Source organism: Myotis myotis, unplaced genomic scaffold, assembly GCF_014108235.1.
Source record: "Myotis myotis isolate mMyoMyo1 unplaced genomic scaffold, mMyoMyo1.p scaffold_m19_p_3, whole genome shotgun sequence".
NCBI lineage: Eukaryota > Metazoa > Chordata > Mammalia > Chiroptera > Vespertilionidae > Myotis > Myotis myotis.
Genome location: NW_023416335.1, coordinates 190,922,051 through 190,988,760, shown reverse-complemented (window position 1 = coordinate 190,988,760; position 66,710 = coordinate 190,922,051). Strand labels below are relative to the sequence as shown.

Here is a 66,710-nt window from a genome sequence, read left to right as displayed (position 1 = left end):
TCATTCCTTCCCCTCAGTTGAGGTTTTCTTATAAGCCTATTTTATTTCTGCCTTTTTCTGCTGCCAGACAATCTAGGTTATGATTCCAGCTTTGGAAACACCTCCTAATTGTTATGTATCTTAAGAGGATAAATGAGAAATTAAATTGGAAAGCACTAGCTCTACAGCAAAAATATTATGAATGAAGAGTATCACAATGACTTAGTCTGATTCTGCCAAATCTGATGGCAGTATATAATGTGCCATGGTCTGAATGTTTGTGCCCCCCAAAGTATTTATATGTTGAAATCCTAACCCACAAAGAGGATAGTATTAGGGTATAAGGACTTTGGGAGGTGCTTAAATGAGGAGGTTGGAGTCTTTGTGAATGAGATTATTGCTTTTATAAAAGAAGCTCCAGAGAGATCCCTTCCACCAGGTGAGAACATGGCCACAAGGCACCAGCTATGAACCAAAAAGAGGACCTTCAGTAGACTATGCTGTCACTTTGATCCTGGATTTCCCAGTCTCTAGAACTGTGAGCAGTAAAGTTCTGTTGTTTATAAGCTACCCAACCTATAGTATTTTGGTATGGCAGCCTGAATGGGCTAAGACATGATGTGAAGTCAAACTTAGTTTATTGTTTCTCAAAGTATGCTTTATGGACCAACTACATTGAAGCTACCTGAGATATATATTGAGATTCAAAGTCTTGAATGTCTCCTCAGATTTATGTTTAGAATCTCTAGAGGTGAGGCCAAGAAATCTACATTTTAACTAAGCACCTCCATAGATTCTGATACACACAAGTTTGGAATCTATTGCATTAGTCCAAACTGTGAGGAAGGGGAGATTTGGCCTCAATGTCCCCAAACTTCTCTTTTTAAAAATAATTTTTCTCTCTCTGATTTTCACAAGTGCTAATCCTATCTAATAAAAGAGAAACATGGTAATTAGCGTACAACCGCTACCCTTCCCATTGGCTAATCAGGGTGATATGCAAATTAACTGCCAGCCAAGATGGCGGCCAGGAGCCCGGCAGCTTGAAACTAACAAGAGGCTTGCTTGCTTCAGTGACGGAGGACTGCAACGTTCCCCGCCTGCCTTGCCGGCCTCTGAGCTTGCAGTTTAAGAAACATTGTAACAAATATAGAAGCTAAACAAAACCCCAGAAACCTGCTTCCAGCGAGCCGGGATCTCAGAGCTGGAGTTATACATTGTTTCGATTATAGAACCGAAACAAACCAGACCTGCTTTCAGGAGTGGAGGCCTAACAGCTGGAGCCTCAGAGCTAAAACTGGCCCAGAATAAAAAAGAAAAAAAGAAAAAAAGGAGCAGTTGGGAGCTTCCGTCACCCGCCAGCCTGAAAACAGCCCTCAGCCCCTCACCCAGACTGGCCAGGCATCCCAGTGAGGACCCCCACCCTGAAGGGTGTGTGACCAGCTGCAAACAGCCATCATCCCCTCATCCAGGCTGGCCAGGCAACCCAGTGGGGACCCCCACCCTGAACCAGGACACCCTTCAGGGCAAACCAGCTGGCCCCCACATGTGCACCAGGCCTCTATCCTATATAGTAAAAGGGTAATATGCCTCCCAGCACCGGGATCAGCGGAGCCGCGAGGCCTCCCGGCACCGGGATCAGAGTGACAGGGGGCAGTGCCCAAACCCCCTGATCGCCCTGCGGCTCTGTGTGTGACAGGGGGTGGGGCCACAACCTCCCTATCAGCCCTGCTCTGTTCAGGACAGGGGAAGGCGCCCCAACCCCCTGATCAGCCTTGCTTTGTGCCTGATAGGGCACAAAGCTCCCCAACCCTCTGATCGCCCTGCAGCTCTCTGTGTGACAGGGTGCAGCGCCCCAACCCTCCTCCCCCCCCCCCCCCACACACGGGCCCTGCTCTGTGTGTGACGGGGTAGAGCCATAACCTCCCCATCAGCCCTGCCCTGAGTGTGACAGTGGCGGAGCCCCAACCCCCTGATCCGCCCTGCTCTGTGTGTGACAGGGGGCGGTGCCCCAACTCCCCTATCGGCCCTACTCTGTGAGTGACAGGGGGGAGCTCCCCAACCCCCTGATGGGCCCTGCTCTGTGCGTGATGGGGGGGGGGAGCTCCCCAACCCCCTGATCAACCCTGCTCCATGCGTGACAGGGTACGGAGCCCCAACCCCCCGATGGGCCCTGCTCTGTGAGTGACAGGGGGCAGCGCCCCAACCTCCTGATTGGCCCTGCTCTGTGCTTGACAGGGGGTGGCACCCCAACCTCCCCATCGACCCTGCCTTGAGTGTGACAGGGGGCAGTGCCCCAACCCCCCAATCAGCCCTACCTTGAGCGTGACTGAGGGTGGCATCGCAACCTCCCGATCCGCCCTGCTCTGTGCATGACAGGGGGCGGCACCCCAACTCCCCAATCGGCCCTGCTCTGAGCCCGACCAGGGGTTGCACCTAGGGATTGGGCCTGCCCTCTGCCACCCAGGAGCTGGCCTAAGCCAGCAGGTCGTTATCTCCCGAGGGGTCCCAGACTGTGAGAGGGTAGAGGCCGGGCTGAGGGACCCCCCTCTCCCCCCCCCCGAGTGCACAAATTTTTGTGTACCCGGCCTCTAGTAAAGTAATAAGTTATTTACTAAATTTCAATCACTTTGTTGAATCTTTAAGTCTGAATAAAAAGGTGTTCCTTCTGATGGAAAAATTTAAGGCATTGAAGGTGGTAAGAAGATTGAAAACATGTTCCTCATTCTGTTTTCAAAAACAAGAGTATCATGTTTCCTTGGCACATGTGGAGGATGCTCTACTCACTGAAAGGCAATCAGAAAAGTAATAACTATAACATGTATTTTGATTTCTACATTATATATCCAGCATTTAAGACAATGGGTCAGCTTACCTTCTAACTTATTTTTAAAAATATGGAATGCTTCACAAATTTGCGTGTCATCCTTACACAGGGGCCACGCTAATCTTCCCTGTATCGTTCCAATTTTAGTATACGTGCTGCCGAAGCACATATACTAACTTTTTATAGTATAAGAAATTTGGAGCAATAAAAAAAATGGAGATAATAGGACACAGAATAATACAGAAGTTATGAGCATGAGCTCCAGAGTTAAATAGCTTGGGGTCAATTTAGCATAGTGTCTGGGATCTATAAACGCTTCATGAAGCTAGATTTTTTTTTAATTGTAGGGATAATAGAGGACATTGGTGATGAGTTCAGAGTGTGCGGCCGGACTGTCGGATTTAAATTCCAGTCTGCCATTTACTACTCGTGGAAGCTTGAGCAAGTTTTTTTTTATATATACTTTATGTGTTATGGTTTTCTTATTTGTAAATTGAGGATAAGTATCCCCATCTCATAGGGTTCATATAAGACTACAAATGCTAATAAGTGCAAGAGATTTAAATCATTGTCTGGCACATTCTAAGTGTTCAGAAAAAGATTCTATTAGTAGTAAAAGTGTCATATGCTACCTCTCCTGCTCCCTAATCAGGGCTTAGGCAAGTTGGAGAGAGAGTCATTCCTTCTCTAGTTAAAATTCTTCAAAGTCCAGTAATAGTTATTTGGAATACCAATCGTGCAAGAAAATAGAAATGAGTTGAAAAGGAAACTCACAGGCCACATGCAGATACCACAAATGTTTCATCTAGAAAACCAATAGTCTTGGGCATTTTCACTTGGACTTCAAATTTGGGCAACACTGTTGTCAATAGAAGAACAAAAGAGATGAGAGTGGGCAGGAGATCTTGCAAGTGTAGTAATAATTCTATTACAGAATCTTACAGCAAGATCACATGAAATGATTTCAATTTGCAGCAACAGGGACACTGCTGAGAAAGGAGATGTCTTTCATAATCATGGGCAGTTTGTACCATGTTAACTTGGTTAAGCCAGTACTACATTTTCTAGAATCTCCTTGTCTGAATCTAGAACGATCAAGATTGAAAAGAAAAAAAAAAAATGCCTGAAGACCATCATGGTTAGATGTGGTAACAGGTAGAGTAAGGCCAGTAGGTTCCAATTTGTTCTTATTCTTTTCCTCTGTGTCCAGCTTTTCTTTCCAACTGCTAGCCTTGCTGACTAACACAGGCCTCAGACCTACTACCAGACACTTGGTTACAGAAACACTGAAGTGATAGATATTATTCTTCTATAAGTAAACAATAAATATAATAAGCAAACACATTATACAATATGTCAGTGGGGGACATGCAGGAGGCATCCAATCAACAATTCTCTGTCATCATTGATGTTTCTATCTCTCTGTCTCCTTTTCCTTTCCTCTCTGAAATCAATAAAAACATACTTTTAAAAAAGAAAAACAAACAATTTAAAATCAAAATAGATTAAGCCTCGCTCAAAATAGAATTACTGACCTAGATGATACGTATGAACTGAGAGCAAAAAAATTATGAGTTGAAAGGGATTTGAAAAGGAAATAATTTTGATGTTCAGAGAAAAATGATCCAAAATAAACATCACATGTGTCTCCCAAAGCATACTAACACATAGAAAAGATATTTTTAAGAATAAAGACACCACACTTTTAAATTGAAATTTAAATTGCTTTTATTTTTTATTTATTTATTTTTTAAATATATTTTATTGATTTTTTACAGAGAGGAAGGGAGAGAGATAGTCAGAAACATCGATGAGAGAGAAACATCGACCAGCCGCCTCCTGCACATCCCCCACCGGGGATGTGCCCACAACCCAGGTACATGCCCTTGACCGGAATCGAACCTGGGACCTTTCAGTCCGCAGGCTGACGCTCTATCCACTGAGCCAAACCGGTTTCGGCAAAATTTAAATTGCTTTTAAATCGAAAGATCATCTTTGAGTATAAAATAGTCAAAGGAATCCACAAATCCTTATTTTGCCTTCTATACAAAACGCCAAATCAAATGTGATATTATGGGAATTGGAATTCATTTCAGCTCTGCCTAAGGATGGAAACCTTTGTGTGCAAACAACCTTCAGGCACAAAGTAGTGCACTGCTCTCTCATGTCAGGATTTCCAAGAAATCCTGGGTGGTAGACACAACCTTTAGTTGATTTCCCTGTAAGACCTTTGGCTGAATTATTCAAAACAAACAAAAAATGATGAGCTGAGAAAGAAAAACTGTCACTCTGTCACTTGACTGAGTAAAAAAAAATCTTTAGGAATTTATCAAACATTTTTATAGTCACCATCACAATGCCAAGTTTATATTCTATTTTTCTAATCCAAATTCAGAAAGTGAAAAACAGAGTTTGAATGGAAGCCCTCTTTTTTTGGAGGGGGGGGTGCGGCGGTTTGTCTCTCAATATAGTTATAGTCAAGTCTTCTTTGGCACCACTACTAATCTTCCCAAATTTTTGGTGCAGGATAAATATGACTGTGTTTAGACACTAGACTCTCCAGGGAAAATTCAATTATCCAGGGATTTTAAACATTACTATTCCATAAGTGAGCTTCAGGGAACTTACGAGCCCCTAGAAAATGTATGCACTCTCGTGGAAGTGAGAATATAAATCTTTATGTTTAAAGAGTCTGAAACTTTGATTAGATTATCGGGGCCCTTGCAGGCTGATCTAATTACTTGACGGCATCCCTCCATTTGCACTGATTCAGCTTTCATTGATTTAACTTGCTGCTCTTAAAAAGTGAATCATTCTGGTTGAAGTCTCTCTTCTTCGATTTCAGAAATGGAGTGCTTGCCATCCAAGGTAAATTATCCTTTATTCCCAAAGTAAGGTGAATTGGATTAGCAGAAAACTATTATCAAGGTTTTATAATTCTTTTAGGACAAACAAACATCCACAAGATGCCAAGAGAAAAGTGCTAGTAACTCTGTGTTCAGCTCTTTAGATGGAAGAAATGTTGCAGGAAGAGAGTATTAGTCGCTTGAATTACTTCCTTCCCTAATATCTATGTTAGTTCTACAAAATCACACATAACTGTAAATGAACTTGTGAGGATTATGGTAGTATAGGGATGAAGCATGAGTTCATTGCACCAGTATTGGTTTTGCCATGAGCCCAATATTGGGCACAGCATCCCAGGAGCATTGAGGGAAAACCATAGACTATAGAACTTTCTCCAACTGAACTGCGGTGACCTAATTGCCCGTGAATATTCCAAATAAAATCTATTGGATAAAATTTAAATCTGTAGGGATAACCACAACCTTGGTTTCACTTTATATTCTGAGCACCAATATTTAGTAGAAAAAGAGTCTCACATAAATGCCAGAGTTAGTCATCTACCAATGTCAGTAAACTGAATGGCAACCTTCTGCTCAAACATCTTACCAAAGTGAAAATCTCCTGAATGTTATTTTCCAGAATCATTAATTGGGCATTCTTTTGAACCTACTCAAAGGGGAGGTTATCTCCCATAAAGGTTTGCTTTTCACAACATTGTGTCTGTCTTCAGAATTTGTTGTTACTATTATTTTATCTGTTGCCTTTAGGATTCTTAATATTCGCCTGTTTACTTTCTTTTCTTTCTTTTTTTCAAATATTGTTTTCAGAGAAGAAGGGAGAGGGAGAGAGAAACATCAATGATGAGAGAGAATCACTGATCGGCTGCAACCCTCCTCCCCCTCCCCCACACTAGGGACTGAGTCTACAACCCAGGCACTTGCCTTTGACCAGAGAGAGAGAAATCCTATTGGTTTTTCCTTCAAACTACACCTAGAATCTGATTGCTTCTTACCATCTCCTCTCCTACAATCCTGGTCCAAGCCACCTTTATTTTTTACCCAAATTATTGCAATGGCCTCTGTCAGGTCTTTTTGCTGCTACTTTGCATTCCTACAGCCTGTTCTCTGCACAGAAGGTAGGTGATCATTTTTAAACATAACCAGATCAGGTCACTCCTCCATGCAAAACCCGGCATTGGTTCCCAGTTTCACTCTGCGTGAAAGCTTAGGTCCTAATAGTGACCCTCCGTGGCCTACGTACTCTATCTCCCCATTCTGATTTTCATCTTCTTATCTTGTTCTATATGCTCCTCTTGCGTTCTCTTTTCTGGCCATAACGACTTAGCTGCTGCTCCCCAAACACAGAGGGCACACTTCTACCTAATGCCCTCGCATTTTACTTTTTCTGTCTACGCCCACTGCCTGGAATAATCTTCCCTCAGACATCTATTTAGCTAACTCCTTCACCTCCCTTAAGCTTTTGCTCATGTCTGACTGCCTCAATAAAGTTGACCCTAAATTTCCTACTTGATATTTTAGTCTTTTTTCTTTTCTGATGAATTATCAATAGTAACTAATAAGTGTGAGAGATGAGAGAGGGAAGGAGTTAGGTTGATACTCATATGATTGTTTGGTGATGATATTATCACACACTGGATAGGAATCTCAGTAGAATATTCTTTGGGTGTAGATGATGGATCCCATTGAGGTGCCTATTGGACATTTGGTTAAAGAATATAGTAGGTAATGGCATACATGGGGCTACATAGAGATATAGAGGCATTTATGTTGAAATCATAAAAATACAGATGATAATTTAAATCACAAAATTTTTAGTATGTATAGTAACAACAGAAGAGGGCTTGCTACAATCATTAAGAAATATTATTTAATATTTGGGAAAAGAAATTAGAACCAAAAAAAAGATTAACAAGTTTCCAGAAAGTGAGAAGAAAAATGTGTATATTATGGGAAAGAAACAAACATCTTTAAGTGATGATAGAAAAAAAAATAAAGGGAAAGAATCTGAAACTAAAGAAAAAAGAAAGAAGACAAAATTGATGAAATGAGGAGGGGGCCAAAGAGGAGGGGGTTTCTAGAAGATGGTAAAAGGGATTTAAGTATTTCAGGTATTAAATGTATGTACAATTTATTTCAAGATGCAGAATAATGTGTGATTACTATGGAAGAACATGACAGATGGAATGGATTCCCATGGTCTAAAGTATATGTGTGTGGAGGGAAAAGAGGAGCAAGTACCAGGTGATGCTTTGAAAACACAAACCTTATTCAAACCAGATTTATACAGCCCCCGCTAACTATTTCGTGGTGGTCTAATTTACTTCTTAAACACACACACACACACACACACACACACACACACACACACACACATCAAAGTTTGGAGTTTCCTATTCAAACTCTTAAACTGGAATGCCCCTTATGCCCAAGTTTCTGTTAAAATTGGAACTAGGGAAATGACTGATTTTCTGTGAAAAATAAACTAAAGAGAGGGTTCAGGGAAAGGGTAAGTAACAGAGCTATATTGTTCATCTATAGTTTTCAGTTTTTTCAAAGATATTTTGGCCTTGGTTCCTTATTACCTTCCGTTCTCATTGTAACACCAAGAAATTTTGCAAATGTAAATAGTAAACTGAAGACTTTCTCTGTGCTTCGAGGTACAGCAAGTAGTTGACTCTGCATACCTTCCTTGCTTGCTTATCATTTGAGGAACAATATTACTATGTGAGCGGACTAATACTCACTACATGTCAAATAAAATGCAGACTAAGAATTGATCACTTACTTTGGAAAAAAATAATTTCCCACCAAGAGAAATGATTTCCCTTAAAGCAAATTCCTTTCATTTTTTCTTGAACCTTTAGCACAGAATATACTAGAAGAGTCACATTTTTTCCTTGAGTGGAATCTTTGAATAGCTATAGAGCCTGGGGTGTTTTTATTTTATTTTTAAAATTTTAGCTTTATTATTGAAAGTATTGCAGATGTCTCCTTTGTTTCCTCCCATTGACCCACTCCACCCTGCTCATTTACCCCCTAGGGCCTTCACCACACTATTGTATGTGTCCATGTGTTATGTATATAAATCCTATGGTTAATCCCCGCCCCCCCCCCCCCCCCCCCCCCCCCCCGCGAGATTTGTTAGTCTGTTCCATGCTCCCATGTCTATGGATCTATTTTGTTTGTCAGTTTATTTTGTTCAAGCCTGGGGTGTTTTAAAAAAATAAGAATGATGATGTCTTTTTTTTTTTTTTTTTTAATCCTCACTTGAGGATATTTTTCCATTGAGTTTTAGAGAGAGTAGAAAAGAGAGGGAAAGATAGAGAGAAATATAGATCTGAGAGAAACACATCAATTGGCTGCCTCCTGTTCACACCCAGACCTGGACCAGGCCCGCAACCGAGGTATGCACCCTTGACTGGAATCAAACCCGTGACCCTTTGGTCTGCAGGCCGATGCTCTATCTACTGAGCCAAACCCACCAGGGCAAGAATAATATGATGTCTTATCTACTTGTCTGATGCAGCTTGTTTTGGTAAAACAAGAGAACTGAGATGGTGTGAAGAAATGATTAACACAGTAAAATAAACTTCTGTAGCATCAGACATGGATGGACCTTAACAATTCATCTGTGATAAACCATTAAGAGCCAGCTGTAATTTAGCTATTAGAAGGGAGGCTACAAAAATAAACAAGTCTAACTGTCTTCTATTAAAAAACTGTATTTTAAATTTGTGGAATATTGATGGAACACTCTGTTTTCCAATTTCTTCACTCCAAAACTGGAACATTTACTTATGGATTTTTCTTGTCTGCAGCAGTAGCTTAGCAGTCAGAAGCCTGTGTTAAAGTTAGTAGTGAAATTGTTTTCATTTCCATTCCCATTTTCTCCAGTTTCTTCCTGTTCACTTTTCTCAATCTGAATTCATTACATGGATAGTAGTGTTAAGTTAAGCAAAGGACAGACTTGGAGTATACTCCAAGTGATACTCAGAAAAAAGAAAAATAATTTATTATGATAAAATAAAGTGGATTACCTTCTCAATCATGAACATAAATTCACTAAGTCCATCCATCAGTCAATTTGTGACTCTCTAAGCAATGCCCCCTCATTTTTTGATAATCTTTTACTGAAATGTTTCTGTGTGTTTTTGTTGTGTTTTGGTTTTTATTTTCATTTTCTTGAACTCACATGAAATTCTCTTAAATTTAGTCTCTTTCTCTACTCCTCATCAACTCTGAATTTCTCTGGATGTTGGGAATTCCATATTTTCTGTATGTCATAATGTTTAAAAACTTGAATTTAGTGTTGACAATAATATATAGTTTGCTACCAAATGAAGTCCTGTGTTTTCTAGGATGAAAATTATGAATGAAGTACTGAAAGAAAAGAAAGTCATAGACTCAAATGTGAAATCACAGCATTTAATAGGTAATAAGGAAATAAAATCTGAGAAGTCATAACAGGTTACAGACTATGAGTGGTTTTCTTTCAGGTTGATTCAGAAGGTTACAGATTATGAGTGGTTTTCTTTCAGGTTGATTCAGAAGGATAAGTTTGTTCAAAGCAAATAGCTTTCCACCTGGGATTTAAAAACATAATAAAATATAAATAAATATATAAGTATACAAACATACCTATATACACACACAAATACACCCACATACACATTTAATATATACATGACTATGTATAAATATATGTGCATGCATATATAAATACCTACCAACTTATAAAACAAAAATGAGAGATTTTTTTAAATGAGAAATTTGTAAAAGGCATATACATAGCTACACATTCTTTCAAGCTATTTTGAAGAAATTAATAACATTTTAATGACTATGAGAATACTCATCCAATAGCCAAACCTCGATAAATACCAGAGACCTCCTTTTGTGTCATTCATCGTTCTATCTTTAGGTTTTCATTTGCTTACCAGATGCGTTTTCAGAGTTTTATGATATACAATTTCCTTACCTTTTCCTGTGCTTTGTTTTCTCATTGGGAAACTGAAACACTGTTGACATTGTAAAAAACAATGGCATACTCTTCTGGAAAATAAAGGAAAATTTCATCCTTATTAAATCTCCAACTTTCTATAATCAGTTAAGTCAGACAATTGTAGATACATTAGGCCTAATCTTTTCATTAATTTTGCAAGAGAGCCAATCACTTCTGTTTTTGAAATCCAACAACATCTTATTAAAATTTAAGGCACTTGCCCTCGCCAGGTGGCTCAGTTGGTTGGAGCATTGTCCCTTATAACAAAAGGTTGCAGGTTCCAATCCTGCTCAGGGCAAATACCTAGGTTGTGTGTTTGATCCCCAGGTTGGAGGCAACTGATCAATGTTTTTCTCTCACATCATTGTTTCTCTCAGTCTCTCTCTTTCTCTTCCCTCTCCCTTCCTCTCTCTCTAAAAATTAATAAAAATATATCTTCCAGTGAAGACTAAAAAAAAGTTTAAGGCACTTGATGAAATATATTCTATTAGTAAAGAACAGAGCCAGAATTCAATTACTTCCTGACAAACTTTGTATGACATTCAACAAAGAAATGATATCACTAACAATCCAGGGAAATTTTGTGTGGTCTCTGTGACATTTTATAATTGGTTTGGAACCTAATCTAGCAACATTTTCCTATAACATTTCAGAATATTTCCCATTCCCTTTCTCAAATTAAAATTCATAGGGAGCATAAAATGGTTAAGTCTTGCCAGTAACAACAACAAAAAGGCGTTGACACTTAACATAGTTGATGTTTCAAGTGACAGGGATGCCCCTGCACATTGTGTCTAGAGGATTCTAGGTTTGAAAAATTCTGTAGTTGGAAACTGGCCCACTCAGTAGATATATCATGAAGTAAAAAAAAAAAAAAAATCAGTACAAAATCATTTATTGTATAGTCTTTGTAGACTGAAGGTGATTTTGGAAAATTTGGCAGCTCAGGCACTGTTAGATTTAGATATTATGTTCTGTAGCATTAGAGCATGGTTGTTGCTTGCCTACCTTTTTCATAATAATCGTAGACCATAACTGGGGCTGGCTGAATGTTGGACACAAGGTTGCTTTGCTCAACAGAGAAAGTTAAACTCTTTGCTGTACTAGAAACCTATAAAGACACAAATTACAAATATATCAGAGTAGATTTGGAAACAAAATCACTGAGAAAATATCTCCAAGAGTTCATGATCTACCCAATTAAATAGATCCAGAGTATTAATATCTTATATAATTTTATGTAATAACTTAATCTTAAATAATTAGGTAACATTAAATTGTATATAAATTTAAGTTCCACTGCTTATATTGAGGTGCGAGAAATTTAGTTGAAAGCAATAATGTAGGCATTCATGTGAATGGTAATGGTATACACATAGAAAGAATGATTCTAGAACTCATGCCACCTTCACTGGAGTTCAAGTCAAAACTATAAGAGAATTATACATCTACTCTGTGACCAGACTATGTTAGATGCCATGAGGAGTGAAAAACAGGGAAATGATGTTTCTAAACTTGAGAATTACCTGGTCAGGCAGCCAAGACACATGAAATAACATTAGAGTTAACAGGGTTAAGATGAGCACTGGGATAGAAGACCACTGATAATCTTTAATGTCCCATATTTTTTGAGAAACCCTGTCATGTATATCTACAAGAAATAGACTCATCCAATTACACTCCAAAGAAAAAAAAGAACAAACCATGGAAAAAATTATTGCTCAACTTACATTTTCCAAGTAGAAAAGAAGATGGTTATTCTTGACTTCAGTCTTCATCACTTGGCCATTTTTTTCAAGCTTTGAAGAAATTGTCAGGGAAGGATGGGGAATAAATATTAAAGAGTATTATTTTGGTATTGAATACTTTATAATTCTTATTTAACCAATTGTCAGGAACCTATATTATGGAATGTTCCCTTGTGCCATTATGTTTGCATAAGCATAGCAGAATTAAAGTAAGAAATAGATTATAAGCTATGAAAAATAATGTCTGCTAATTGCTATAAGTTAATAACACCACCCCTCCACTGTTACAGCAAAAATGAAAATGTGAACTATGAATAAATTTGTTTAAATGAAGAATTCCACAGCTTGGTTTCGCTAACCAGTTATTTATCCTATACACTATTGCTTTTCCTGTGCTGAAAGATTGGACTTCTGTTATTTACCTCCTCAGTGCATGACATGGCTGGAGTAAATCCCGAGAGCATTTTTACATCAACAAGGGCCACTTTGGAGATATTGCGCATCCCAATGTATCTGAAATTTAAAACAAAGCACATTGTAGACATCAGTTTAGAAAAGTGTTGTGGGTACAAACATACTAATTAGCCATAGGTCTGGAGGAAAGGCACAGCTGAAGAAAAAAACACCTGATAAAAGTCATTCTTTTTATTTACTTATTTAATTTTTAAAAATATGTCTTTACTGATTTTAGAGAAAGAGAGGAGGGGAGAGGGATAGAGAGATAGAAACATCAACGAGAGAAACATCAATCGGCTGCCTCCTGCATGCCCCTACTGGGGATCTAGTTCGCAACCCAGGAATGTGCCCCAAGTGGGAATCGAACTGGTGACCTATTGGTTCATGGGTCAATGCTCAACCACTGAGCCACATCAGCTGGGCAAGAAAGTCACTCCCAAACACCTTAGAATAGGCATAACTAGAATGATAATGGATGAGACGAGACAAAGCAACATAAGTTGGAGTAAATAATGAATTATTTGAAACTGTAATCTAACCAAACCCTGTTTTTAAGATTACCTGAAGTCTCAAAGACAGAACTTATAAACAAAGCTTGTAAATTGATATTATATATACTGATAGTAGCCTTAGATTTGGACAAAACTTAAAGAAAATCTTTGTTTAGAAAGTGAGATACTGGTAGAATCATAGACATGTCCCTAAGAGATCTAGGCTGTGTTCTTAACACTGTAGAGGATTGTTGGGACATGAAGTTAAGAGTCTTACAATGTATTTTGTTCTTATTTTAGCTCTGGTGTTCATGACATTATCATTTGGAAATCCTAAGAAAATCCTCCAAACTAATTTTTCGCAGTGTTTCTTCATATATTAACTAAGGTTAAAACTCTTTGGTGTCTACATTTTATATTTTAAAATACTTATTTTTGCTTTCCTACTCTGAAAAATCTGAAATTTTACTCTGTAAGTTATAAAATAGCATTTGTAGGTTTTATCCTCTAGGCCTCCCTGTGCTTGTTTTTAGGTGAAAAAATAGTATCTCTATTCTCCAAAACAGACAGCTTTTCCATACCAAAAAAAAAAAAAAAAGAAGAAGAAGAAGGAAGCATTGTTGCAGTATTAGTGTGTCAGAAGCTTGCAAATTTTACTTGCACACAATATAAATTATATATGCATAATGCTAGCTCTGATTTAGTTTAAGATGTACTAAATTGTGGTGTCTAGACAGAAAGCTATAAAGTGACTATGCTATAGAAATTATGCACCAACAAGTAAAATCATCATTGGTTACTATCGTTCATATTTTGTTATTTTGCTACTTTCTAATGTGTATATATATATATATATATATATATATATATATATATATATATATATCCCTCTCTCTAACCTGGGAGTTGATATTAAAATGGACACTTACTTGACGGTTACTGTCAGCTCAAAATTACTCTGGAATCTATCTGAACAGTTTTTCTTTAGCATTTCCAAGGAAAGGAAAAATCCAGATTCCTTCTCAGATGGTAGCACATTATACCTAAGGGTAGCCTAGGAAAGATAACAAATCATTAAAAAAATCCACCCACTTTTTCTGTAGTAAAAACTGAAGGACTTATTGTTTCTCTTATTTACATGAGAAATGTACTTTATTTTATATCTCTACTTAGGAAATAAGGCTAAATGTAATTGTTTAGTTTTCAGAATACACACGAATCTTTAACAACATAATTTAATAAAAATATCAGAATAATTTTTAACGGTGACATTCCTCAAAAAACTTCCCAGTTACCCAGTTATCTTTAAGATTAAATACCTCTTCATAAAATAACTTGCATTTTCAGCTATTGAGTAGAGCATATCAATGAGAGAATGAGTAGAAATAATGGTGGAATTATGTAAAATGGTAAAATAGCACTTCATATATAACTGAACTGATAGCCTGACCTTTTTACTGGCAACATTCATCTCCCTCTCAGGTAGACTTCCATTACCTGAATAAATACAAAACCTTGTCCTTCTACATCTACTGTGTATTTTCCATATGCTTTTGTTAGTTCTGAACGTTGGACTAGTAAGCGGTTGTCATTGTCAACCTGGAAAGTCTCACTGGATTCTTCGTTGCTAACGGTGACATTGTTTTGACCATTAGAGAATGTTAGCTTCATGTAACGGGTTACGGCAAGAAGACAGACGGCAGTGTCCTGCATGAAAGAGTACAGCTCCATTATGCTGCAGTATTAGTTATCATTAACAATGAAATTTAAATCAGTCCATGGAACCATTCCTAAGACAGGTCAATCTCTCTCTATAAAAGCCTAATATGCAAATTGTCCCCACAGGAGTTAGATTAGGAGACCGATCACTCACTATGACATGTGCTGACCACCAGGAGGTGGTGCAAAACAAAGGAAGGCCCTGGCCGGCAGCTGGAAGGCCCCAATTGGCCCTGATTGCCGGCCAGGCCTAGGGACCCTATCCGTGCATGAATTTCGTGCACTGGGCCTCTAGTAGAACAATAAGAAGCAATATCCTAAAGGATAGGAACATATATTTGCTTGTGCTAGTTGCTACCATTTAAATTGATTTTCTTCTACAAATCTTAATCAAATTGTATTTTTCTAAAGGATTATATAAAGTATAATCTCTTTTTTTGTAAGTATTGCCAAAAACTTTCTGAAAAATCAAGATGTTATAATTAACCTGCCTTGGACAATGCTATACCCAACTATTTTCAAAGAGAGAAATCTGAACCTCAGAATGTAACTGTATTTGGAGATAGCTATTAGGAGATTCACAAATATGGTTTTAGTCAGAAGCTAAGACTGAAAAAAAGTAAAGAGGGAAGTGAATATTTTCCCTGTGCAAATAAAACTGCATTACTTTGCAATTAGTTATTTTTCATGCTAAGGAAAGATATACATAATTGTTTTTCATAACTATTTTTTTTTCTGTTATGCACTCATTTCATCTGTTTTTCCCAAAGTGCAGACAACAGAAATAAAGAAAAATACTTCTTCTTGGTTGATATGTACTTTATAATATCATCAGCTATCTAACATCATCAAGACTCTGGTGTTTATGACAACAATCTTTTCTAGACTTACATTTTATTTTCACTGTGGAAATGGAGATATAGATCGGGAAAAATTTCTTGAAAAGGAACCTCATTTTATTAATCTGTACATAAATAATTCTTAGTAGAGTCCCTAATACACAAGAAGTGACCAATAAATCATTGTTAACTGACTGTAATAGGATTTAAACAGCAAATATCCTTTAACCTTGCAGGTATTTTCTATGATTATCTTTGCTGTCAAACATTGTTATTAATACCAGACTCACAACCAATTACCTGGGTGGAAGAGAAGCCTCCTTGGGAATTCATTTGTTGAGCAACCCACTGCACAATCTGACTAGCATAAGTGAGGTCAGGAGCTTTTTGGGAAATGATGGCCAACAGCACGTAGCAAGTCTTCTCAGTGTCGGCAGAAGGTGCCGGAGGAATAAAGGATGGGGGTGCTTCTGTCTTGGATTTCTTAGCTCTTTCCCAATATATTACATTGTCTGAGAAAAAGAAAGAATTTTAACACAGTCCCTATAAAGAGAACTGGTTACACATAAGAATGATGCAAATTCCATTCTTGGACTCTGTTATGGACTGAATTGTATCCCTCAAAATTCACATGTTCAAGTCCTAAATGCCAGAACCTCAGAACATGACTCTATTTGGAGATAAGGCCTTCAAAGAGGTGATTAAGTTAAAACAAGGCCGTTAGGATGTGCCTTAATCCAATCTACTTAGTGTCCTTAAATGAGGAAAGTTGGATACATGAAAGGGACACCAGGGGTGCATGCACAGAGAAAAACCCCACAATGTGAACATGGAGAGAGAAGATGGTTATCTGCAAACCAGGAATAAGGCTTCAGAAGAAACCAAACCTTTGACACCTTCATCCTGGAATTCTATCATCTAGATTCCATGAAAAAATAAACTTCTGTTATTTAAGCCGTCTAGTCTGTGGTATTTTATATGGCAGCCTTATGAAATGAATATAGCAACTTCTTAAGGTCAAAAGTGGTGTGTGATTAAGTTTTACAAGCAGTTTTTATTATCTATGGTATGGCCACTATGCTTGATTTACTTTTTTTCACTCATTTAAAAAGAAATTAGTAGAAAATATATAGTATTCTTTAAAGACAAAGGGCCATTTGGAAATTCCATAAGGGAAATAGAAATATACTAGTCAAGAGAGTGTTCCTATATGAATGCTAAGGAAGTTTCATCACGTTATTCCCAAGGTCATCTCTATTAGAAAAAGTAAATAATAATTACTTTCTTTGGTAGCAGATTGATCCAGGACCTGGAGTAAGGATTCCACCTGCTCCTCTTTTCCAGCTAATGCAAAAACATAAGCCAGCATTGCACGATTATAGTCATTGGTGACACCATTTTCCAATGCCTCCTCCAGGAAAAAGAGCCCGTGTCGCAGAGCAGGAAACTAGTCATGTAGAAAAACAACACATTTTAAAATTATATATGCACACTTCACAATCTTGCTGAATAAACTAATCATTCTTTATATCTTAGGTTATGTATCCTTAAAATATATTTTATATACAAACCTGTCCATACGTATGCATATGTATTTAATAAAATTAATGTGTCAATAAAATTAATTTTGGATGGATTACTACTGTTTGAGAAATAAAATTTAAATAATCTAAAAATGCCTTTTCTATATCTGATCAGTCATATTTCAGTTAACAATATAAATTTCTTATATGTGGCAAAGAATACACATTTACTTAAGATGTGTTATTCTAATACTTAAAATAGAAGCTTATATTTCTAAAGATGATTTTTGAGATAGACAATGATCCTGAAAGTTCCTAGTATCTTTTTTCAGGAACAGAGTGTGCAATCAGATAATTTAACCTTTGGATTGGGAGGCAGCCAAGATGAACAACACTTAAGTTGAAATGTTTACACATTGAATTGGTTTGAGAAACAGAATCTAGGTTATGGTTATACTTAGTGCATGGGTTCTTAATCTAAAATTCATGGCTGAACTTCAGAAGATCTGTAAATATTGGAAGTGGTATGGAAAACTCTTTTGTGTGTACATATGTACATTCTCCCTAGGGAAAAACTCAATAGTGTTCATCAAAGATTTCTATGAATGAAAAATAGCTTGAGTAACATCAACTCAAATAGAGGTAATGATTGAAATGTTCTTTTGATGTTCCATCTGTTGTAAGAATTTCAAATCACTCTTATTTCACAGTCTATTTAATATGCATGCAGCTGATTGGAACGAAAAGATGATGGGAATCCTTACAGTAAAATTGAGCCCAGCTTCAAGGAATGCTCCAACAATATATGCAGTGAGTAAAATGTCCTCCTCCTCCTCTTCTTCTTCTCCCTAAACACAAAGGAACAATGAGTCCTACAGGGTGGTAGAGCACAAAAGAACAGCTATCCTTCTGAAGTGAGACAAAGTATAAAAGAAACACTGAAAACAATTACCATTATTCATAAACACTTGACAATGTGTAATTTTTAAATTAAGTTGTTAATAATCATGCTGTTTGAATAAAAATTCATCAAGATCCAATGTAATAATGAAATAAAACATACAATTAATCTCAACTATACTTAATCACATATATAATTGTGGTATAAACTTAGAAAAACATTTATAAGTTATGTGGTTTGCAAACTGTGCATAAAAATACTCTGGGGAACTTATGAAATAAACCAGTATTCAAACAAGAGATTCTGATTCAAAAAGTCTGGAATACGGTATAGGGAAATGAATTTTAATGGGTGTTCTAGTGATACTGAGGCAAATAACATTCATAAGGCATTTGGGGTCCACTGATCTAATATTAAATTCTTGTTTTATTTATTTAAGCAAAAGGTGACTTCTCTTTAATATATATGGAGAGAGAGAGAGAGAGAGAGAGAGAGAGAGAGAGAGAGAGAGAGAGAGAGAGAGAGACACTTCTGAAGAGCTCAGTTATCAAGGTGCAAATAACTGGAGATGTCGGGCCCTAAAATAAGATGTGGGGACCCAAAGCGCACACTTAAGCTGTAGCAGGCGGTATCACACTTCCTCTGCAGTGCAGGTTTTTATTTTTCTCCTTTCCTCATTCTCTGACCCAATTCAAAATGGACACACACAGAGTCATGGAAAAAGGATTGGGTAAGATCAGACAAACTGATGTAGGGACCAGTAACAAAGCCATTAAGAAGAAATGTGGAGATGTTTTAGAAGAGAACATGAAAAATTCTGTTTTCCCACATAGGAACAAGTGCTATTCTCTATCAGGGGCCTCCTATTGTGAGGAGTAGGTTTGACATAATTCAAAGACATTTTTCCATACTACATAATCGTAAGGCAATGTGAAAACAATTCACATTAAAATTGAATACCATCCAGAGTTGCTATTGACCTATATTTTGAAGTGGATTAGCTTTACATTCCAAAAATCCAAAAATAGAAGTGGTGATTATGAGGAAGGACACAAGAGAAAAGCCCAGGATATCCCAGAGGCTATCAGGGCACGATAAAATATCACGAGCAGGGATTTATAGAGGGAAATACAAATGTTAGGAGAATCAAGGACACAGAGGAGGGGCCGGAGGTGGGCAGCAGTCTACAAAGGCAAACAGGAGGGAGAATGCTAATGATTTTCCTAAAGATGGACAGAAAAGGGAAGGAGTGATTACTGTCAAAGACAGACATCATCCCATCTGCCTTTTGACTTAGGGCAAGCTAGGCCTTCATGCTTTGACTTGAGAAGGTATTGGGAGAGTGCTTCATTGAAACAATGTAATTTACTACATATCCCCCCTAATATTTTTGGTCACCCGCGAATAGGAATAGGAATGAATTACTTACTCAAGGCCCCTTCCTTTAGTATATCTTCTGGCTCCAAACTTATGAATGTTTCCTCTCTAAGTTCCTTTTCTCTCCCCATCCTCCTCTTTCTAGTTTATATCTTAAAATAGATTGCTTCTCTGGAAGGGCTAAAGACAGTAAGGCAAATAATAGATTCATGGGGAGCTATATCTAGCAGTGATGCTGCTGACACACCACAGGCCAATGATTTCAGCAGACTCAGAAAAGGTAATATTCACAAGAAAAAATATTCATGTTCCAGGCTAGTTAGGCCAGAGGCAGGGAAGGTAGGCAAAACAAAGGAGCAAGAAAAACATGCTACTGTTAACCTCTCACCTCCCAGGCATTGTGGAAAATCTTGCCATCACTTTTAAAGGCACCATTGCTTTCCTGTTTGCTTGAAAGCCAGATGAACGTCTGTTGTTGAACTTGTTCATCAATGAAAACATATTTCTTCATTCTCTCAAATGTCTTAAAAGTAAGGGCACTGAGCCTGTAATGCACACCACCCGTTGGACAAAAGTTGAATAAGAAGGAAATGATAATGGCAGCTACCCCACACATTCATTAGCATTGTCCCCTTTGGGTAATGGGTGCATCCAATTTGGCTAATGTTGACTAATGAGTATTGATAGCGGCTCTTTCCTTTGGGGCAATAAGATGTTTTGAATAGCAATATGTGAAAAATAAGAGTAGGTAATTTCCAGCGTGTTTATACACACAGTTCTCCATACATAGTTCATTAGATTATCCTTATGTGGTGAGAGAGTGGGTGTAACTAGATGCTTTGGGGACATCCAGTTTTCCTCTCCTGAATGATCATGGGACTCTGAGAAATGCAGACTAAGTTGTGGCATTTTCCATGGCATTGACAAGCTATGGAAGTAGAGGAGCTCTCATTAAATTTGCCATGAGACTCTAGGTATACTGCCTTAGAACTGGAATAACCAACTGTTTTACTATTCTCTGATTCGCCTCTGTAAATTCACTTTGAAACCCATTTTGCTTTTATATTTCCACTGAACTCAATTGCTCTCATTCTCTCGTAAGCCCTCCTCAGATCATTTTTACATTATTTAAAATTTTCACGTCTCACCATATGCTTCCTTTCTGATTCCTCTGCCAAAACATGCTATATGAGCCATCAATGTTCTTGAAAGACAGCTGCTTTTGATAGCCTAAAATACAACATTGTAGGAAATTATTTTTTTAATATAAGAAAGTTAGAAGAAAAAGGATGATGTAGTATATGAGCCTTGTATTTTGGTGTTAGATAGACATAAATTACTAGATGATCATTTCAATTTAACTTCTGAAACTCAGGTTCTGTATCTATATTGAGAAAAAAATAACTTCTACCTTGTCAGGGTTTAATGATGCTATGTGACAATATGGTTATAACTGTAAAATAATATAACCACCCCCCCCCCCAAACAAAAAGATATAACATGTGACTGAGCCTAGCTCAATAATTGGCATTTACAAAAAATTTCCTTAAGGTCATTTTGTTTGTGTTATCTTTCTGAAAGAAAACCCAAAATCAACCATACCTCTGACTTTTCCTTAACATCACATTTTTACAAAGTTTATGCATTTTTTCTGCACACAAATTCAATCACTTGATTGCAATGAAACACAATTGAAAGATAAATACAGAAGTTGATAAATGAACCATTTCTAGCTACTATTAATAACAGCAACAGTGACACACAAAGTAGCTTGGCAAAAGATTAGGCACTAAAAAAACCTGAACTCATAATTTGAAATGCTGCAGTGTTACATTGTGAAACCAAATGACCGCACAGGTATTCAAGTCTAAAAAATCTTGAAAATACCAAAAACAAAACAAAACAAAAAACCAAACAAAAACATAGTTCAAACTCAGAATATATCTCAGTTCAGCTCCATTTTTCCCCCATGGGACTACCTCATAATAACAGCTTTTTGAGATCTTGGTATCAGGAACAACTGATTTAATCTATTATGGGCAGAAATTACTTGAACGTTCTCACCGTCAGATAAGAAAGAGAAAGCCTTAGATTTAACTTCCTCTGTCAATTGTTGAGTAGATTGCAGGTAGTCAAGGACATAAGTATCGGACGCTAGCAGGGCAATATTCTGCTCTCCACTTCCACTGGGCATTTGCAGGAGATTCTCCAGATTCTGCATCGCAAGTCCTAGAACATCCCCTAAAAATAGGAAAAGCAGAAAGTTACTATCACTTTAAGTTGGCATCTGAGCATTAATAACTACAGATTAAAGAGGCATAGTGAAAATAGAAAATATTTAAAAATTGAGTCTAAAAGGTGGAAACAAAGAAAATTTTCATGAAGTAATTCTGAAAAGGAGACAGATATGAAGGGTCAAACTAATGGGGTTTCTGGTATGAAAACTGTTTCTGAAAAACCTCATTACCAGAAAAGAGAAAGTTAAAAATTGTGTTTGCTTGCTTCTTTGTTTTTGAGAAATTGACCCTATGAATTATGAACTGTAATTCATCCCTTTCCCCAAAAGTGTTAATGCTAATGATAGATAAACAAGTTTTATTGTTGAAAAACAAAATTCTCCTATTACTGGGGATATTTCCAGCATTTATAACAAGCAAAGGTTATTCTGATTCTCCAAAGGGGAATTTAATATTTCATATTAATATAATACAACTCTTTGTTTTCTAAACACCAACTATCATCCACCAGAACAAATGTTTCCTAGAGACACAGATTTGAAAATGATGCTATAATTCCTTCAGATCCTCATATGAAAACAAGTTTAGAGAATAATCCTCAATAATAATTCTGCTCCAATGGATAGCATAAGAAAAATCTCTCCATCCTGTTATTTTAAGAAAGTTTTACAGACCACCTCAGTGAAGACTTTTCAAATCATTGTGAAACACAAAATTTAACCAACTTACCCACAACAGTGATGAAGGCCCTGGCTGATCCTTCTACCACATTATCTGGCAAATCCAAAACCACTGACAGGGAGACATTAGTGCCTGGAAAGAAAATATCAATAAAATAAACAATGTGATGGCTTCCTTTCATAAACAATAGAAAAAGACTTGTGGGACAAACATATGATAAAATATATTCCTTTTAAAAAAATTTTACAAGTTGCTTGTTGGAAGACATAAATTGAGGTTTTGATCTAGTTTAGAATAACAATACATTCAAAAAATGGTATATGCATCTGTATGTTAGATAATGGCCACTATTCCCCATTAGTTTAGTGCCTATACTACTTAAGTATAAAAAATGTCAAAAACTGCTGACTATGACATATAACATAGCACACACACTAGGTAAATCTTGGAGATACCTATTAGTCATTAAAATCATATCATTATCAATCAGATAAAACAGTGCTGTGAGGCCATTAAGCAAGCAATTGAGGGGCAGTGATTGTTTCATCCCAAGAGTCCAAAAGCAAAGGTTAGATTATGTGTAATTTGGGCATAATCTTGATTTACCACTGCCCCACAGTTTGTCATAACCAAACTGAGAAGCAGAAGATATATAAAATAGGAAAAATAGTTTGAGGCAGACCAATGAGTTGGGTGAACTAAAAATAAAATAAAATAAAATAAAATAAAATAAAATAAAATAAAATAAAATAAAATAAAACACCATAAACACTATAGTTTTTTATGGCAAAAATTATACTGTAAACTTAGGAAGTGAAAAAAATAATCCCCCATTAGGTATATAGAATGAAATCTCTGGGGTACTCAACATGACAAATGTTGATAACTAAAAGATCCTCTTACCTTTTGTATGGATAAAGAAACTTTGAGTCATTTCTTTTTCAATACCTTCAGGCTGTCAAAGAGCAAACAAAAACAAGCACAAAGTAATGAGTCTGGGTGATCTTTCCATGAAGGAAAAGTAATCAAGCATCAACTTACATAGGTATGGCTGGACCTGTTTGCCCTCAGGAAAAGATCCATTCACTGTCCCCTTCTGTTTATATCTGGAAGTCACTGTACATTACCAACATCCACTTTAGGCCCTGTACCCCCATGTTTTGGATAAAGACAACTTTGTTGTCATTTGGGGACATGACAGATGCTGATACTGTTTAGCATCTCCAATAGACAAAGTTTTTTTGCAGGAAAGGATGATGGAAACTACATATGATCGTAAGGCAAGTAGACTTGCCTTGGATTGGAGTCAATCAAAAAGGAGAAGGGAATAAAAATAAGTGTACAGGAAACATCATGAGTTTGGAGCAGACAAAAAATCACCAAGCTTGTGTTACGTGATGTTTTGCTATTCTGGGTCAGATGACATATCCTGTGTCAAAAGTAACTATGGTCAATTAAGTCTCTTCAAAGAGAATGTCTTTTAATATTTAACCTATTAGATACTACTTCTCACCTGGAAGAGCTTGATAGCTTTGCATGCACATACCTCTACCAACAAACTTTTGACCACAGTATCTTCCCAGTTTAGATTTTGCTGCTCATCTTCATTTGGGCAAGCACTGCTTTGTCTGGACTCAGCAACTACAGTGATATTCACTTTACCTGGAAAACATTCCCAAACATACATTAAATTGACCAGTGGACCCTTCTATGATGGGAAATGATAAAGAGTTTGTGAACCATATTTTCAATTGGAGGAACTGAATTCTATCATATTTATGCTTAGACTAAAATGCATTCTTTCTCCTGACAGGATAGAATTTGGTATATTCTGTTTTGCCTGTTTCAAGATTCCTTATATTAAATAAGTGATTGATTTACTTAATTAGAACTTGAGAAATTTTAAGGAAAAATAATAGTTCTGCAAAGCCAAGTGAGGAGATTCCTTGATATTGTTTATGTTATATATGACTATATGCGGACATAACATGAGATTATCAGGGTCCTAATTTACCCTGAGATCAAATAAACAAAAACAGGAAAATATGACATTGTGGAAAGGGCATTGGATTTAAATCAAGTGCGGGCAAGCAATCTATTTTTTTAACTCCCTGTAATATCAAGATCACAGAATCTCCAGTTTCCTTAATTATAAAAAAATAAGAGGATTGAGAAATATAATTCTTTTAATATTACCTATTTGCCTACTTACCAATATGTATAACCAATATACTGTTCTTATTTGTTGTTGTATTTTGTTTCTTTTTAAGAAAGTCTTTGATATTTCCCCCTTAGAACTGTGTCCCCCACTTAATGCCATAAAGCCATACAAGTTAGTACAGTATTCTAACTCAATTGTCAGGGTAAAAATTTTGAAGACTTTGTGTAGTTAGAAAAATTGAGAAACAATCTAAAAGGAAAAGTAGTTTTAGGCAGATAAATATCACAGATGAACTAAAACGACCTCATAAAAATATTGGTTGTTGGTAATGGAAGGAAATTTGACTTGGGGTGGTGAACACACAATACAGTAGACAGATGATGCATTATAGAACTGTACACTTGAAACCTATATAATATTTTTAACCAATGTCACTTTAATAAGATACAATTTTTAATTTTTAACTTTTAAAAATATATTTATTGATTTCAGAGCAAAAGGGAGAGGGAGAGATAGAAACATTGATGATAAGAGAGAATCATTGATTGGCGGCCTCCTGCATGCCCCCTCTGGGGATTGAGCTGCAACTCAGGCATGTGCCCTGACCGGAAATCGAACCATGACCTCCTGGTTCATAGGTCGACACTCAACCACTATGCCACACCAGCCAGGCACCTTAATAAATTTTAAAAACTCAGAGAAATAATACAATAAATATGGAACATGAAATAAAGAAAATTTTGATGACACTTAAATTTTTAAATTAGTGATAATGATAATAATGCATCTACCACATCTATCATTCTTTGCTTTTTAGAATCCTTTTAGCTTTTCGCTTCCCTTGTTTTCAAGAAGATACTTGCAAATTTATTTTTCTATGTTGCAGGTAATATATACACCAAGACAATGCTTTTCAGTGTTTGATCTCCATCTAAGTGTTCAGGGTTTTTGGTGTCTCATGATATCCATAATAATAAAGACATAATATGCTAATTAGACCAGATGTCCTTCCAGATGACCTTCTGGGCCAAGTTGGAGCTACAATGGTCCCGGGTGCCAGAGGAAAGTTGGTGCCGGCTCCAGGAAGGAAGGCCTACTCTTACACGAATTTCATGCATGGGGCCTCTAGTATTTAATACATTTGCAAATTCTGACAATTGTAATTGAGGAGCAATTTTTGTATAAGTGACATGGGTTCATGTTGATAGGTGAGGAAGGAATAAGTGAGAAGTGAAGGAATTGGTCAGCATTAGTGAAAATATGGCCTTCATTTAGCATAATATATATAGATTTTATAGGTCATGCAATTTAGCATTTCTATTGTATTTTGATCACATTATGCTTTTATACAAATGAAAGGCAGTTTTGTTTTACACAAACATTAGCCACCAGATATTAGTTAATAAAAATAAGACTTTTTAATTGGGAATTTTAAAAAAAATAGTATTAAAATTGTGATGGAGAAAATTGTTTGTATAGACAATTTAAGAAAAATAGGGTCAATAAAAATGGGTTGGTTTTCCACCAGAGTTTGGCATAGGTACATAGCTGCTTACCCAACTTCTTAGGTATAAGAGTCCAGACATATGTTTTACTCTCTCCAGCTTGAATAACCTCACTGTCATTGTTTTTAGAGGTGCTGATATATGCCTCAAAATTCTCAGATTCTTCCAGTTGAACAGAAATCTAAAAAAAAAAAAAAAAAAAAGTCATGGCAATGAGGGTGGCATGCTAAATGTTTTGCTATTATTATTCCTCTTCCCAACTTGAGAAAATTCTGCTTTACCTATTTTAAGTTAGCAGAGATAAAACATACCAAACGACTCCTCTTACACAAAGATAAAAAAGTCAGAACACACATCACTATGAATTGACATTCTCAAAGCAGTATTTAAACCACTGCTGTGAATTAAAGCAGTTGTTTTCGTTTGAGGACTATGGAAACAAGTAAAAACCTTATAGTACCATTTTGCATTGGAGAATGAAAAGAATGTGTCTATATTCCAGGAAAATATTAAGTACCTTTTTTTGCCCTTGTTAGATTTGGTCTCCAGAGCAAAGGGAACAACTTACCTCTACACATGTATTCAGGTAGCTGAAGACATTGACAATCACATCAGATTCTTCGTTTCGAACGACTGAAAAGGGTAGGGTCACTTCAACGAAGAAAGGTTGGGAGGCTTCCAGGGCAATTGTGGACGAAATGCCAAACCCTGCATCACCATGCACACAGAAGCCATTTGCCTCCCATCGCGTTATAGTATCAGGGATGCGGAATGAAACATTTGCTGAACCTGAGGAACTACAAGGACAGATTATTAGCAAAAGGAGATTTTTGTCTAAACTGGGACCTAAAAATCAGCCCAGAGCAAGCAAAAATAAATAAATAAATAAATAAATAAATAAATAAATAAATAAATAAATAAGCAAGCATTAATGAAGGGTTACAAATGAGTTATAGCTGTATTTCTCTGAACTTTAACCTTACAAAGGTCACATTCCTTTAAACAAGGAATTGTGTTTTTTTCCCCTTTATTAAATTGAGGCATATTGCATCTATATGCATGAAATTAATAAATGAAAAAAATGCTGAAGAAAAAAATGTAGTCAGCACATACAAATGAATGGTATTAGATAATTTTACAGATGTGGTACTGCTTTAGATACCCAGAAATGTTTAATAAATAATAACAAAAAGAAAATAGAAATAAAGACACATCAGAAAGAGAATTGTTGAAAGCTCACTCGACACTGACGAGGTCCCATATCCATGTCTCTGGAAAGTTCGTTCTTACTGTTTCTGTTATAGCCCATTCCACAGGGCCTAAGTCTTCATTTGCGACTTCACCAGGTAAAAGAGAAGAGAAATGCTTTATTTTGGAAGAATGAAAATACGTGTTTCAATGACACACCTATAAGCTACGTCTTTAACCATATATGCTCAGTGGGAAGCAGTATAAGAATTTGCTCCTGAGGCTCATTGTCAATAAACGTGTATCTCAATCTAGGTATCAGCATTTTGATGCTCACATCTCTCCCATTATTAACAACAAATAGCCTACATCAGTAATGGCGAACCTATGACACGCGTGTCAGAGGTGACATGCGAACTCATTTTTTTGGTTGATTTTTCTTTGTTAAATGGCATTTAAATCTATAAAATAAATATCAAAAATATGTCTTTGTTTTACTATGGTTGCAAAGATCAAAAAATTTCTATATGTGACACAGCACCAGAGTTAAGTTAGGGTTTTTCAAAATGCTGACACGCCGAGCTCAAAAGGTTCGCCATCACTGGCCTACATCGTTCCTCCACAGCCAAGTTTAGAAAAATTGATGCCTAGTCACTGAATCCAGTTTCTCATCTGACACCCTGGTGTTGGCCAGAAAGCAGTCTGGTAGCTGCCAATTCTGCTAGGCTAACATGACTTTCACTAAAGCTTCTAATGACATTAATACTGTTAACTCTGTACTTGCTTGGTCTCTAGGTTATTTGACATTCTTAATCACTGTATCCTTTTCAAGAGTCACTAGTTAACTTCCATGATACCAGCTCCTTCTAGGTGACTTCTCATCTCCTTTGCCATTTTTGTTTGAGGATGTAATCTTCTTGTCCTTGATTTGTTCCTAAGAGCTCTGTTTCAGGTCCTCTTTTTTCCACTGTGCACCGTGTCTGCATTGATATTCTCACACATAGCTTCGTTACAATACTTATGCTGCGGTATCCTAATCTGTCTCCCAACTGGACCTCTCTTCTGAGCTCCATGTTGTGCATGCAACACCCTTGTGCATGTTTCTTTTGGGATGCTTTACAGGCATTTCAAATTAAACTGTCCAAAAAGTGAACTCATTATATCTTCCCCTGATTTTCTCCAGTATTTCCCATCTCCATGACAGGTACCAAAATAAATCTACCCACTTATCCAAATCAGAAATTTAAGAATTGTCTTTGGCATTCGCCCTCCTCCCCATCCTGCATTTCTTATCATAACCAACCAAATGAAAATAGTTTTTTTTTTTATTAATAGTCCAATCACCACTGTCTCTCAACTCTATTACTAGCTTTTATAACATTTCATACAGGCAATCTTAGACAGCAGAAGTTCCAATCCCTTTTTCTAGAGCAGAGATCTTTTGAAAACACATATTAGATTATCTGCTTAAAACTTGTCAATAGTGTAATACTGCATTAGAATTAATTTCAAATTCTTTAAATGCCCTACAAGATCTTTATGATCTGTCTGTTTATCCCTTCTGCTTTAGCTATCTTGACTCTTGCCTTTGAACCACATCTTCTGCCATTTTTGGAGTGTTTTTAATTTCCTACCTTGTTTTTCTTAGACCTTCTTTCAGGCCTTAGTATAAATGTAACTTTTTCCAGAAGGACATAATAGGCCCTTGAGAAATTTAGGTCATTTCTGTTGACCTTACTTCCACTTAATGTACTCTTCCCAGGTTTTTGGAGTTACCTGTTTCACTGTAAGGCGTCCCTGTTAGACTAAACTTTCCAGGAAAGCAGAGATTAAGCTATTGCTTTTACAATATGTAACTAAATTTCTGACCCCAATAAATATTTGTTGAGTGAACTAATAAATGAACAACTAAAGAAAGAGATGAAAATGAATGACTTTTGGTTTCAGTCCATTTTAGGCAAAGATACTGAAAAGTTTAGATGCGTCTGATAGAGCTCTGTTAATATGGTTTAATCTAGTAGCAGAAAAGTAGGCAGTTTCAACCTCTTGACCAGGACTTCAAAATGGTTTCAATTTCTGAACTTTCTAGGGCAGTGATGGTGAACCATTTGGTTGATTTTTCTTTGATAAATAGCATTTAAATATATAAAATAAATATCAAAAATATAAGTCTTTGTTTTACTATGGTTGCAAATATCAAAAAATTTCTATATGTGACACGGCACCAGAGTTAAGTTAGGGTTTATCAAAATGCCGACATGCCGAGCTCAAAAGGTTCACCATCACTGTTCTAGGGCCTCTTGAACGTGGCAAGCCTATCCTTGTATAAAGTTGTCAGGCCTTTCATTTTTCTCAAGTGGTGTTTCTGATATCCATCTTCAGGATCAACCCCACTTAAATTACTACTCCAATCCTCAATGGTAGGCCAGAGGGATTTAAAAGATGTTACTCAAGTGTTTTCAGATCTGGAATACAACTTTGATTTGGGTTCTGTTCTGATGACCTTGTTTCATTTTGCTTCCCTGATGAAATTTCTGTATTGTAAATCTACCTAATTGCCTTATTCATCTAAGATTTTGACTGAGTTTTGTGCTTTCAGGTCTTCCACTGGTAAATGGACTAGTATTTGAACACACTGCTCTGATGCCATCTGTTTGGTTATCTGGGAATCAAAATATCCTCTGCCTTGAATTCTGGGAATTATGGTCTATACATAATAAGGATATAACGCCCCATAAGGGTCCCTCATTCTCTTGTATCATACTCACTTATAATGACTGTCCTTCCCTGTCATCACACATTACCTGCTCCTATACGCTTCTGATATTATGTTCTACCAATAAAAATAAACTTCCTCTCATGTTTGAAGCCAGTCCTTCCTATTAGCCTGAACCATTCCCATCCTGCATTATTCTGCCTATTTTGCAGGATGTCTAATTGTAGCCAAAAAAATGGCATAATTCACAAGTAAAATTCTATTTGTTATAATTTTATCCCAAATACTCCTTTGGCCATCTCCCAAACACAGAATTCTAGATTACTCACATGCAATTTTAGGTGGGGGGGCACTGTACATAGGTTCACATAGGGATCCAATTAGCAATGATCTCTCGGAGAATGGCCTCCACTCTACTGAACATATTTCTGGCTTCTGATAATGGAGATTGGTAAAGGCTTTCAGACCCACGGACTTCAAGTAAACAAACAACAAAAGATAAGTTGTGCATTTCCTTCACACAAGACCTAAAACAGGTCCATCAGCTACATTATAGTGTTAAATATACAGATTTCCTCTCCTAGCAAAGGTCTAGGATGTTAGAAATTAAATCACCGTATTTAACATATGAAAAATATCTAATTTGAATAAAAAATGACAGTCTGATTTCTCCACCACTTATTATGTATTAGAATCTTGCTAAATATTTAACATCATTTTTCATTTAATTTTAAGGGAAAAATACGAACAGCACTACTATGATCCTAATCAATATCAAACATATACACACTCACACACAGATATACAATGTATAGTTAGTAATTTGAAGATCTGGGACTTAAACTAACGTCTGTCTGATTTGATGCCCTTTTTCCTTTATATCTGTGACTTCAATGATAAAGATCCTTTCATGGGTCTCAGCATATCTAATTGGTAGCCCAGACAATATTCTAGACTCTTTATTTGACTATTTCTGCATAAGGTTTACCACAACAAATTGAAGACTATTGCATTACTTCAAACATGAGGTTTTATATTTTTAGTTGCCACTTAATTTATTTTCAACAAAAGAATCAACAGAAATGAATATCTCTTTTTTTGTAAGACAACTTTTGAATGTTCTTTAAGCAGATTACTGATCCCTATCTCAAAGAATAGGAAAAAAACTACATAAATAATAAAACATAGATATGCAATATGAGCATTAAAATTGAGATAAAATAAATAAAAAATTTTAAATGTTCTTACCCTGATAATATCATAGGTGTCTCCATCTTCATAGTTTCCTGCAGGTATGTAATACAAACCATTGTAAAACATATCCTTCTGAGGAATGCAAGGGTCTTGTTTGCCATCGTCAAGGTTGAGACCATGATAGAAATAACCATAGAGTTCTATATTTGGAAGCAGGTTATACAACTGTGGAAAAAAATCACATGGTTTTCAATGATTTTAAGCACTCATTTTATTTCTATAAAATTGGAAAATTTGTGCCATAACCATTTATTGTGGCTTTGTTTTTTAAAAAATATTGAATCTATTTAATCCAACACTTTTGGGTCATTCTTCCACCAATTATCAAGAACTGGAAAAAAATGAATTCCAACAAAACTGCTGTAAGGTAAAAGAGAAATAAACTCTAAATTATTAGGAGCTTAAGAAAAAAATAGTCTGAAAGAAAATGTTAAAAAGTAGCATAGGAAAAAAAGAGAATAAAGATGAGAGAAAGAATGAATTAAAACAAGTCATAGGCAAAGTGGTTGAATTGGAAAGCAGGCAGAGATGACGCATATTTATAAAGTTTTAGTAGAAGGGGGAAAGAAACAATGGAAAAATTAAAATTTAGAATTATAATTCAAGATGAATTCTGGAAATAAAAGATCTATATTTATACATTGTATGGGTCACTGAGTACTTAGGAAAATTTCCCCCAAACAATAAATTCCGAAAGGTATTTTACTAAAACTATTTTAAAATTTAAAGTTTAAAGGAAAAACAGCCCTCAAGGCCTTCAGGCAAAAAAGATTCAATAACTTACAAGGTCAAATGAGTTAGACTTATGTCAGAAGTCTTAAAAGCAATATTCAAAGCAAGGCAATAGGGGAGTGACATTTTTAAGATACTTAAAGAAAGCAGAAACCTAGAACTTAATATACAGATAACCTGCCCTTCTCCTAACAAAACTTTAGTAAAACACTTTTACATTGGAAAAATTATACAGTTTATGTCTTGATTCATGGTTATTAGATATTGCTATTAAGTATTTTTTATAGGTTTTTATTTAAAACTAGATTTACTATAGAACGTTAAAGGCAAAATGCAAAATTGCATTTTTCCAACAAGATCTTATTTGTCAAATATATATGCCTCTCTCACAGGAGCACACCTATACTTTACCCTTCCCCTTCTTTTTCCACTCAGGTGAGTTTTCTTTGCCTTTCCCGTTTCTAAGCTCCAAAGGGCCCTTCTTTTGCCTCTGTAACTTGTTTTCTAAGCCTTCACTGCTCAGCTGGCTTACTTTCACATCTGTTGCTTTCTAAATAAACTTTCACTTATACTAGTAATTTGAATAAAATAAATAAAAATTACAACAAAAAGGTACGTATGTCTAACTTTTACAATTATGAGTGATTTTTAAAACATTTTCTCTTTTATCCTTTTATTTTGCACATTTTCTACAATACACTGGTGCTGCGGTCTGAATGTTGGTGTCTTCTCAAAATGCGTATGTTGAAATCCTAATGCCCAATGTGATGGTATTAGGGGGTGGGACCTTTAGGAGGTGGTTAGGTCATGAGGGCAGAGCCTTCAAGAATGATATTAATGCCCTTATAAAAGGTCCTCAAGGAATATCCCTTATTCCTTCCACCAAGACACAAGGAGAAGTCTACCACCAGGAAGAGACACTGCACCTGATCGTGCTCGCATCCGGATCTCAGGCTGAAATATCTGTGATTTGTAAGCTACCCAGTCTGTGGTAGCCCAAATGCTACAGAAGCCCAACTGGAGTAGGGCAATAGGCATAATTTTAATAATACATTTTTGAAATTATTAAATTAGTTTTAAACATGATCATAAATTCCTAAAACAAACCAATAAAATTGAAACAGACTCAAAGATACAGAGAACAGACTGATAGATGCCAGAGGGGAGTGGGTTTGGGGGACTGGGTGAAAAAGGTGAAGGGATTAAAAAAGTACGAATTGGTAGTTACAAAATAGTCACGGGATGTGAAGTACATACAGCATAAGAAACATAGTAAAAATTATTGTAATAACTGTGTATGGTGCCAGGTGGTACTAGAAATAATGGGAGGACCACTTTTTAAAGCATATGATTGTCTAACCACTATGCTATACACCTGAAACTAAAACAAAATAATATTAGAGGTAAGGTACAATAAAAAATAAAATTTAAAAATTTCCATATTTATATGTACTTGTGTTAAAAATAAAGGGAAAATATCCAACAGTTAACTGAAACAAGTTGGTGTGAAATTCTGGGATTGCTGGTCTGAAAATGCTTATGAAAATATAAGATGAATAAATAGATTATGACTTTAAATTGTAGCCAAGCATATCTTTTGTTGTTGTTGTTGTTGTTAATCCTCACCTGAGGATATTTTTCTTTTGATTTTTAGAAAGAGTGGAAAGGAGGGGAAGAGACACAGAGAGAGAGAAACATTGATGTGAGAAAGACACATCAATTGGTTGCCTTGGACCCTGACCAGGGCTGGAGATCAAGCCTGCAAGCTAGGTATGAGCATCCATTGACTGGAATCAAACTGGGGACTCTTCAGTTCTGTGGCGGATGCTCTATCCACCGAGCCAAACCCCCTAGGGAGCCAAGCATATCTTTCAACACAGAGATTTAACTCTAGGTTTCCACATACATATAATTACCTCTATTACCTTTTTTCAAAATCACAGTGTTATATGATCCCTACCCTGTTATAACTATCTACTGAATTCTGTATTGTTTTAAGTGCTGGGTCTGATGAGAGAAATAATTAAGTAATAATCCATGAAGGAATAAAGGAAGAGAATATTTGATTTTTCAACACGTTCCATCTCAAATATATCATCTGAAGGGTTAGACTTGCAGGAGTTTGGATAAAAGTTGGGAAATCAGAGAGCTCACACTGTCAGCTGACAGCTCTTGTTCCGATTTCAGGAGAAGGACACTTTTATCCACAGCCCGGAGTGCGCAGAAGGAGTCAGGGGCTGCTTCTAGATAGAGGCTGATGTTGGAGCCGGGGAGTCCCTGTTCCTCAGAGAAGTTGATGTTAACCTGAAGGTGAGGAGAAAAGACTGCGAGTAAGATAACTTAATATGAATATAATTTACATATTCTCCGTTTTTCCCCCAAATACATCTTTATAGATTTCTGTACCTATATTTTTCCGGCCTACTATCACCCTCGCTTCCCCTCCAGGGACATCCTCCCATCATCTCAGGATTGACATTGCTGCCAAAATTTATTCATTCTGTTTGGCGATTCTATTATCCCCTGATCATTTAATTACACCAACATTTATTGTGAGAGTCCCCTGTGAAGTTAATAGGAGTGAGATGGCAGGGAGAAAAGTGCTCACCCCTCTCATTCAGGACCAGCAAGAAATAGAAAAAAACATCACCTTGTTTTGAAAGGATTTCTCAACCTGGAATTTGACAGTGTCAGCCACAATTTCCCCACTGGGGTGAATGGTGTAGACAAGCATGATGGCCACAGGAGCCAGATCAGCGCTGATGTTGATCGGGAACGAGAACTGTCCATTCCAGGCTGTGTGAATAGGAGATGTCATCGAAGGGGGCAATGCCAGAAGGCTCCTGGCTCACTGGGTACACTTACATAAAAGGGAATGGCTTATGGCTAGAAAGAGCAAATTGGGCTTTACTCTAAAGACAAATGAATTAAATAATGGAAACTCTATATACCAATATCAACACTGCCAAACTGAGTCAATAATGAGATTTAGGTTTTGGGCATCACTTTTCTATAATGTACTTAATAACCTGGCAATAATAGAAACTGCCTGAAATCTCCTTCATCAAATATTTAGTAAGTTATGTTGGACCATTGCTAACTAGTGCCCTCCATTACAAGTGGTAATGTTAAGCACTCTTCTAACCTAACCTTTTGACTCTAGCACTATAACATGTTCTTAAAAATAAAGAAAAATGAAGGTGGAGTACATATTTAAAAAATGTAAACACCTTTGTCTCTGATTTCCGTTTGTCCACTGAGCAAGATAGCCCCTTTTGCCATCACCTGTGAAGCAAAAAGAAAACACAATAGCTGAAATCATATTATTTAATATTTCATAAAATTATTAAATAATGAACAATCTAGTGATAATTCTATAATTCTGAACAATCTAGGGATGTGTCTGTAGGATAGGATATTTTCCATGAACAAATAGTAAAAATGGAGTTTGCAAAACTTGGAAAAGAACAGAGAAAGTCACTACAATTTATTGAGAGTATATTATGTGCTAGAAACTTGTTAAATAGTATGCAGTGCACTGAGTAAGAGCTGCATAAAGCTCTGAAATTGTCTAGCCTGCCTGGCTTTGAATAAGTCACGTCATTTCAATTCTTTGCCTTTGTTATTTTATTTGTAAAATTGAGCTACTCAGAAGGGTGATTAATGAGTTAACACATGTAAAGCCCTCCTAACACTGTCTGACACAAACTACTGGCCCTAGTAGATGTCTTATTATTTCCAATTACAAATATACAGCTGAGGCAGCTAAGGCTTAGGAAGTTTAAACAATCTGTCCAATATCAGCCAACTTGCATGAAAACTAGGAGAAGGTGGAGGATTTTAATTAGGAGTCATAATTTCCAAGTCTGTAGCTTTTCACCTTTCAATATGCCTTCTAGAGACAACATGAATAAATATAGGGACAGAACAAAAAGGGCTAATTTCTTTTAATATTTATCAAAATCAGCTTTCTACTTAGTCTCTGGTATCTGCCTACTATTTTACTCTCACAAAGGGGCATAACTACTTACTTGATGTGAGTTATAATTAAAGCCTTAAAATAGCAGACTCAGAAGAATAAGTTGTTCAACCTTAGGGAAATTGCCTGAATCTTTTTTACGTGTTTGTTTATTTGTTTATGAGGTTTTTTTTTAATGGTGCCAATAGCATTCACCAGCGAAGTGAGGCTGGGTTGGCCTCCTCAGACTGGCATGCATGACTGATGGACACGTTCTAAACTGTATCATGCTAAGCAGACCGACAAGATCCAAGAATCCACCAGCCAAGACTTACCAAATAAAAGAAGTTTATATTTGACTCTTCCCTGTATGCTTCACTGTTTAGGGAGTAATGCACATTAACAATCTTTTGTTGATTGCATCTAAGCTGCTTTGGTTCAGGAACAATCTTCAGGAAGCTGTTGGTTCGGGAGTAAAAGCGTGGGACTGATATACGGGCATCCAAATACTCAGGCGTCAACCATGTGGGAACATAGCAGTTCTTCGGGTGAACAAATGTGGCCTGATAAGAGAAAAGAAAGCAAAGGATCTTAGCACTATCTTTCAAGGACAGTAATTACTACCGAAAGAAAGACTTCTGATCCCTTCAAAGCAGAGAAAACCTCAGCTTGTGGCTGACTTTAAACAAAGTTATTGGAAGTTAAAATAATATAAGCACTCTCCTCTTTCTGTATACAAAACATGACCATAATTGTATGTCTGTTTCATTAGGCTTACAATGAAATATTTATTTTTACTTTGTAATTGAAGTCAGAGATGAGCCTTAAGGTCCTGTGTCTTTCAGTTACACTTAAACATTGATAAATTGTTTAATTGTAAAATTCTGTTTAAGAAGCAGAAAAAGAGAAATCATAGTGTCAAGACTCCTAATCTATGCATAAAACGATAAAAGGAAAAGAGTAAAATAATTTTCAAGAGCTATTTCTAGTTTCTCAGAGGAAAATAAGTTGTTATAGAATCCTATATAACAGTGGTTCTCAACCTGTGGGTCGCCAACCTGTGGGTCGCAACCCCTTTGAGGGTCGAACGACCCTTTCACGGGGGTTGCCTAAGACCATCAAAAAACACATATATAATTGCATATTGTTTTTGTGATTAATCACTATGCTTTAATTATGTTCAATTTGTAACAATGAAAATACATCCTGCATATCAGATATTTATATTACGATTCATAACAGTAGCAAAATTACAGTTATGAAGTAGCAACAACAATAATTTTATGTTTGGGGGTCACCACAACATGAGGAACTGTATTAAAGGGTCGTGGTATTAAGAAGGTTGAGAACCACTGCTATATAATAAAAGTCTAATATGCTAAGTGTCCGACTGTTTGACTGTTCGACCAACCTTTTGACCAGTAGCTATGATGTGCACTGACCACCAGAGGGAAGATACTCTAACCAGTAGCTTAGCTTGCTGCTGGGGTCTGGCTGATAGGGACTGGGAGAGATGGGCTGGACACGCCCTGGAGCCCTCCCATGGTTCCTCCCCGGCTGGCAGGCCCCAATCGGCCCCAATTGGGACTGGCCGGACACACCCTGCATGAATTCATGTACCAGGCCTCTAGTTTATAAAAATTATGAACTATTATTATCTCATCCTCTTGAATAAGTATTCTCTTGTATTATCTAATGAACAAGCAAATATATAAAATACCCTAACTTTTGAAACTCTGTTAAAATACATTCTCAATATAAGTTATATTTTAAGAAATTCCTAACGTTCAAAATTCCTAACATTGGAATTTTCTGTGGGATCTTGTCTACTCTTGGATGTCTTACTTTCAGGTTGAACTCCGGATCAAATATATCTGAAGTGTCAATGGATAACTGAGCTTCACCATTCTCGTCTGTGGTGTAATTTCCTATAAATTTGTCATTGAGCTCCAATTGCAATAGTTTGTTCACCATCGGGACATTATTAGGACCAGAAAATTTAAGCTGTACAAAAAAAAGAGAGAGAAAAGCATTGATTTTCCAAATTCAAAATGTCACATCTCTACTGAGAAGAAATGTTCTATTCATAAATGTAATCATTTATTGTAACTTTCTTAAATTCTGACAGATGTTCCATTAAGTACATATATAATATGGAAACAGCTATACTTTTATCTATCATTTTCTTTTAGCCTAGGACTTTTCCCAGTATGTCAGATGTAGTAATGTTGCAATGTGTTATGAAAGTAGGAAAAACATGTTCAGAAAATTTCAAAGGGCAATCTATGGTACAAGAAAGTGAAATGAGAACATATACTTTTAGTCAAACCTACTGTGCCAAAAAAAGGAATTCCTCTTCTATAGAAAGGGTCTGTGTTCTCAAAGTTCACTGTCCCAAGAAATGAAGAGATAGAAACAGGAGCTTTTTCACTGATCTGCACACCTGTAACAAATGAAAAATACTGTCAAGGAAGATGAATCAATTGATGTGGAATCTTATAAATTTCTCACTAACTTTTGCACCTGTGACGTTCCCAGTTGTATTAGATCAGAGATTGACAAATTTATCTTGTAAAGGATCTGACAGTGATTATTTTAAGCTTTTGGACCACACGGTCTCTGTCACAACTGCTCAACTTTGTTGCTGTAGCTCTTAAGTAAGGCAAGCAAACTATTCCAAGTTGAGTGTTGCATTTACATAATACTTTTATTTTAAATATTATTAGAAAAACCTTATTCAGAAGCAACCTTCAAGTTGACCTATTGGCAAATGTAGTCCACTTTACTCTATTGAGCAATTAATGATCTGTAGTTGGTGAGCGTTACTAACTCAATAAACTTCTTTCTGGTAAGCTGCGTATGTCCTCAGGTTGCCAATAAAATACAACCATTACCTGTCCCGGTTTCTGTCACAGTTACAGTGATATGAAATAACATGGAAAATCCAGAACGGTAGAGTTGGAAGGCTTTTGTATTTACAATTTGAGAAACACAACCATTTTCCAACTGAAAAATAAAGAGAAGATACAAAGAAAAAGTTAGGGATCCAAAAGTCTTTAAAGAATATAGAATTTCAGCACAGATACTTATCTCCCTCCACCACCCAATGGCTCCATCTCACAAGCTTGTTGACATGACTACAGAATTACCAAAGATGTGGGGAGGTAGTTTTCAGCACCAATTAAAACAAAGTAAGGAGCTATTGTATATTTTACAGATGTCAGGGTTATTCTCCTGGAAACAATGTGGAAGGGAACAAGTTAAAAAATAATCTGGTGAACAAAATAGGAACAGACTGACAGATCTCAGAGGGGAATGGGGTAGAGAGGAGACTGGATAAAAGAAGGTGAAGAATTAGTCAAAGAACATATATGCGTAGCCTATGGACACTGACAACAGTGTGGTGAAGGCTGGTGGGGCGGACAGAGGGAGTTGGGGAGAGGGAGTGGGGAGAGGGAGGGAGAGTGAAGGTGGGCAAAGAGGAGGAAAATGGGGGACATTTTTAATAGTGTCAACAATAACAAATTTTGAAAAGATAAGCATAGAACTGAATGATATTTAAAAAAATGAACTTCAAATCTAAAGTAATAAATGCAGATACTCTGAATTGCAGATGTTTGCAAATGACCTTTTTTTCATAAAAACAGTTCTAGGTTGCATGGGGAATACTATGACTATGAAGGATTCATTTATTTAAAGGATAACTAATGATTCTCCAAAGAACGATCAGGGAGGTCACCTAGACAAAATATTATAACACAAGGGAGCCAATCACAGCTTTCAATTCTAAAAATGTATTATTCTATAGGTGGGTAACAATTTACATAGCCTAGAGAATAAGAGACTATTGTTAAACATTGCATTTTCTTTCTCATTCTTTACCTTACCTACCTGCAACCTCTATTATTCACAAGATGAAAAGTGTTATATCCCTTTTATAAATGAAATCAAAGAAAGAATAATAATAAATTGAACTTTTTTGAAATAAAGATTATGAACTGTACCTGCACAATAAAATGTTCACGAATTTCATTGTTGTCTCTTTCACAATCTCCAAAGGAAAAATATTCTCTGCACACCTTGATTTGGGCTTTTCCTTGCACAGGTTGGCCAAAGGTGTACCTAGTAGGAGAAGTTGTATTGGTAATTATTAATGAACAAAACAATGGTAATATTTTATGGTCTTCTTCAGAAATTACATATGAAATCTCTAAACTATGACTACTTCAATGACCAAATTCTATTTGGAATTCTCACTTCTTGGTGATATCATCCCCACAGAATTTAGGTTAAATTAGGTATTTGATCAGGCAGCAGGATTCAGCTGCTTTTTAAATAAAACTCAAGATAATGTAGACTCTAAAATTTCAGTTAATAGGATTTAATGATTAGGTTTAGTCTTTAAAATTATATTTTAATCTGATAGAAATATAAAAATTGTTTGCATCACTTTTTTTTTCTTTAGCAGAAAATATATCCCTAAACTAAATATGCTTTGACCAAAAGTATAGTGTCTTTAAGGGGTGGGGTTAAATACATATCTCATTTTCTACTAAAACACACAAAAAACATCAATACAAGTTCTTTAAAAGTTTAACCAAAGACAAATACAGTTAATTTGAGTTTTGTTTTGGTTTTGTTAGTTGAGAATTAGGTCCACTAAGATTCTGAAACACAGATAACAAATGTGAAATTAGCATATGGCAAAACTCAATGTAATAAAATTGATGAATTAGAATATATTTTTCTAATTGGTGGATCTAGTATATATCCAGTGTGTACATTATGATATCTTATTCATTTTTCTCGGGGACTCTGAGATGTAGGTATATTATCTCATTTTATAGATTAATATACTGAGATCAAGTAACACTTTCCCACATTATAACTGATGAGATTAAAATTCAAACTCAGATCTTCCTCAATCCACAGTCCATTTTCTTTCCATTCCACTAATTTATTTCTCTCTATTTAAAAATCCTTAATGCTTCTGAGATTTTGACTCAATTCAAATAATTAAAATCCTCTGTCAGACCCTGTCAGCATGACTCAGTGGTTGAGCGTCAACCTATGAACCAGGAGGATTCAATTCTGTGGTCAGGGCACATGTCCAGGTTGCAGGCTCAATCTTCAGTGTGGAACTTGCAGGAGGCAGCCAATAAATGATTCTCTCCCATCATCGATGTTTCTATCTCTCTCTCTTTCTCTCCATTACTCTCTGAAATCAATAAAAACTATTTTAAAAAAATCCTCTGTCAGCTCTAAATATTAGTTACATGTGAGAAGCAAGGTTAAGTTCTACCTGAAATAACTTATTTCTTCTTACTGTCTTTTATTTATGAAGTACAATTCTTAATGTAGTGCTAGTGGCCTGGTGCACAGATTTGTGCCCATTGAAAGGAAATTAATTAGAAGAAATAACACGATATAACAACAACAAAGACATGATATAAAAACAAAAAAACATGATATAAAAACAACATTGATAAAAACAATGGCTGATAAACTGATTAAACTTATTCTAATATCTTCTTGTATACCACATGAAGAGTAAAAATATTTTCAGAGTGCTTGACTAATTTCCCTTGTGATGAAGTATTGGCAACTTTAACTTCACACGCTCTTCGAACTCTAAAAAAAGCAAGATATAACTGACCATGCTTGAAAATTGGTTCAGGTAGGAATATTCCTACTCTGTCTAGATTGGCACCAGTGAGAGCTTTATATGTATTGCGCATGCGCAAGTCAACGCTTATTTTTAAATTGCCAGTGTGCATCATATGTACCGGCCGGCCAGCTGGCCGGCTGGTTGGACAGATGGATGGTTGGTCACTTAGCCATATATATATACACATATATAATCTGTAGGCTAACATATGTCCTTGAAATATGTAGTTTAAATTTTCATACAGGTCAAAATAAACATTCTCTCTTCGTTTTTGACTTAAAAGCTTTTGCTGGATATTACTTCAGTTTACTAATATGCCTGTGAGCAAGTTTTCTTCCTTCTTAAAAATTCAACTTATCTCTGAAGTTTTTGACTAAAATAATCTAATTTCCTTCTTTTTTTCTTTATTGGTTCCAAGCTTAGTCCCAGGGAATACTAAAGAAACAATGCACAGACACAGTTATACAACTTGAGGTAAGCAACTGACTCACTGATGTTAACTTCTAGACATAGCCTGCCCTGAAATAACCTTGTAGCATCCACAGCTCCTATCTCAATTTCCTGGTCCTGTTGCAGGATATTATTATTGCTAATACTAAAGTACTATTTAATGTCAAATCTAAGTAGAATTTAGCATAAAAGAAGTTTCAAAATGTTCCAATTCCATATCAATATTTAGCTTAGCAAGTCTTTTATGTAGGTGATACTTGATAAATATGTTGGTTCTTCTGGTATGTGTTATTAGCATGCAATTGGGCAGATAAATTATAGTTGTTAATCCCACTGACAATTTTGGTTTTGTGTAGGGTTTTTAAGTGAAGCCAATTTAGGTTCCTGGATTTCTTCAAGCTTAAGTTGATTATCCTGTTATCTTTTAACACAGATAGTCTATGATCTTTTATATATTACATTTATGAAATTCTGGCATATGTTCAGCTACTCTTTTTGAAACTCAAAAAGTATTATGTTTCTTTTTCTAGAGTCCAATGAACATTTTAAATAATATAAAAAAGCTAAAAACTTTTTTCAAGATTCTTTGTGGCATCCACGAGCACTACCCTAACTTGTTTATTAGATAGTTAATAAACTAAGATTTACCCAATGTATCTTTAATATACTGCTTAAAATATTCAAAGGCAAGTAATTTGCATGTCATCAATTAAACAGTGTTTAAATATGTGGAAATATTAATATTTTAAATTTTGTTACATAAAGTACAACAGAGTTTTTAGTTAAGAGTGTAGTTCTGAAGTCAGATAATGTAGGCCTAAACCCAAGTTCTGCCATCAAAAAAGCTCCATTAATGTTGATAAGTTATTTCAATTCTCTGTGACTTATAATCTTTCAATATAAAATAAAAATGATAATAGCGTCTATCTCATAGCATGGTGGTAAGAATATAATAAATGCAATGCTTAGCACAGTAATTGGCACTCACTAAATAGTATCTATTTTTAATTATTTTTTAGAAATTTGAGAAAATACATTACACTTTTTAAAAAGGTGCATATAATTAGAAATAATTTTCCAAAAGTAAAATAAAAATTTCTCACATCACATAGAAATCTTTTTTACATTAAAATTATTTAAATTAACTCAAATAAATTGATAAAGTGCCTTCTTTTTCACCAACACATTTCAAAAGTTTATGTTCTTTTTTAAAAAATTGAAAACTCCAAAGATAATGAAGATTCAATGAGACAGGCAGTGTTGGAATTGTACATTGGCACAATATATTGAGAGCATTATGGCAATCAAAAGACTAAAAGAATGTTACACATTTCATTTTGGTAATTCCTATTCTTGAAATATTTCTTAAGTAATTTTTAGTTCAGAAGCTACTTCTTATACACTTACTGGTATACACAAAGACATATGCTATAACACTATTAATTATTAGAAAAAACAAATGGAACAGCCTACATGTTATATAATAAAAGTGGTTAAGTAAATTTGGTATAGCCATAGAGTCATTTATGTAGCAAGAAACTAGAATTCATGAAAATATTGGCATACATGGGAACATGTTTCTTAATTATAGTGGGTAGAAAAGTATGATTGCAATTATAGAAACTTCATGAAAGATTATGGAAAAATAAATCCCAGTATCAGTGACATTAGTGGAATTAATTATAGGTAATTTCTTATGTTTTTCTTTATATTTTTAAAATCTCTTATAATGGCAATTCATTACTTGTCTGATAATTTTAACATAAGCATACAAATAATTAAAGTTACATGCTTAATTTCATTTCTCCTTCTCTCTGAGCCTTGCATTGACATGTGATGTCAAATATCCTGAATAAATACTTACTTAGCACATGCATCCACTTGGAATTCCTCATCTGAAATAGTTACTGTTTGTGGTACATTGACTTTTACTTCAAACTTAGGCAGCACTGGAAACAAAGAGAAATATAGTTCAGCCCCTACAAATACTGGAGAGCAAAATTTATTACAATTACGTAGCTAGGTATGGTTCTATGCACCATATTTTCCTCTGTGTATATCTGTATAGAGACCATTTCAATTGCCCCAAATTCTGTGTTGCACCAGTAAGTGATGGTGTCTCATTAATGATTAATTATTTCCCTTTCCTTTCTCTTCTCTATTTTCATAACTTTATATTTATTTGTTGTAATACTTCCCAGAAGATTGTGTAGATTTTATAAAATGAGATATTTCTTACGAAGTAAAGGCAGGGGTCAGAAAAAAGGATGAAGGCAAGGAGTGAGGAGCAAGAAAGATAATAAAGCAGAAAAGGCCAAGAAAGGAAGATGGGAGAACACCAAACAAAGCTTCACCTACTTTTTCTAATTCTAACATAAAAGCTACTTTGTCGAGTCCTCTGAAAGCTTAATTTATATAGAACAACTATAAGTAGCAATTGTTACCATATCTATTAACGGTAAATGGGTGTGTCAATGTCTTTCCTGATGCCCTATTCACAATGATAGAGTATTCGCCAAACATTGGTTCTGAAATCAATCTGAATGAGAGTTGGGTAATATTTTGAAAAGGAGCCACATTTTTCCATTGAAAAACCCCATTGTTTTGAGGATCCTAGAAAATAAAGAAGAAATAAAAACAGAGGTCATATAAGAGTATTATCTTTTCCTTCTTCATTTGGGTACTTTCTGTAATTATGGGAAGTAAAGAAAGCTTTTTCATTGTATTGAACTAACGAGAGGCTTCAACTACATTTAGATACCATACTGCACAATATCAAAGATCTGAATTAGTAGAAAGAGACTCCATTAACTTTTTCCTGAAAACCAAAATTCTATTTTATAATAATGAAATCACCTTCTTAGCTAATTTCTAAATCTGTAGGTGTATATGCTTTCTATTTCCTTAAAATAACATATGGCTAAATTAGGATTAAGAAGGGCCAGCAGCCAAAATTAAGCAATTTTAAACATAAAACTCCTTTAAAAAGAGCTCAATCTTTTCTTTTCCTTGAAAACTTAAGTTACTGCACTTGCCACACAGACTTATACTAAAAGCGGCAGCCCTTTGTTTAGTTCTTCATCTGATGTCCTATATTGTGTGTATAAAGATTTTCTCCTCCGCTATTTCAGTTACCTTAACTTGTAACTATGCATAATGAAAACTAGACACAAATCACTATTTATCTGAATATTTAAAATAATAGAAATGAAAAAAAGATTTCTTACCTGAAGTGTGATTAAAGGATACTGCAAGAGGAAACAAAAAGTAGGTTAATATTGTAATAGTGCACTGTTTTTTGGCCACATATTGCATTTATAAAGACTATTTGACTTAATTTAGATATTGAGACTTTGCTCTCGTTTTCACAGAGGGCAAATGTTTCATGCAGCCCATTCTTACATGATGAAAAGTCTTAAAGAAATAGAAATTAACTCATGACAAATGAAAGTTTTATGTTTAAATTTGAGGTTTAGCAATGAAACTATACCTATATAGTTCTCTATGTTAGAATCTATTTTCACACTTATGAAAAACTTCCTGATGACACTTTCCATAGCAATAGATTTGTTTAACTTCCTTAAATTTCAGTGTATCATTAGAAATTATTGAACTTACCAACTCCTCAACAGGTTTGAACTTGGTATTCAGTGTCACAATACGAATTTGAACTAAAAAAGAGGGGCAGGGGGCAATATTTTTTCTGTTATTTCTCTCCTAGGTATAGTTGTTTACAAATAGACAGAAATACATTGCCTTCCTATCATAGAATACTGCTCTCCCTTCTCCCCTAGCTCTGATTTGATCCTATCTTATTGCTCCATTGTAATTCCTCTGCTGATGACGCTGGTTGCTGCTAAAGCTGACACTAGCTACTGCCACCACCGGAATTTGTGGCAGAATGAGTCATAGAAGGAAAAATGTGAAATATGTATGGTAGGAGTTAAACATAATTTTTCTGGGAAAAATGTATTGATGTTAACAAACATTACAGTATATTAATTTGAGCAGAATTCTAGAAAACCATCTTAGCTATTTTTTTACACAGGCCTGTCCATCATAGCATTTTAGTAACTCCAGAGAGAGAATATAATGCAGCAAAAAATCTCACTATATAAATTCTGTTTCAATTCTTTTATTTCTTTTCAATAAATCAAACAAAATCTATAGTTGCTCTCATTTAACCTTCTATTTTACATCTCTAAGATCAGAATTTGCTTGGCAAAGGCCAATAAATCATTAACAAAGTCAAGACAAAACCAAATTCTTTTGAGTCCTTGGTTAGTGTTCTTTATGCTATCTTCTACTTACAATAACAAAGAAAATAGAAGGGCTTTGCTTTGGTTTTCAGATTTATGATTACTTCTACTGAAATGGATAATAATAGTAGTGATAATAAATGTCATTTATGGAGTCTTTACTGTGTACTAGGTACTGCTTTACACTGACGATCTGATTTTATCCTCACAATATTTGTATAAGTGAGATATTTTGATTATCTTCATTCTACAGATTTAAAAAGTTGAGTCTAAATAGAGATTTAACCGGCTTACCCAAATGGTAAATTATGGAGCAACAATTCAAACCAAATAATTTTGTTCTACATCCCATGCTTGTAACCATTGTTTTATGTATGCCTGTCACTAGAATTTGTACAAAGTAAAAGTGGCATGCAAAATTTTAAGAAGCAAAGCATTCAATTACTGGAGCTTGAAGGAATTATTGTATAATTGACCTACTCAACCAGTAAAAATTCTAGAGATCCATGATTCTATAACATTAAGGATACTTTTAAGACTAAAATTCCTATGTTTGGGTTGCCCTAAATTTGAAGAATGTGCTCATAAGGTCAAGGGTACAAAGGAAACGTGAATATTGACTTACCATTCTCTCCAGGTTTGTAGATGGGTTTATCTGTCTGCACGAAGGTTACTGTCTCTTCTGAAACGAGTGCTACGGACCGCCTCTCAAAGATTTCAATAGTATCGCCCTTAGCCAACAATGTCACAAAAGCTAACTGTTCAGAGAACTTTTGAGAAACCTGTTTATGTTAAAGAACAGAGAATGGGGCAATTATTTGTAGACATTAAAAAGGTGAACAGTGTCTTAATTTGGGTTCTCAGTCTGAGAGCATTTTAAGCTCATTATTTCTTAATGAGAGACTGTGATTACTTGTTTTAATTTCTTTATTTTTTTAGTATGAAAACAGTTCTTAATAAACTTCTTTTTATGTCTTCTTGCCTTCTATTTTTTTGTTGCCCCAAATTCCAATTCTGCTTCCCTTTACCTAGATTCTGTTTTCTCATATTGTTGAACAACTCTATCAAAAAGCAGTAAATACATTTAATCATTCCATATAATAGAAAACAGCAATATCTCACACATTTTTTGCCTATGTTAATTTTCATTTTGTTTATTGCCTCAGAAATTCTCTTGTTTTATTCCCTAGCTTCCATAAGTCATCTGAAATCAAGATTTGTTATCCCTCTAAAATGAAATTTTAAATAATAATTTCATGTTCCCATTCAAAGTTCTGAAATGGCAAATTCAGTGCCTCACCTGGAAATCTGCACAAGCATAGAAGTTCTCCTCCTCCACAGGCTGGTCAAAAATAATGACATTGACTTCATCATACTCTAGGACAATACTCAAGGATACAGACTCATTAAGGTTTAAAAGGTGGATACAGGCTTTTTCTGTAGAGTGACTCTGAATCACAGAGGAGACCCATAGAATATATTGCCTAGGTAGGAGAAATGCAGAACACGCATAAAAGGCAACGTTAGCTTATTGAAATGGCCCTGAAATATACACATCTTTCATTACAATGAATGCTAAGTATACAGAGAGAGGTATCTTAAAAAATATATCAATTCCATTTATACACTTGTTTAAAAATTTATAAGGCAAACCAGCACTCAGTCTCAGAAGTGGTAAAGTATCAAATGCTAACACAGAACAGGTTTAATGAGGTCTCCGCTAGTACTTTAATATGAATAGAGAGTATAATATTCCCTTACGGTTCTGAAGCCACAGCAACAGTAAAATGAAGCCAAAGGGTGCTCAGAAGCAGGGTGAGCACCATTTTATCCCAATGCCCGAACAAGAAAGAGTTCACTATAACTATTATCTCTGTCTCTTTGTCTCTGTTTTTCTCTTATTAGAAGACAGCTCCCTCAACTCTCCACTGTCTTTCCTTCCTTCTACACTGCCTCTCTCTGTATAGTGTTGCTTTTATAGCCACACAATGAAGGATCAATTACTTTTTTTGGAGCAAGTATCATAAGAACCATCAATCACACTTAGATCACCTTTCCCATTATTTTCCATGGGGGTTGTTACTTAATATACGACTTCCTTCTTAAATTCACCCATGCTGCTGTTTTTGGAATTAGCTGTAGAGGCTGAACAGGAAGAAAGAGGAAAACAAAGAAAGCAGTTGTGTGACACTTAGGAGTTCATTAGTTTAATTTATTATCTTGCTCACAGGGCTGACCGCAGTACCAAAAGCATTAATTTGTAGGAATTAGCACATGAAAGAAAACTGCCCCTTTAAGGAGATGTGGTTAGGACAATTCCCGAAAGGTAAAATTTCCAGGCTTCTGAGAGAAGTAGCATATCTGATGTTGCCAAAACCCAGATACAAATAGATATCTCAATGAAGACTCATTTTACAGATAATTGAAACTGTTAAGTCATGCTTTTATAATTTCATAATACAGAATACAGCATTTAAATGTTGCTATGAATTCAGAATTTACTATGATTTTCTTTTTTGTACAATGTTCAATATCCTTTTGTACCTTAAATATAAGAAAAAAAAAGAAAGAAAATGTGTTGAATATGTGTGCATGCATACACACATACTAGTCACTTTTGGTAGAAAAGAAAAAGATTTAACATAATTTTGATTGTAAACCATTTCTACCAGGAAAATGAGCCACACCAAAGTAGCTGGCAAACTCTTGACAGTGTCCAGTGTGATAATTCTCCCTTCATCATGTTTTCTTTAGCATCCTTTCTAGTTCAAATACAGATGGAGTTATTACACTAGGTAACAGAAGACAGGAACTGGTGTCAGTCTTTTAAAAATAGGCTTGCAACAGTGCAACAGCAAGTACAAAGGAAAAAAAAGGACATAACCAATTATAACAGATGAGAGCTGTACTAGAAGGTAAAATACAGGCAACCATGAGACCTAGGGAATGTGACAACAAGGGCTCGTTGATGACCACATTTCACATTCCAGTGCAGAACTGTGCTCATGACAACTTTGACGATGTCCACTCCGTTGAATTAAAACATGGCTCCCTCCCCATTCCTGTTTAGGACTTTTGTGGGGTTTTTACAGCCTTTTCTCTAAAGTTGCTAATCCTCAATTGTTGACCTTCCTTACCAGTTTTAAGATTTACTTTCTTTCCAATGGATCGTCAAGCTGTTAGCTCTGTTTTTGACCAATACCTTTCCTGCAGCCCTTTAGACTTATTATTAGAATCACTCTCTACACTCCACCCTCCATACTCATAAGATAAATTAAGTCACTAGCTTCCAAAACAATGGAAGCTCCGAACTTCAACTCATCAGCATTCAAGACAAGCAGCACCACAAGGCAGATTGTTTATAAATCAAAGCAACCAATTCGTTATTCTCAATGCTGAAAAAAAAAAGTAATGAAACTTCTCTAAAATAGTTTTATTTTCCAAATGTATTTTTTTTCTGAGTAAATGACTCAATTTATCTTATCTGGTCAACATGGTCCTGAGATTATTGGACTCTTATTCCAGAAAATTCAGATATGAATCCAACAAGATCTATTGAGTACTTGTTTATTATGCTAGTTTCTAGAGAAAACAAGATAAATAAGACACAGTTCTCTAAAAGAGTTTGCCTTCTAGTAGAGAAGGAAAGAAAGAAATGGGGAAAGGGAGAGAGGAAGAAGAAAAGCAAGGAAAAAAGGAAAGGAGGGAAGAAGTATGGAAGGGGGAAAGAGAGGGAGAATGATAAAGCAAGGGGGAATGTTTTGAAGAGGGAGGCTGCTTGCTGAGTACTTAATAATTAACAGGCAATGTGCTATATGCTTATATTGACAGTATCCCATTTAATCTTCATGAAATACAGTTTTACAAAATCTACATTATGTTTTACATTTTACAAATAAGAAAAATAAAGCACTAGAAAAAGTCATTAATTTTCATAGGGTCACTCAGACAGTACGTGATTGGGAAGAATTTCCTTTAACAACTATAAATTAAGTGAGGTTAAAGGATATTTTCATAGGTAAGAATATGATAGGACATGGATTAATGTACTATCTTCTAAATTCTCAGTATGTTTCTACTGAGGAAAAGGATATATAATAGAAAACAGATATTACATCATCATCACTTGACAGACTCAATACTATTGACATTATTAGTGGTTCCTACTATGGGAATACTTCTATTCACATATTCATTTAGTATATATTTATTGATTATTTACTATCTGCTAGAATTATGGTATATGGTTGGGATGAAGAGATGAATATAAGTTATTAGAGTTATTCTATCAGGAAAGGCAAATTCTAAATAACTAATTGAAAAATTAATTAATTCACTACAATTATGGCAAGTGTTGCAGACGAAAATGAACTATAGGGCATCATGAGAATGTACGTTGGGAAGGACTTAGTATTGAACCAGGTCCTGATGATAAATAGATGAGTAAGACTACTTCTTTTCTTAGAATAGTTCACTGTTCACCCAGCAGGATATGTAAGCATAAATTGCAATGCCCTGTGATACAAAGACTGTTCTATGGAAACTACGAGCAATGCTCAATGGAATCACATTCAAAAGATATATGTGGAAGCTGAAACAGAGTGAAATATGGAGGTTTGAGTTGGAAATATTCACATGATTATGACTTTTTCAGATAGAGTAGAAACTGAAGAAATTATTACTGAAGTAACAGCTTTTTGAAGAGAACTATGATTATAATCAAATATTGGGTATGTTTTTAGAATAATAGTAGGTTCAGTTTTGAAGAGCAATGAGTATAATAACTCTGTACTTCATAGAAAACAGAAATGAATGAGAGTAAAATACCAGTCAGAGAAGTATGAGTTTGCTCAAAGACTATCCTACGTTACAGAAGTAAGAGCAATATTAAATACCATATATTTACTCTGATGCTAGAACTTGAGGTGGTTTTGATATGTGATGAAGAAGAGAGAGAGGGTGAGATCGACACTGATATTGAATGCTGTTGCAATTAGACAAGAGAGAAGACAAAATGAACATATAGATGAAGTGACGATTTAAGTTTAGCATGTTAAGTGTGGAGTTACTGCAGTACAACAGAGATATGATACCCAGTAGACAGAGGAAATAAAAAATATGCTGCTCCGAAAAAAGTTGAAGATGTGGATAAAGATTCTGAATCATTACATCACACATATGATGCTTGATATCACAGACATTGCTAACATTATATGGAAAAAGCATTTTCAAAGGGAAAGAAGATAACCAATGGTAAGGGAAAGACTGGTGAAGATCTGGCTGGCTACTCTGCAACTCCAGCTGGGTGCTATTCATCAGGCACGGGACAATATTGGTTTATTTTCCTACTGTCACTGAGTTGAATCTGAGGCAATGCCTGGAAGTGTCATTTTGACATTATGTCTTTTAAAAGTTCTTGAAATAATGGGGATACATTTTCTTGATTTTTCCACCTGCATAAAAAATGGTAGTCCATTGTAAGTTTCAAAAATTTGAAATCTATTTCACAGTTCCTGAGAACATCTTGAACTTCTAGTTCACCTTTATAAAGTGTTTAAGCAAACACTACAAATAAGAGTATTGCCCAAGATTAGTAATGTATAGGCTGTCAATTATGTTTTAAACTAAACTAAACTAAACTAAACTATACTAGGCTATTCAGTTCCTGATGTTGTAATCCATTAAAAGGGAAATCACCTTTTCCTTATAAAGGAACAACCAGCTTGACAAGTGAAATTGCTCTTCTTGTTCGCAGATCTTTATCTCCTGCAACACTGATTGATTGTTAGAATTGCCAAGAAATTTCTAATCACACAATAGCAACCTGTGGATGAGTGACCAAAAAAATAAAAAATAATAAATAAATAAATAAATAAATAAATAAAAGGAGAAATAGGTGGATAATGAAGGGCAAACTAAATACTTATGATGTGACTGGGTTTATAGAGCCACTTATTATTATTATTTTTTTTTTAATGGGCAAAGTTCAACACTGTTAAAAATAGGATTTTATCCCAAGTCACTTAGAGTTAGTTTTTATATTTCAATTTGCCTAAGTGAGCACCACTAATCCTAAATACTATTACTTCATCCAAACAGACAGACAAATAAAGAGAAATGTAAATGGAGTCTTACCAAATGTTACCACCAATATGGTACTTCAGACATCTTTAGTTTTATAACTTTTTTCTTTACTAGAGAAAATATTAAAATCCTGGGACGAGGGATGGATAAGGTAAAGAAAGGATGTGTAATAATGATAAAAATATGATATGGTATTCATAATGTAGTTCATCACTGAAACTACCATCTGCCTGGGAATTGCTGCTACCATCCTTGGACTTTAACCTCCATTCAACATAGAGGTTTATTCATTAGCTAAACAATATTAATTAGATGTGTTTTAGATTTTATGATTCAATAGAAATAAAAAAGTATATATAGTTCATTTTCTTCAAGAATAGGGTGATACAGTTGATGAGATAAGCCCCAAATCAACTTCAAACCATGTAAATGCAATAATAGAGAAAGAAACATTTTTAGGAAGTTTTCTACCTGGAGAATGGCAGAATCAAAGGGGATTGCACCAAAGAGGTGTCACTTAAGGATATTCAAGTTTTTATTTTGTTAATATATCAAACGCAGGAGCCTTAATCAATGTGGTACTCCATGCCTAGGACTATTATTACACTTTAACTTGAATAAGGTAGATGATGTGGCAATTAATGAAATTTGAAAGAGGTTACTCAGCTGTGGGGCCAAAAACATATTTAATTTGGAGCCTGGACATTAAGTATGAGTGATGAGGTATTGTCTGATGGTGGAGCAAAGGTATGGATACCTTAATGTGAAACTATCTTAAAATCAAAGACTGCTGAGGCAACTTGATAAAATATAATAGAATTTACTATGGGGTAGTTTACTCACAACGATGTAAGGTCAGAGCAGACAGATGACCCAGCAATCTGTAGATTATTCTTCATCAATAGACTCTTATTACAGGACTTTTTCTTTTTATATAGCACTAGAGGTCTGGTGCATGAAATTTGTCCATGGGGGGAGGTCCCCTTAGCCCAGCCTGCACCCTCTCCAATCCGGGACCTCTTGGGGGATGTCTGACTGTTGGGGATCAGGCCTAAACCAGCAGTCAGATATCCCTTTCACAATCCTAGACCACTGGCTCCTAATCGCTCACCTGCCTACCTTTCTGGTCGCCCCTAACTGCCCCTTCTGCAGCCTGGTCACCCCTAACTGCCCCCCCTGCAGGCCTGGTTACCCCCAACTGGCCCCCCCTTGGCCTAGTTGCCCTTCACTGCCCCCCCCCCCCTGACAGCCTAATCACCACCAAATGCCCCCCTGCCGGCCTGGTTACCCCCAACTGCACCCCCCTCCCGCCAGCCTGGTTGCCCCTCACAGCCCTCTGCCAGCCTAGTCGCCCCACACAGCCTGATGTTCAGTTGCTTGGTCATCCTTCACTAACCCCCCTGCCGGCCTGGTTGTAGGCAGCCATCTTGTGAGGGTGTGATGGTCAATTTGCATATCACCTCTTCATTATATAGGATAACTCAGGTACTAATGATTGAAAAGACAAAGGGACAAAGAATGCTATACCTACTGGTCATCTTGTGATGGATGATTGTTTATAATCAATACTATCACCTGTTTGATATTTATCTCAGTTGTCATGCCATTCAGGTCATCACCAACAAAAATATTTATGGCTACTGTTTAAGGAATATAGATAATCATCAACTAGAAGGCTCTGATGTGTCAGCTAAGGACAGTGAGGTTGGTTAAAGGTCACAATATGAAAAATTAAAGACATCTGGGACATAGATATGGAGTTGGTTTTGTTCACAGCCAAATCTTTAAAGGTATGATTTTCACCTTCTTCCCAGAATGAAAGCGATAAAAGTTAGCCAATCTGTGATTCTGGATTCTCTAAACCAGTGGAACTTTCTCTCCTGTCAACTCCTGGATTGATAAAACAAATTAAGATGGGACTTCTGTGAAGTAGAAGGGAAGTGCTGGAGGTTATATTCTTATATTCTTGTGCATCTTTGCCTTTACTTGATAAATGAAAAGATAGTAACGTAAAAGTGAAATAATCTTAACTGAGTGGGTCTGACCTACTTCACTGTGACCATCTGAGCAATCTTCAAACTACCTTGAGTAACCCTTCTGGTTTGGACACCTAACTCACTGTGATTACCATTTTGATATTTAAAATAATATTTTTATATATGACTCTTGCCATATTATTTTATGTAACTTTAAAACTCAGTCTTTCTGCCACTTTCTAATATCACAGTGGTGCAGTGATGATGCATTTAATGGAAATATATTGTGTTGCTACGGCCTGAGTCATATTTTCAAATTACTTTTTCACAGCTTATTTTGCCTGGGGCCAATCCATATTTCCTTATAACTCTGACTTTGTGTCTCTGATGATAAATACCATGCATTTTAATCTGAATTGCTGTTATGACACTCATGGAATAAGGTATGACATAATTCAAGAATCTGGTTCAGCCCTAACTGGTTTGGCTCAGTGGATAGAGCATTAGCCTGCAGACTCAAGTGTCCCAGGTTCGATTTCGACCAGGGGCATTTGCCTTGGTTGTGGGCACATCCCCAGCAGGAGGCAGCTGATCGATGTTTCTCACTCACTGATGTTTCCAACTCTCTATCCCTCTCCCTTCCTCTCTGTAAAAAAATCAATAAAATATATTTTTAAAAAAAGAATCTTGTTCAATTGCCATTCTCTACTAAATTCATTCCTAGATGATCATGAACTTTCAGGGATACCTCCAAGACATGTTACCAAATTGCTAACTGTACATAACACCCCGGAGTTCATCATTTCCCTCTTGTTTTGGACTCCTGTCAATGCCTACTACCTAACTATTACTTGAAAAGGCCTCCAGGCAAGATATGAAAAGCAGGATTATTTGTTTAAAAGAGTTTGTCATTCATTTAACAAATAATTACTGGACAGTTACTATTTGCCAAACCTTAAAAAAGGCACTAGGAATTCAACAATTCATTAATAAGGTATATGTGATTCCCACTCTAAGAGATTTAAAACCTAATTGGAGAGAAATTTTCAAAACCAGTTATAATATAGTGTGATAAGTGCCTTGATGGGAGCAGTAGAACACATAAGTCAGGTGCCTACCAGAGATCTAAGCAGCAGGGACAGCTACCACCTTGAAAGTGTGATACCTCTTTGTTGGAGTAAAGTCATAGGTCCCAAGTGAAGTTAAAAATGTTCTACAACTTTGAAGTAAGAAAGAATCTGTTGAGTAAAAGGATTCAGTGTGACCAGGGCAACTAGAATGCAGAACCAGAGATAAGATGTACTGAAACTTGAGGCAGCAAGCAAACTGAGGTGTCAAATCATGAAGCCATTTTGCTTTTATTTTTGCTTATCAGAAAAAATAGATTTAGAAGGAAAAATATGAAAAACAACATTTATGAAGCTTTTACTACATGCCAGCTACTTTCATGTACATTTTCTCCTGGAAATGGAGCCTGGAAAAAGAGCAGTAATGAGGAATGCACTGGATTAAATGGTCACCAACTCAGATTCATGTGGCTTCAAATATGTGTCAAAGTCCTTAGTTGGAGTCATAGAATCCAGGAAAGAAGACACTGTAGTCCTTTTAAGAAGCGTTGCTCTGAACTGCTGTCTTATCAATACAGGAGTTTCTTTACTCCTTTGATCTCTTAGATCAGGTTTCTCAATCTTTTTTTAAAAAAAATGTCTTTATTGATTTCAGAGAGGAAGAGAGAGGGAGAGAGAAAGAAACATCAACGATAAGAGAGAATAATTGATCAGTCGCCTCTTGCACACTAGGGATTGAGCCCACAACCTGGGCATGTGCCCTGACTAAGAATTGAACTGTGACCTCCTGGTTGATAGGTCAATGCTCAACCGCACCAGCCAAGCAGAGTTTCTCCATCTTGGCATTACTGACATTGGGGGCTGGATAATTCTTTGTTGTGTCGACTGCGCTGTGTGTTGTAAGATGTTTAGCAGAAGCCTTAACCTCTGCTCACTAGTTGTCGGTAGCACTTCCCCCAGTTACGACTACCAAAGATATCTCCAGAAATGGCCAAATGTCTGGGGGGCAAAATTATCCCCAGTTGAGAACCACTAGAATAGTGGTTCTCAAATGATGTGAGAATATCAGAGAATAAGGTATTGGTGTTGTTGACAAAGTTTGCATTAGTCCTTGGGGAAATAAGGAAACTACAAATTAGGTTCTTCATTCTGAGTTTACATTCTTCTTACATGTTTGATATCAAATGTCCTTTCTTTTATAGAGTAATGGTAAAAACAAATGGTTGTATTTTTAAATTTTTAATTCCTTACTTTGCAAAATAAAATAATCAGCCATCTTTTGTCAATTTTCTAACTTTCATTTTGTTATTTTGTTGATCTATAAAATCCATAATATATTCTACAAAGAAAAGTTAATGACCACCTCATCAAAAAAGAAATATTCTTATAGCATCGAGGAAGAAATACATCTGGACTAATTCTGATTAAATAAGAAATAGAAAAGTTTGCCTTAAAACCCCATACATTCCATTTTTATCCCCCCCTGAAGAACCTTCTTCTGTCATTATAATTTATTTTAATAATAATGATGAAAGTGCTAGCTAATCTGGGGTGTGGGTATTATAATGTAAAGTGAGTGTATGTTAAAAAATGCTTCAGGGCCAAAGAAAGGTCTCTTTAGTAACAGCATTTCAGGCACGGGCAATTGTGGAGATATTAGGGCCAGGGAGTCTAGCTAAATTATACTAATTTTGCTGCTAAGATTAGTCCTATAAAGTAATATAATTTCCACAGAAATCTAACAAACTCAGTACACCTGCATACTGAGGGAGGAAAAAGAATAAAGTAATATTTCTTTATAATACTTAAAATTATGCTTTTGCAAGTTACAAGCACTCCTTTCATAGTCTCCAATTGAGATTTGAAACAATATTCATAAAGCATGTTACTCTTTTAAGATACTAATATGTTCCAGGGCATTATAGAAGATGGGATAATATAATTCATCTGTGTGAAGCAAGAATAGTGACTGGATTTCCAAGTTCTGTGGGTGAATCTATCTCCCAAGATCTGTGATATTGTAGAAATTTTCACAAAGCACCAAAATACTGTTTCTGGATAGTCTGTAGCCTCACATATTTCCATATTCCTGAGTCTTGTGTTTGGTTACTTATCCTTCCCTTCCAATTTCTTCCATGCACAAAGATCTGCATTGCCAACATACGAAGTTGCTTTATTCTTCTCAAGGCAATTATATCTTGAATTTGGCAGCAAATAGAAGGGTGCTAAGAAGGTATTAGAGGAAAAAGAGTGTGGCAGGGGATACATTAGCAAAAGAAAATAAAGGATTAATCTTAAACCAGGACATCTTTGGGGTGGGAGAGATGGTAAGGCAAGTGTTTTATCATGTAGATCGATTCTTCTTCTTATGGGCAATGGAGAGGGCCTACTTGACAGTTTATCTCATTGGTGTTGACTAGAAAATTCCAGACTGGTTGATTAAAATTATATTTCTGCAAAAACTGCAGTTAAAATCAGGTACTAAATCTAGGTTTGGTATCATGGGCTTTTAGTACAAGTGACACTATTTTGAGCCTATGGTTTCTTTTTAACAGCTCTTGCATTTACAGACTGATTAATCTTGGACATTCTGAAACCTCTTGGAAACTGATTTTCTCATCTGCAAAATTAGAAAAATAATAGCACCAATCTTACAGAGTTTTTATGAGGACTAAATGTGTTTTATGAGGATTAAAAGTATTGAGAACAATCCTTGGCACTTAGTAAAAACAATAAATCTTAGGACATAAAGGGTGAAGTAAAACATTGGATGCAAGCAAATTAAAACTTTTTGACCTGGCCTCATGTTTGCTTTTGTAGAATATGGCCATTGTAAAGTACATAGTCTCTATGATTCCTCCTTTGTTTATTCATCTTATCTCTGTGATTAGAATCAATTGTTTAGAAAAGCAGTGGCCATTTGGTTGGTTCCAAGGCAGCGATTTGTATTGTTCAAGGAAGAATAATCAGTTTCTTGCTGTGACTGGACTCTGTCCAATTGTTCTGGAATTGTGCAAATTAGTCCAACAATATTTGATTAATTTAGTCCAACACAAACATGGGAAAATTGCTTCCTGAACAACTCCATCCACCAGGACTGAAAAAAAAAATTCAAATGTAATTGAGCTTTCATAAAACCAGGCATTTTCATTTATAAACTTAAGATTGTATGAATAAGAAAGCAAATAGAAGGATTAGAAAATATTCTAAAGTCAACAAATCACTAGGCTTGCTGTTGAAAGCCTTTCAAAGATCCAAATAATGTGTTTCCTTTTCCCATTGACCAGTGATAGTTTCCAGGTATTATAAAGAAGTAAAGAGATGATTTTCCAATCTATGTCCCATGTCAAATGAAAAAGAAATGAAATATATTCATTGTAAAATCTTTATTGTTCTAGAAAGCCCTGACCAAGAATAATGTGCTCTTTAAAAAAAAAAATCATGCTGTTGAAGAAACAATACAACTATACAAATTAATCCCTTTTAAAGCAAAACTTTTGGTGGCCCAGCTAAGCAAGTCACTGTATTATTGGTGAATTCTTTCACTTTTCCAAGTTTTATCCTATTATATTAATAAAATTGAGAACATCACCTATGACTTCATTCCACATCTCTCACAAATTTTCAAATATATTTCAATCCATTTTTCTCAACTTCTTTCTCATGTCAAAAGATTAAGTGTCCCTTCTGTATTTAAGATCAATTCTTCCACCTGTATTTTAGATTACAGTTTGTCCATGTCTTTGAAATCTTACATTTTAAACAATTGGTCAATGTTTAAAACAGCTAATATTTTGAATCAACTAGTTTTTGCCTCATTGTATCTATAAGGATACCTAGTCTTGCAAATGCTTTTGTAATATGCAATTGAATAAAAAATGTTAGCCTAAATAGATAAAATTATTTCCCTTTTCAATACTTAAGCCAAATCACATTTACTTCCCCCTATATTGCAACACACAAGACTGTTGATTTTAGCCTAACTGATGAATATTATCAAGATTAAATCTGATAGTCCTGGGGCTGAGCAGTAGGAGAAGACCTTGCATGGAGCCAGTGAACTGATGAAGGTCAAGATTCTAAATAAGTAAAGGGTGCCTCTTTGAAGTTGTGGAGAACTGACACTCTTTGCTTTATATGAATTTCATTTACATAGTTTTAGAATAAGACACATTTTCTAGTTAGAACTTGTTTTCATTTTTAAACCCCGTTTTATAATAAACAAAGTCTCAAATCAATAAAATTCAGTAGCAAAAGCAAATTATTTTTTTTAATATCTATTTTTTTATTGACTTCATAGAGGAAGGGAGAGGGAGAGAGATAGAAACATCAATGATGAGAGAGAATCATTGATCAGCTCCTTCCCTCACACCCCCTACTGGGGATTGAGCCCACAACCCAGGCATGTGCCCTTGACCAGAATTGAACCAGGGACCTTTCAGTCTATAGGCCAACACCCCATCCACTGAGCCAACCAACCAGGGAAAGCAAATGAGTTTTTTAAAACAAGTTTGCTGTACTTCAGACCAAGTGGACTTCTCTCAGTTTCTCAAATAGGAAGGTCTTTCTCACCCGTGAGGTTTAACTTATTTTCATACTGTATCTGAATTTAAAAATATAAATTCATTATTTTAGGACAATATTATCTTTTAATGGGGAGAACTACTTTTGACAACCTATTAGGGCTTATGAACACTAATATCTATAAATCTCAGAGGACTATGTATTTACTATGCTTTGACCATAACTATTTGTGCCTTCCCTATTCTTTTCAGATTACATTAAATTTTAAAAATTATTGGAGGGTGTCAAATATGTTACAAGGGCTGACTGGAATTCTTGAAGCACAGAGATGAGTACAAAATGATCCTAGCCCAGATTAGCTTAAAAATATGTATCATTGTGCTCTTTGTAACTGCAGTTATATAATTTTGTTGTCTTGTTGCAATTCCCATTATGCAGGGTGTGACAAAAGTAGGTTTACTAGTACACTTGTGAGTGTGTGAAACAGTTTACTCTTTATTAATTATTGTATTACTTTCTATATAAACAACTATAAACCTACTTTTGCCCCACCCTGTATAATTGAAGTACAGATCTCTAAGCACAGTGTTGGCTTAATAGATGTTATTCTAATCAAATTGGATTTCATATTAAATAAATTTCTCTAAACTTGTCCTTGTATACATGTTCTCTAGTCCAAATCAACAAATTACAACCCCCTACATCTAGAAGTGATCAATCTACTGCATCGTGGTGCATGGACAGGTTCCATAAATTCATCTTGGTTTTATGTTCACTCCTATCCCCAATGCGCATCAGTAAATATATTTTTTCTTGAGAGTTTGTATATGTTATACAAGAGGCATGGACATGTGAGTCCCCAAATGTCCAGATAACAGCTTCCAATTCAGTGGAATTCTTAATCATATTAATGCAAATATATTTCTTTCCTGAGTTCTAAAGCATCTATATCAGAAAGGTCCATTGTCTGAGAGGGGAAAAGAAGGGTTTTACAATAGCCACTGCCAAATCCACAACTTGGCTCCCAAAGTCATATATTTCCATGTCCTCCAGAAAGAAGAACAAACTCTCCAATATAACTCATTCTTAAACCTCCTTGCAACAATCCCTCAGAATGTCCTGTTCTAAATTTATAATCATCTTGCAACAGATTTGTTAAGGCTCATAAAGTGGTATGAATCTTTACCTCAGGCCATTTGGTGGACTTTTTTAATACTTTGGTGATTATCCAACATATATCTTTCTCTTCCAAGAAATAAGAAAATTCCATTTCTAGATTACCTTAAAGCCAGGGAACAGATAAATGATGTAGGTTCTATCAGTTAGATGCATTGTTACAGATTTGGAATCAGAAGCGAGTGGAATGAAGAGACAGTGGAGGAAAGTGAGCATGAGTGGCAATTTCTAGTTCATTGAGGATAAAATAAGCAGAATGCTTTTTTGCTTCTCGTCCAATGTGTTTATTTCATAAATCTAAGAGTCAAAGGTGGGGATTCTGATCATGGCTAGTTCATCAATTTTAACCACCCCATTGGGAACTAGATAAACAACCAGGAGATAGATCTAGGCTCTGTTAGGCCTACTATGAAGCTAACTTGCATCAAAACTCCAGTTCTTGATAGTCAAAAATCCTCCTCTCTCAGGTATTACCAGCATGGTAATATAAAATATTTTTACATTTTTCTTTTCCAGAACTCATGTATTTTATAAACTATTCAGGTTGTATATCTTTAGGAAAGATAGGAGGAAGTTTATAGGTATGGATTATTCACCCAACTAAGGTGGAAAGCAATGAAAATTATGTAAATATTTATAGATAAATTTCAGCAGTCTATATCACACATTGGTGAAAAGATAATCTCTTGTTCACCATTAATGAAGCACCCATTGGCAGCAAGCATTTGGGGAACACATTTCCACTGCTTATTGTCCAGTACTGAGCTGACTACTTCCAAGAGTTCTAGGAAAGTCAAAAAGGAATGACAAGCCCAGGACTCTAAATTAACCCTTCACATTCAGACTTCTGTAACAGAATTAATTCCTAAATTATTGATGAATGTAATGAATTACCTTCTCTCTATGCACTCAGAATGGTACTATGTATGTGCCATTCTTGCAAATACTGAGAAAATAGTCATGTAAATATTTCTCTGTAGGACTTAATTCTCTCATATTACCCAGTTGAGAAAAGTTGCTCTAAAGTTTTGGCTGAAGATATGCACAGAAGACAATGTCTCCAAGATGGCAACATAGGAGATTCCTAAAATTCCCTCCTCCCATGGATGCACCAAGAATAAAGTTACACATAAATCAATTCTCTTTGGGAAAAATCCAAATTCTTCTGAGTAACTCTTACACATAATATAGAGAATTATCAAAATTGATGAACATGGTGATTAATATAAATGATTGAACATTTCTGGTTCATTGCTTATAAAAAACATGAATTCATGCACATGATAATTAACATGATTTGTCTCTTCATTAAGGACATTTTAATAGCTTGTTAAGATAGTAAATTCAATAAATATAGATGTTGTGCTATATTATAAATATTATCTACATTAATAAAAGAGAAATATGTAAATTGGTCATCACTCTGCTATGTCCACCAGCCAATCAGGATGAATATGCAAATTAACCCAACACCGATGGCAGGTTAATTTGCATACATAGATGCGGAGCGAAGACTGAAGACGACTGAAGACTGAAGACTAAAGAGGCTTGGCTTCTCCATTGTGGCCAGGCCAAAGGCCTGGGTACCGGGTGCTGGAAGAAAACTGGTGTCAGCAGCCAGGGGAAGGAAGGCCTATTGCGCGAATCTTCATACAATGGGTCTCTAGTTATTTTATAATTACTATAGACATTGTTACATTTAATATGCTATATTTCTATAATTGTCTCCTAATCTGTCTCCTTGCCTCTGACTTTGCTTCCATGGTTATTTGTCTACACAGAAACCAAATTGATCCCCCAAAACTAAAATGAAGCCAGATTATGTTCTTACTCTTCTTTAAACCCCATAATGGCTTTCCATTTCCCACAGAAGAAAAGCTAATGTCCTTACAATAGCCTACAGTTATTATTACATGAGCTGACCTTGTTATCTCACTGTGCCTTCATTTACTCAGCTCCAGACATTTTTACTTTCTTGCTGTTCCTACTTTTTGTTTTTCTCGGGCCTTTTCCTTCTCTCTAGGTCCTTTTCTCTTTCACTACAATATTCTATTGTCTAAGTTATCTCCTTGATATTCTATTAACTAATTCTCTCACCTCCTTTAAGCCTTTGCTCATTACATACGTCTAATTTTGACCATCTTATTTAATAGCAGTCTAGCCACCACCATCCCTCACATTTTTCACACTTTCTTACCTTTTTTCTTCCTTTAGTATTTATTACCTTTGACAACGTTCACTTAGTTTTATTGTTTACCATTAATCTGACCATTAGAAAACGTAAACTTTATAAGGTCTGGGATATTTCTGTATTCTGTTCACTGATGTATTCCAAGTGACAAAAATACTGGCAGGCATTGTAGGTCAATCAGTATTTCTTTAATGAATAGTTGACCCTGAACTTTAATGTACTACAAGTATAGATTAAGAATATCTAAAGAAATGTTTTAAGTATATGTAAAACATATAGAAACAAAACTATGATGGGAAGGTTTGCCAATATACACTCTATTTGCTGGGTTCACTTAACTAAAAATTCACTAGGATATAACAGACTATAATACAAATAATAGAGTAGATTTATGAGATATTTAAAAAATTATGTACTTCAGAGAACATATTTCTTTTTCAAAAACATAAAGTACAGGGTTAAATATTTTGTCATGATTTTAGAAATTATTAAACATTTTAAACAAAAAAACCCTCAATACTTGGAAGAAAGGAAATCACTCCTAAATAATTCTTGAACTGAAAAGAATTTCAAGTAACCACAGAGTATATGTAATAAATGATATTAACAACATTGCAGATCCAACTGTATGAGATGTGGCCAAAGTTCTACCCAGAGAGAATGTCATTATCTTGAATGCTTTTATTTTTTTATGTCAAAAAGTAATTTATATTTGTCACTTATTCAAGATCACACAATTCAGATGGCTGGATTCCATTTATTGAATCCATTTATTTTTCCATTGGATAAGCTGTATGATACTCCTGTTTAGAAAAGCCTTTTAGGAAAAAAAAAAATAACTAATAATCCACCTGTCAGAGCCTCTATCTCATCTCTGTTGTGAACATAAAAAATAAAAATAAATTTGTGCTGATATTTAAAATTACATAGTGTCTGCACCAACACTAAGAGGTAAGATTTCATAAATTGATGCATTTTATTGACAACAAATATGATAATCACTTCAAGAACCTCTTAACACCAAGGAATTCTTTTTTATTGTTTTATGAAAACAAAAATAATAGGTTTTTATAATGAAGCATCATTAGTATTAACTGCCTCATGATTTGAAGTTAAAGATGAAGAAACAGTGTAAAAATAGTGTTCCAGTGATGAATAGGTGTACAACAAATTACCCCAAAACAATAGTGACTTAAAACAACTGCAATAATTTTATTATCTCTTACATGCTCTGAAGGGGGGTGACAGGACCCTTTATTAGAGTCTCTAGTGCAATTTCTCTCACAGAGTGACTGGGTCTGAAGCCATTGCAAAGCCTTCCTCACTTACATACTTAGTAGTTGAGAATGGCTGTCACCTGGAACTTCAGTTGGGACTTCTGTCCAGAACACCTACAAATAGTCTTCTTGGCCTTGGTTGCTGAGTTCTAAAAGTAAGCTTACCAAGAGCTTCTCAGTGTAGACAGACACTTCATTGAGCTTTACAATCTAACTTTGAATGTAACATTTGTTGAAGTAGTGAAAACCAAATCACAGACCCTTTCACTCAATGGAAAATGTCAAAGAATTTTGGGGCCACATTTTAAAATTGACATGGACATTATTAAAAAACAATCAGATCTGAATCTATAATACAGTACATTCTATAATAAAATTGGCCTAGACCAGCCGTGGGCAAACTACGGCCCGCGGGCCGGATCCGGCCTGTTTGAAATGAATAAAACTAAAAAAAAAAAGACCGTACCATTTTATGTAATGATGTTTATTTTGAATTTATGTTAGTTCACACAAATACTCCATCCATGCTTTTGTTCCGGCCCTCTGGTCCAGTTTAAGAACCCATTGTGGCCCTCGAGTCAAAAAGTTTGCCCACCCCTGGCCTAGACTCTTCAATGAATGAATGCCATGGTAGAAAAAGAGTAGATGATAAAGAATAATGAGGAGTATTTTTTAAATTAAAGAAACCAAAGTGATGTCAAAAATGAGTTTGAAGGCTCAAAATGGAGTCATTTGTGCTAAGCCCCATATCACCAAAGAATTTCAGCTGTCTCAGAAATGGAATCTTAAAACAGTCAATCAGGAATCACCTGGTTAGTGCTAGTTAGGTAGTCTGCTTGATAAACCCCTGTGATCCTAAAGGAAAGACCATCCTATCTAATAAAGGGGGAATATGCAAATTGGCCGTCACTCCATCACAAAAGATGGTGGAGCTCATACCCACAAGATGGAGACACCCAGTCTGCTCAGCCCCCCCAGGGGAGTGGTAGGCAGGTGGCACAGCCAGACCCACCCCCACCAGTCCCCCAGTCCTTTCAGTCCCGCCGGTGGTGAGCTGGCAAGCTGGCCCTGCAGAGAGCAGACAACAGGGCCTTCTTGCACGTCGCCATGGCGTTGAGCAGGCAGGTCCTTCAGAGAGCAGAGAACCTTGGGGAGTGGGCCTAAGCAGTGAGTAGGACATCCCTTGAAGGCTCGCAGATTGGAGAGGGTGCAGGTTGGGTTGAGGGAAAACCACCCCCATGCACGAATTTCGTGCACCAGACCTCTAGTGCCTTAACAAATATTCTTTTTTTGCCTAGTACAACATCCTTGTTTCTGCTCCCTTCTGCCTATAAAAGTCTTTTCATTTTCGTACAGCTCCTTGAGCTCCTTTTTATCTGCTAGATTAAATGCTGCTCAATTTGAATTTGTTTTTGGTCAAAGAAACTCTTAAAGTTTTTAATTATCATTTAGCAGTGACAATAATCAAAATACAAAGTGTAAAACTGGATTAAATCCTGGATTAAGAACATAGGGCTTATAAAGATATTTTAGGAAAATTTGAGTATATTTGAATTTGAAATTTTGAATTATTTTTGCTTTTTTTTTAGATTTATTTATGTGTGCAACTTACTTTCAAAGCATTCAGAAAATAAAATGCAATAGAATGCAAGAGAGATTGGTAAAGTATATGTGAAAAAGTTGTAATAACTTTGGGAGAAGATACTCTAGGTAAGGAAAATACTGGTTTTATTGACCCATTCTTGAACTTTTGATAAAAATGAAACTTTCCCTTTAAAAATTGCACTTTTACTATTGCAGTTGTGCATTATAGTCACAAGGGGGCAATAGACTCAGTTTTATATAAGAACACTATACTTTCAAAGGAGAATCCAGAA

At 35.6% G+C, this 66,710-nt stretch overlaps 1 protein-coding gene and 1 non-coding gene across 2 annotated transcripts; both read right to left on the bottom strand.

Annotated features, from left to right (window-relative positions):
* Nucleotides 1-2,870: 2,870 nt before the first annotated feature.
* Nucleotides 2,871-2,973, bottom strand: LOC118652209. The gene has a single exon (XR_004966477.1). It is a non-coding gene; the product is annotated as a U6 spliceosomal RNA (small nuclear RNA).
* Nucleotides 2,974-10,123: 7,150 nt separating this feature from the next.
* LOC118650730 (ovostatin homolog 2-like) lies at nucleotides 10,124-48,446 on the bottom strand. Its single transcript, XM_036299029.1, has 36 exons — nucleotides 48,300-48,446; nucleotides 47,839-48,022; nucleotides 47,164-47,320; nucleotides 45,898-45,950; nucleotides 45,507-45,527; nucleotides 44,724-44,892; nucleotides 44,144-44,228; nucleotides 40,166-40,283; nucleotides 39,056-39,167; nucleotides 38,495-38,604; nucleotides 38,007-38,165; nucleotides 36,497-36,724; nucleotides 35,434-35,488; nucleotides 34,854-34,999; nucleotides 34,358-34,507; nucleotides 31,466-31,636; nucleotides 30,547-30,691; nucleotides 27,554-27,650; nucleotides 26,882-27,110; nucleotides 26,365-26,494; nucleotides 24,194-24,309; nucleotides 23,551-23,602; nucleotides 22,696-22,779; nucleotides 21,794-21,970; nucleotides 20,878-20,959; nucleotides 20,111-20,274; nucleotides 18,216-18,289; nucleotides 17,210-17,375; nucleotides 16,229-16,440; nucleotides 14,868-15,077; nucleotides 14,300-14,424; nucleotides 12,846-12,936; nucleotides 12,406-12,474; nucleotides 11,684-11,786; nucleotides 10,652-10,725; nucleotides 10,124-10,256 (listed from the first exon to the last, which is right to left on the bottom strand). Exons 1-35 carry the CDS (start codon nucleotides 48,362-48,364, stop codon nucleotides 10,673-10,675), a joined length of 4,362 nt encoding a protein of 1,453 aa, XP_036154922.1. The 5' UTR covers nucleotides 48,365-48,446; the 3' UTR covers nucleotides 10,124-10,256; nucleotides 10,652-10,672.
* Nucleotides 48,447-66,710: the final 18,264 nt, after the last annotated feature.

Coding starts and splice junctions, on each gene's coding strand:
- LOC118650730 (XM_036299029.1), bottom strand. CDS start 48,364: ATGGTGCTCACCCTGCTTCTGAGCACCCTTTGGCTTCATTTTACTGTT. Junction 21,971..22,695: donor GGCCTTCATCACTGTTGTGG/GTAAGTTGGTTA, acceptor TCCTATTTTTAG/GGGATGTTCTAGGACTTGCG. Junction 15,078..16,228: donor GAGGCTTCTCTTCCACCCAG/GTAATTGGTTGT, acceptor TCTTTCATGCAG/GACACTGCCGTCTGTCTTCT.